The sequence below is a fragment of the Cibotium barometz genome, chromosome 2 (assembly GCF_041138505.1).
Source record: "Cibotium barometz isolate CiBa-2024 chromosome 2, ASM4113850v1, whole genome shotgun sequence".
In the NCBI taxonomy this organism is placed as follows: domain Eukaryota; kingdom Viridiplantae; phylum Streptophyta; class Polypodiopsida; order Cyatheales; family Cibotiaceae; genus Cibotium; species Cibotium barometz.
In genome coordinates, this window is record NC_141047.1 from 38,919,321 (window position 1) to 38,985,795 (window position 66,475).

Here is a 66,475-nt window from a genome sequence, read left to right on the forward strand (position 1 = left end):
TAATGTGGCACTAGAAGGTTAGCAGGTCATAAGCAGACGTGGCATCAGCATGTCAGCAAGTTGGAGCTCACATAGCAGGTCAGAAGCTATTGTGGAATAAGCAGGTCGGAAGCTGTCGTGGAGGAATAAGCAGGTCGGAAGCTGAAGGCGGAGTCGTCAGGTCAGAATCAACTGACTAACAGATGCGGAACCAAATAACAAACAGATGCTGAACCAGCTAACGGATGATATTTGAATGGATTGATGGGGACAGACGCTGAATTGACTAACTGAATCAAGCTGACAGAAGTTGAAAGCCAAATGTTGAATGTCGAAGGCAGAAGTCCAAAATCTAGATGCCGAAAGCAAAGGTGACTACTAATGGAAAAACCTGGCCAAGGAAGTAAACCTGGCCAAGGAAGTAAACGTGTCTAAGAGACTAAACCCGGCTGACTGTGCTGAATGCACACAATTGAAAGATTGAAAGTTGACTGACGTGGAAGCTACAATCAAATGTTGAACGCTGATGGCTGAATGCTGAATGCTAAACGTCAAGCAACTGAAAGCTGATTGCTAAGCTACTGAATGCCAAACATTAATGGTGGCTGAAAGCTGAATGTAGAAGCCAAGAGCTGAAAGCTGAAAAGCCTAGCCGAATGCTAAAAGTGGAAAGCTGAAAAGCCTGGCCGAATGCTAAAAGTGGAAAGCTGAGCACGCCGAATGCTGAAGGCTAAAATCGAATGGTTGATTATGGAGACCGAAGAACTGAATGCTGAATGTCATAAGCCAAGCATAAACTACTCAAAGTTGAAGCTGAAACAGCTAAATGCTGCAGTCGAATGCTTTAATGCGGAATGCCTGAAGCAAAATGACTGAGAATGAGGAAAGACAAATACTAAACGATTGATCGGGCAAAGCCGACTAAAACAACTGATGGACAAGAAAGTTTGATGCCGAAAGCTGGAAGCCCTTCAGGTTCAATTGCTGACAGGGCAAAACCGACGGAAGTAGCTAAATGGTTGATCAATCATCAAGTACAACTGAAGCTAAAGTTAAATGCTAGATGTGCAAGTGCTAACTGAGGAAAGCTGAAGGTTGATTTGCTGACCAGGCCAAGCTGACGGACGCAACTTAATGACTGACTAGGCCAAATCGACGAATACAGAAGCCCAATGCCGAAAGGAGTGCCAAATGGCTGACCAAGCAGAATCGATGGACTCAGAAGTCCTTTGTTGAAAGCTGAATGCCAGTATTCAGACAGGCAGCAACAACAACAGAAATAGCAAAACTTGGCCAGGGACTTCCAAGCTAACTAGGCTAGGGTGTGGGGTTGGCCAGAATGTTCGGCAGCTATTCACACGAGGGACTTCTAGGCTAACCAAGCTAACACTTCTTCATCGACCACATTGCGCTTTTACGTAGTTTTTGAAATTAAGTTTGTGAGTGTGAACTTTGCTATATTTTGATATTCTTATAACAAAAAATATATTAAACCTCTAAAGAGGTGCGAGTTCGATTTTGGACTCTAATGAGTGAAAAATGGAAATCATTAATTTGATTTAGAGTGGATGACCATAGTGAAACGATTTGCAAAGGCTGTAAAACCTTTGTTTTACCAAAATCAAACTACTTCGAGGCCATGCAAGAGGTGTTATCTCATGCATTGCTTCGATTTTCTCTTGTTGAACCTTCCTTCGAGCATGTTCTCCATTGCCTTTTTCTTTTTCTTTTTGTCTATGTTGTCCTTTTTGTCTCTCATCACCCCCTTTTCTCTTGTCACTTGCGCCCACTATCTAGTATCTCCTCGCCTCTCTCTTCTCCTCCTCTCATCTTGCCCCCTCCATTCTATCTCCTTGCCTCACCTCTTATTCACGACCATTTCTTGTTACATGCAACTCGCTTCCTGACCATTTCTTATTGCATACTTGACTCATGAGATCTGAGTAGCTTGGGTGTGGTTGGGTGGTTCTAGCTCATTCCTCAAGTAAAAAACATTTGTTTTATGGAGAATTCTTCTATACCCCCCCTCCCCCCCCTCTCTCTCTCTCTCTCTCACACACACACACACACACACACACACACACATGCACAAAAAGAGGGGAGGAGCTCTCTCTCTCTCTCTCTCTCTCTCTCTCTCTCCCTTGGCTCTATGTAATCAAAGATCTTAGGGTTAGGATTTCATGAGGTTAGAGTTTCAAAGGAGTAGGAAAGGGGGAAGGGGCACATGTGTGGGAAAAACAAACCTACTCTCTATCTTTGGGCTCTCTCTCTCTCTCTCTCTCTCTCTTCGCACACAAAAGAGCCTCCCTGTTTGTTTGTTTGTGAGCAAAAATCCTAATCTTGCCTCTCTTTATTTGAAAAAGTTCTTAGGGTTAGGGTTTTGTGCGGTTAAGGTTTTGAGAACCCGAGAAGGGCACTTGTATTAATTGAATGGGCCACGTTAAGCTATCAATTGCAAGTTCCTACTAGGCGAGAGGTGCAAAGTGAGGCTTCAAGGTTATACCTCAGGTTGAACACTTCAATAAATCAATTACCTTATGCACGTGCTTATGAGAACTTACTTCTCAGAGGGAAATGCTTGATGGCTCATGGAGGCTATGGCAAGCGCAGAGTGGCTGGCAGGCCATCCATGTCTGGGGCGCGCAACACCACAAGAAGTAGCAGCAGAGGTCTGGGCGTGCGGCATACCAAGGAGAGTGAGAAGAAGGCGAAGGTGGCCTCCATCAAAAATCAAATCCGCTCTGTGGAGCGATTGCTGAGGAAGGTGAGCAATTTCTGATTTATATCTAAACCTAACCCTAACCCTAACCCTAACCCTAAACGCCCTAAACCTAACATGAACTCCTCATTTACTCTATCTGCGTTTTTCCAACCTTTACCCTCATAACCTATGCATCTGTGTAATTGTAGCCTACTCTGGTAGTTCCTTTTTTTCCCCATTTCTCCAAATCCAAACCCTAACACTAACCTTAATTCGAACCTAGCGCCGACCTTGACCATAACCATTAAAAAGATTTGAATGACAGACTCTCCCTGTCGAGGTGAAAGATGCTCAACAGAAGCGTCTGCAAGAGCTCAAAAAGCAAGCAGAACTGCACCAACGTGCTGAGCTTGAACGGAAAATGGCTCTGCGGTATCGCAAAGTCAAGTTTTTTGGTAAGCCTTCTTGAGTTTCTGGACTGATCCACAGTCTGTTTCTGTTTTTTCGAGTATTGCATAGCTAACATGGTTCTGGTTTTTCAGAGAGGAGGAAAGTTGAGCGTGGTATCAGGCGTTTGGAGAAACTGCAGAGAGCAGCGTTGGATAACCTGGGTGAAGAAATGGCCGGACAGATTGCAGACATAACTCAACAACTTGCACACCTCAAAGAAGACCTAGAGTATGTGCGAGTAAGTAGTATAGGGTACATGTGCCTTTCTCTTGGATGCATCACTGGTTCCACCATCATGTTTTACAAATGCATGATCTTCTTGATATCTAGAAGAAGAATATTTGAAAAATGTTTATGAGTAAGTGATTGATTACTTGGTAATGTGACGCCTTACTTCATCTCCTCTTAAACTCTAGAATAGATTAACTTTGGAAAGCTGACACCTAGTTCATCTCCTCATGACCAGCTTATTATTTTGCTTGCTGACGTTTAATGCTCATGCTTGAGCAGCCCCTGTTCATACTTGGTGCACCCACGCTTGGGGCAAGTGTGCCTTACCCAGATGCTGTCTGACTTGCCTTATCAGGAGCTTGTCTGGCCTGCTTCCAAAGTTCCATGTGTAAAAAGACTTTGTCCTTTGGTGGCCCTTTCAAATGGAGGCTTTCTGGGACTGCACAACTCAGACATGCATTTCAAGAGAAATTTCCACCGTAGAAGCTGTTGGGGAGGCCAGTGAGGCAGAGTGGGGACCTGCCTTAGGAAGTCAGAGCCTCTGCAAGCCCATGCGGATGTGTGCACCAGGTGCTAGCGGTGCTAGCGGCTCTAGAAAGCATGCTGGGCACTAATGTTGGCCCGCGGCTGTAACCAAACTTTGTGTGTGACAAGTCATGAGTGGTGTGGCAACTCTTGGTTTCCTAGATGGTATTAGAGCCCCCGTTCATGGTCCTGGGCCATTTCCCTCCGTGCTCAATTGGAGGGGAGTGCTGGAGGTGCAAATCTTGCATGGGTAGTGGGGATTGCAAGATGGGGAAAGGTGCCAAGTAATCCCACATGCAAAGGCAATGTGAAAGATGAAAGGGTATATAGTCCAAAGGGACCCCTCCTATCTTCAACTCCTTCAAGCTTGGTTTCCTTGAATTTTCGATCACTCAACTCTTCTTAGTTTTGGTTGTTGGCTCGAAGATGGTAACACTTCGCAGCATGTGCTGATGATTGTTTAGTTTGTTTTGGAGTCTTAGAAGGAGCATGGCACATGCATTCTTGAAAAGATAAGACCTATGTTGACTTTAAGTTGTGATATTTGCAAAATGAGGAAACCAAATATCCATTCTTTCTTAAGACAATAAGATTGTCTGAAGCATGGATTTGTTGTTCATTTGTAGTCATCTTTCAAAATTATTCTTTAGTTCTTGCACTCAAAAGTATGGATGTGGTTTGAGGATTCTAGCCATCTTGCAATTATTCATCTTTCGATGGTTTTGGGGTTCTAGCTATCTCGCGATAGTTATACTGTTCTGACCACCTTGCATTGGTTCAGTTACACGAGGTGTAGTGGAAGCTTTTTAATGATAATTAGGTGTGCATAACTTGCTGATTTAAAAGAGAGGAATAGAGAGAGAGCTAGCTTTGCATAGTACATACATGGTACGGGGTTCCAGCTACTCAGTGTATTTGCTTATATTGCTTCAAGAGAAATGAGATACAAAACTGTGTAATTTCTGTCTACAGATGGACTGACCTGGGCCGGGCGTTTTCTCCTTAGAGAACCTCTATGGCTGCCCAGGGTTGCTGTAAACAGATTTCCCCTTGACTCTGCCAGTTGTACTTCAGGTATATCTACACAAGCTGGAGAAGTTCTTCTTTGACTGGACTGGCTGCCTTGTGTCTGCAGCAGATCAGCCCCTTGAGACCTCTCTTTGCCTTGTTTTAATGTGCTTTTGGCCACCTATGACTGCAGGAGACTTGAGCTCTTGCTTTGGCATGAATGAGATGACACATGGCTGACCCAAAGGCCCCTTTTATAGTGTGTATGCTGGCCAATGGGGAACTAGGGCTGGCAGACTTAGATCTAGGGTTGGCCATGCCCTAACTATGATAAGGTTGCCAAATTGGATGCTCTTTCCATAAGTTCCTTTTCCCCTTTTTGATGGGTGCTTGGACCAAAAGTGTGGGCTGCCCACAACCCACCAATCCAAACTGTCCACTGCCCTTTTTTATTTTGTTATGGTTAGTACCAATAACCTAAATGGATTCACATACCCCAAGACTTGTTCCTAAACCCCAAGACTCTTGTCTGACTGGCACCTGACCATGGGTCTAATAAGTGTCCGGGCAGCTTGTGCAACATCACATCTTGCAAGCGGGTTACATCTTTGTGTGCATGACTTGCACGAATGACTTGACACTGACTTGACCCTAGACCTAAATGGTGCCTAGTGACGTTCTATTGGGAATGAACGTCTTACCTGTCACATGCACAGCCGTGGAAATGGCTAATCTCAGCATAATCCCTTATTTAGGCAGAGCAGTATGAGCTTATGTACACATGTAATGTCATGTTTGGACATTTAGGCCAGCTTTCAGTCATAATCATCTCTCTCCCTCTTGGAGATTGGTCATAGGTGGTCATCAATGTCAGCATATATTCAGTAATTCCTGATTTAGGCAGAGCAGTATGAGCTTATATACACGTTTAATGTCGTGTTTGGACATTTATTTGTCCAAAGTGTTGCCCGACAGCACATTAACAGGCTGACTTGCACGTGAGGAGCCTATAAAAGGCTAGGCTAGCGTACAGTCGTATTCATCTCTCTCACTCTTGGAGATTGGTCATAGGTGGTCATCAGTAGAAGTAGAAAACATATTTTGGAAGGCCATTGGCCAAGCATACATGTAACCTTTTCATGTTCATATTACATATACTGAAAACCTCTCTTTCTCTCTCTTTCTCTCATGCATTTTGCATTAAGGTTCCTACAGGGTGCTTAAGGGCTGCGATTAAAGGCATGAAGGCTTCTGCTATGTCAGATTGGTATTAGAGTAGCAAGTGTAGCTACATAACAAGTACCAGAGGTCCCCGTAATGTATATGAGAATATCTAAAGCTCAAATAGCCCGGACTAGTAGTCTTGCAAGGACTAGTAGCCACACTCACGCTATCTTCATTGCGCAAGGACCATCCTCCACCCCAGGGACATCATACTTGCACCACGATGGCATTTCGTGGTTGTCAAGAGCATTGCCATGCAGGGTGTACCGGTCCAAGCAAGGTAAACACAAGCATTTAAGAAGCACTAGGAAGTTTAGGCATGCATGAGGTGAATCCTCGGCATTTAGCCCATGGACGTTAGGTCCTCAAAGGAGAACTTCAGTGGCTTCCTGGGAACAAGAGGTGTAGCCTTAGTTAGGTGCCTTGATCAATCTTAGTAAGAAGTCATCAATGCTTTTCAGTAAGAAGTTATCACTGCATTAAAGGTCAGGGGTATGCAAGCAAGGGGACTTCTTTGGAACAAGATGCACAGTTCTTTAGCCAAACTTGTGGAATGTGAGAAGTGGCAAGGTGGTCAGGCAATCATAGTCAAACTCAGTCAAAGTCAAAGTCAAAGTCAAAGTTAGTAGTCCAAGGAGGAAGGATGACAATTTCCAACCCATCATCCGGTTTAGCAAGAGGGGATGTCATGTGCACAGCCGTGGACATGGCTAATCTTAGCATATATTTAGTAATCCTTGATACATGCAGAGTAGAATGAGCTTATATACACATTTAATGTCATGTTTGGACATTTATTTGTCCAAAGCAGCCGGTTGACATCACATTAACAGGCCAAATCGCACATGAAGAGCCTATAAAAAGCTAGGCCAGCTTTCCGTTATAATCATCTCTCTCCCTCATGGAGATTGGTCATAGGTGGTCATCATTAGAAGTAGAAGTCATATTTTGGAAGGCCATTGGCCAAGCATTCATGTAACCTTTTCATGTACGTATTACATATATTGAAAACCAGTCTATATCACTCTCTTTCTTCTCTCCATAGAAAGACTGGTAGCGCCATAGAAAGAGGGTTTGCAGGTTCTGATTTAGAGTTTACAGGTGGTGAGGCATATCTGGCGACGACGAACAACCAATTGTAGAAGTCCTAGAGCTACGACAATGGAAACAATGCAATCAGCGAGTCATTGGCACCATTGGCCTCAATCTTCAAAGCTTGCTCATCCATCACATTGACTTCGCCGCCACAACAAAACAAAATTGGACAAACCTTGAAGGTATTTTTGGCAATAAAATCACAAATTCCAAGGTCTTCCTAAAGCTTAAGTTTTTTGATATCAAAATGCATGGAGATCAAGAGCTAAGTGAACATTTGTCAAATTTTTATTCACTGGTTCAACAACTTGGTAACTTGCAATGTGCTCCAAGCAATGAGGACAAAATGGTTGTTCTCACCAAAAGCATGCATAATGTTACCAGGTTTCAACAGTCTCTTGAAATTCTTCGGGTAGCATCGATGACTTTTGAAGACATGGTTGCACTTCTTATTGAGAAAGATCGTCGCAACAAGGACACAGCTTCAAGTAGCAGCAGCATCTATGAAGACAAAGCCTTTGCTGGAGAGCACAAGAAAACCACCGCAACTCCACCATTAAAGACCAACAAGCACATTAAGTGTCGATACTGCAGTCGCATGGGTCATAAAGCAACCCAATGCTACAAGAAGCTGGAGAAAGAGCAGCTTGATCATCATGCCAATGTCGTGGCCCTCGGCGATCCTGATGTAGAAGAAGATGTGAATAGCTCCCTCGACAAAGCCACGACTCATCTTGCATATGTCTCCCTTCCTAAGGAAGATTATACGGAAGACGACTGGGTTGTAAATTCTATCTGTGTTTGAGTCAATAAGGTGTTAGAAGTCATCTCCTGTCTTTCTGTAGACACCAGGGCCTGTGTGGTGGGTGTGCCCGCCCTTGTAGGTGTTGTTCTCATTTTTTCTCACTCCTCGTATTTTTCCCCCATTTTTCTCATTTTTTCTGTGGCTTGGGAGGTAGCCCTGAGGTGGCAGGATGTCCTTGATTATAGCCGACTGCATCAGTCCTCTTAGTGGTGCTGGCCGACTATATGTGGACAAGTCGTGGACCTTCTTGGTGCTGACCGACACCCCTGTGAGCTGGCCGACTTGTGATTACAGTCATGGGCACTTCTGGAGTCCTGTCGGCTGCCTACAGCAGTCGGACTGTTGTATGGGGGCCATATAAAATGGCCTCACAGCCCTTGCCACATCTTGTATCATATTCGAGATCTTCTTTGTTTCACCAGCCTGGACATTTCCCAGTCTGAAAGGGGTCTGGTGGACTCCAGGATGTTTAAATTTTTGGAAAGTACAAGCTTTGGGAATGGGGGATTATCCTAGAATACAAAGGACCACACTCCTAAAATTCAGGAGAGTTGCTATTTTTGGCCCGACTCCGATGGAAATTCTGTTCGTGTCATTACATCTGGAATTGAGTGGATACCAAGAGTTGGCAAAGTGCCTATGACAAAATGTCTACCAGTTGGGATATTTTTAGAGGTAAAGATTATGGAAGGACCCATCTCTTAGATTGGGACATGTGGCAAGAAGGTGGACCAAAGTGAGACAAGTGGCCTGACATTTGTTAGAAAGTGGATCAAAGTGAGACAAGTGGCCTCACACTTGTCACTTCAGCTATTGTGTGGCTCTCCACTTGTCATCGTAGCCTTCTCTTGCCATTTTAGCTCATGGGAGGCCCCAATCTATAAATTGGAGCCCTCTCTCTTCATTAATGGAGGCTCTCTTGCTGCACACTAGCCTCTACCACCGTTACAGGCTGCCCTAATGATGGCTACTCTCTTTCTCTCTCTCTTGAAGGCTGCCCATGAAGAATACCGGCTGTTGGGGATTGTTTTGGAGGCTTCCATCGCGAAGATTTAATCATTTATTATGATTTCTAGCCATTGTACTTGTTGCACCAGCATTTGTACTTGCTGTACCTATTGTACCAGCCATCGTACCGGCTGTACCAGCCACTGTACCTACTGTACCAACCACCGTACTGGCTGTACGAGCCACTGTACCTACTGTACTAGTCATTGTACCTATTGTACCAGCATTTGTACTTTGTTGTACCTATTGTACTAGCCACCGTATCGGGTGTACCAGCCACTGCACCTGCTGTACCAGCCATTGTACCTACTGTACCGGCTAAATGGAGAGTTGTACTTGCTGTACCAGCTCTATTGCATGAAGACCCGTGGTTTTTTTGGGGAAGAATCAGTACCCACATGGAGGTATATGGATTATATTGTTGGCTCGGCATTTCTACAGCCTATGTTCCGGCTTGGTAGCTTTGTGTTGGGCTGTGTTATGGCATTTGTATAGGGATAATCCGGCATCTCCCGTGGGGAGAGTAAGGCCCCTCAAAGCTTGTACATGATATTATTCTCCTTGGGTAATAAAAATACTCCAAGGGGGGGGGTCGGCCCATTCCAGCCTCTATGTGGTGTCACATGTGCAAGATCCATTTTCAGCATTTGTGGATGTTTTGTTCAGCTTTTATGTTTTATGCAAAGTGATGATGGATGTGTTAAGGCTATGGCCATGTTAAAGTGTTTTAATATGCATTGATGGTATCAACAAGTGTGTCAAAGGCCCTAGTCCCCCGGGCACCTGCCGCGAGTTACATTGGTATCAGAGCATAGGCTTTCTTGGAAGCGGAGGCTTCCTTCTATCAATAAGGAAGAGAAAAGATCTCAAGTGGGAACCACACTTACCATCATTGCTATTAAGCATGGCCCGCCACTTCAAAGCCTATGAAGCAAGAGCATGAGCAATAGACAGCTTGGTCTAAGGATTTATGAATTCACAAAATTTATCTTGGAAGTATGGAGTTGGCTTTATGTGCACACGTTTAGCACTCTTTCCGTATGGATATTGTGGATTATATTATCAAGCTTACAAACAAGCTATATAGAGATATATCTCAGGATATCTTAAGGATATGGTGACCAGATATTTCTTTTGGCTTCATGACCAACCTGGCAAAGAAAAGCTAAGTATACTTTGAGTTTGCAAAGTTGGTGCTTTGGCTATTTACTATGAAGTGTTTTTGATGTTCACTAACCCTTGTATAGCCATGCAAGGAGAAGTGGTGTTGTTTGCCTTGAGATGGTTTCAGGGAAACATTGTTTATGGCTCCCTTTAGTAGGATGGATTATATCTATGGAGATTTCTTTCTTGGACAAGATTATGGACGAATCTGTCCCAGTTTATAGAGAAGAAATATTTGGATCTCTCATGGATATGATGCTTTTATGGATAAAGTCCACCTCTACTCGAAGGTGTGTGGTTAGCACGGAGTATGTGGTAAAGGTATGGTATACAGGTCTATGGATTCCTGGACTTCTTTTCTAGGGATTTGGATTTATCCTCAGGTTTATGGATTATTCTTTTTGGCTCCCTTTATTTGGGATGCATTGGACTTATGAAACTCATGGTTCACATACCTTGTGTAGTGTTCTCTTGTCCTAGGTGCTCTCTTGAAGATTGTTTCTACCATGTGAGGGTGGAACAATAGAGAGCAGATGGAAGGGAACATGGGCACTTCAAAGGGTAGTGACAAGCACAACATACCCTTCTCTTGTCCTATGTGCTCTCTTGAAGATTTTTTCTACCATGTGTGGGTGGAACAATAGAGAGCAGATGGACTATGTGTAGCAGAAATGCTTATGGAACACCAGGTTATCTATGCCTGCGAGTGATTGTTTTATCTTGTTACTTGAGCCCACCTCTCATCCAAGGTGTGTGGTCAGAGTACCAACACGGAGTGCAAGTGGTAAAGTGGACATGACGGGACTTATGTCTATGCCAAGGGTCATGTGGACCGATGTCTTGTTGGCAGGAGACTTATTTTGTCTCGCCTATTTACTTGGGACATGGATTATGATATCTGGACTTATGGGACTGTTTTTTCTCGCCCATTTACTTGGGACATGGATTATGATATCTAGACTTATGGGACTGATTTGTCTCGCCCATTTACTCGGAACATGGATTATGATATCTGGACTTATGGGACTGATTTGTCTCGCCCATTTATCTTGGGACATGATTATGATATCTGGACTTATGGGACTGTTTTTGTCTCGCCCATTTATCTTAGGACATGATTTTGATATTGGTATTATGGAGACTTATTTAGTCTCGCCCATTTCTTTTGGGACATGGATTCTTCAGTTATATTGGATTTTTGAGACTATCTCGTCTCGCCCAATCGATGGGACATGATTATATCTTGAACATATGGCTTGAAGCTTAAAGTTGCGGACAACTTTTAAGAAGCTGGGGAGGATGTCACCAGCCTGGACATTTCCGAGTCTGAAAGGGGTCTGGTGGACTCCAGGATGTTTAAATTTTTGGAAAGTACAAGCTTTGGGAACGGGGGATTATCCTAGAATACAAAGGACCACACTCCTAAAATTTAGGAGAGTTGCTATTTTTGGCCCGACTCCGATGGAAATTTTGTTCGCGTCATTACATCGGGAATTGAGCAGATACCAAGAGTTGGCAAAGTGCCTATGACATTGGTATATTTTTAGAGGTAAAGATTATGGAAGGACCCATCTCTTAGATTGGGACATGTGGCAAGAAGGTGGACCAAAGTGAGACAAGTGGCCTGACATTTGTTAGAAAGTGGGACAAGTGGCCTCACACTTGTCACTTCAGCTATTGTGTGGCTCTCCACTTGTCATCGTAGCCTTCTCTTGCCATTTTAGCTCATGGGAGGCCCAAATCTATAAATTGGAGCCCTCTCTCTTCATTAATGGAGGCTCTCTTGCTGCACACTAGCCTCTACCACCGTTACAGGCTGCCCTAATGATGGCTACTCTCTTTCTCTCTCTCGAAGGCTGCCCATGAAGAATGCCGGTTGTTGGGGACTGTTTTGGAGGCTTCCATCGCGAAGAAATACTGAAGGCAAGGGTATTTAATCATTTATTATGATTTCTAGCCATTGTACTTGTTGCATCAGCATTTGTACTTGTTGTACTTGCTGTACCAGCCACTGTACCGGCTGTACCAGCCACCATACCTACTGTACCAGCCACCGTACGGGCTGTACCAGCCACTGCACCTACTGTACTAGTCATTGTACGTGCTGTACCAGCATTTGTACTTGCTGTACTTGTTGTACGAGCCACTGCACCTGCTGTACCAGCCATTGTACCTGCTGTACCGGCTGAATGGAGAGTTGTACTTGCTATACCAGCTCTATTGCATGAAGACCCGTGGTTTTTTGGGGAAGAATCAGCACCCACACGGAGGTATATGGATTATATTGTTGGCTCGGCATTTCTATAGCCTATGTTCCGGCTTGGTAGCCTTGTGTTGGGCTGTGTTATGGCATTTGTATAGGGATAATCCGGCATCTCCCGTGGGGAGAGTAAGGCCATTCAAAGCTTGTACATGATATTATTCTCCTTGGGCAATAAAAATACTCCAAGGGGGGGGGGGAGGGAGTCGGCCCATTCCGGCCTCTATGTGGCGTCACATGTGCAAGATCCATTTTCAGCATTTGTGGATGTTTTGTTCAGCTTTTATGTTTTATGCAAAGTGATGATGGATGTGTTAAGGCTATGGCCATGTTTAAGTGTTTTAATATGCATTGATGGTATTAGCAAGTCTGTCAAAGGACCCCGGGCACCCGCTGCGAGTTACACTGTGTGTATATAGAGTAGAGTTACACGCCTCTATCTCTCTCCCTCTCTTGTGCTGTTTTTTCTGCATTGCGTTTGCTCTCGTTTTTCAGATTTGGTCATCATCTCCGCTGTGCATTTTGACATGGTATCAGAGCCCTTCTTGGGATTTGTGTGAGCAAGAGGGGGATTGTTGTGTTGCTAATTGGTGGATTGTAGAGGGACTGTTTGGGAAGAGGAGAAGCAAGAGGATGGCGGGCTGATTTGCTGGACAGCCACTTGCAGGTGTAAGTTCTTCTTTGTTTCCCACCAACCACCCTTTTCAGAGTACATTCCTGCAATGGCAGATCTGTTAGAGATGGCCGAGAGGCATGTGAAGATCCCTACACTCCCCACGTTCCCGGTGGACCGTCAGTTGGACGGAAACAACTACGGCATATGGAAGGTTATGATGGAATCTGTTCTAGAGTCTTACGACCTTGCTGATTTCATCGTCGTTGGGGTTCCACGGCCGGAAGTAGAGGAAGGGGAGTTACCGTCGATCCGAAAGGACCGGGAGGCACAGGCACAGATGTGGGATCATGTCAACGCTAGGGTCTGTTCGTTTATCTTTCTCAACTGCTCACCGTAGGCCACCCTCGATGGATCCATACGGACTCCATGCTTAGATACAATATGCCCCAAGAAGTGTATCTCTTGCAAGAAGAACTCACTCTTCTTGCCATTAATAACCAGCCTATGGTTCCGGAGTTCTTGAAACACAATGGCCAAATGCCTTCTATGCTCCTCCTCAGTGTGTGAATGCACAATCATATCATCAAAGAATGTGCCCACATGAGGCCGGAAAATTCTGTCCTGTTGGGTGTTGGACTCACACACTCACACACACAAACCTGCACATTAGGGTTAGGTGCAAGGTAGAGAAGCTCACACACAGAAATGAGAGAGAGAGAGAGAGAGCCAAAAGTGTGGTATCCACAAAATGCAAGTCTACCCTTGCATGTGTGCCACATCCATATAATATAGAAGTACAAAATATTATATGTTAAGAGTGTCCTTTCACACTTGATGTCCAAGGGAAAAAACCACATGGGAAAACTCTCTGTATGAGAGTAAGCCCAAAGCTTTGCGAAAAGCTTCAAACTTTTCTCGAGGTAAAGCCTTTGTGAATAGATCTGCAACATTATCCTGTGTAGGGCAATAAGATAAACTGATCTCCCCTGCATGTAGCCTCTCTCTGACATAGTGATAATGAATCTCTATGTGCTTGGTACGTGGATGAAATACTGGATTTCGTGCCACGGCCATAGCACTCTGGCTATCAGTGAGAATGGTGGTGGGTGTCTGCTGACACTCACGAAGATCAGCCAATAGTCTCCTCAACCATACACAATCTACTGTAGCTGTAAAGACTGCCCTGTACTCAACCTCACAAGTAGATGTAGCAACAGTGGGTTGCTTTTTACTCAACCAAGATATGCATGAGCTGCCAAGAAAAAAACAATTCCTACTGGTGGATTGCCTGGTATCATAATCACCAGCCCAATCTGAATCACTGTATGCATAAAGCTGCAAGCTGCCCCCCCTGGGATAGAACAAACCAAGATCCAGGGTACCCTTAAGATAACGAAAGATGCGTTTGACTGCTTGCCAAGGCTTAGTGCCTGGGCTGTGCATGAATTTCCTCAACAAAGACACTCCAAAAGATATGTCTGGCCTCGTGTTACACAAGTAAATGAGGCATCCCACTGCCTGGCTAATAAAGGCCGGCCTCAAAAGGCTCTCCAATATCATGCATAGTAAGCCGTACACCTGGTTTTACCGGACTAGAAATGGGCTTACATTCATCCATGTGAAACCTTTTTAGCAAACTTTTTATGTACTTAGTTTGCTGCATAACAATGCCATCATCTGTATGAGCTTTCAAATCAGCTTTGAAATCTGAAATTTGTGCTTTGCTTGTACCTGTAATGAGCATGTCATCTACATACAAGATGACTATGAGAATATCGGCATTGGTTTTCTTCACATATAATGTGCTTTTAGCTGGACTATTCTCATAACCTTGGCTGGTTAGATGAGCATGTATCTTATCATACCAAGCTCTTGGAGCTTGCTTTAACCCATACAATGCTTTGTGCAATCTGCATACTTTATGTTCCTCACCAGGAACTACAAAACCGATGGGCTGATTTACATATACTTCCTCCTGTAAATCCCCATTTAAGAATGCAGTTTTGATGTCCAATTGATGCACTTTCCATCCTTTATGGGCAGCCAATGCAATCACAGATCTTATTGTGGTCATTCTCGAAGTAGGAGCAAAAGTCTCTTCATAATCTATTCCCTTTTTCTGGGAGTAGCCTTTAGCCACAAGTCTTGCTTTGTACCTGTCAATAGTACCATCAGACTTTCTTTTGACTTTGTACACCCACTTTGTTCCAATTACATGCTTGCCTTTAGGCAATTCCACAAGATCCCATGTATTATTCTTCATGATAGAAGAAATTTCAGCTTGCATAGCTTGCATAGCTTGCAACCAATGCTCATTCTCATGTGCTTCTTCATAAGAAGAAGGCTCTTCTGAATCAAAGAGACCACCCATTGCGAATGCAGACTCCCCACGATGTACATTCAAAGCATGGCTAGAACTAGCCCTTGTTCTACCTGTGAGAGGAGCTGCAAGTTTGCTTTCTTGCAAAGTTTTCAACAACCATCTTGGCACTGACTTGGCTGTGTCTATGGCTGTTTGCTCTTCCCTGACAAGATCTTCCACTTCTTCCATAGAAGGGGGCTGAATGGCTGGCTGGTCCACATGTTCTACATGTGGATTTTCTTGTGTAGGGGCTGGCTGATCTGAATCCCCCCTAATTGCAATGGGTAAAAGTCCATCAAACATGTCCTGTATGTCTGTATCATTGCTTTTATACAAGCTGACCATGGGCTGTTCTGAATTTTCAGCAAATACCACATCTCTACTCACAAAAATCCTTCGTGTAGTTGGATTATAAAGACGGTATCCTTTGCTTTCATTGCTGTAGCCCACAAAAATGCATTTAATTGCTTTGTCATCAAGCTTTGTTCGGAGTTGTTCTGGCACATGTGCATATGCCAAACACCCAAATGTACGCATATAATCCACAGTTGGCTTTCGGCTATACCAAGCCTCAAATGGTGTTATGGTTTTCAAAGCTTTTGTTGGACACCTGTTCAACACATGAGTTGCACACATTATAGCTTCCATCCAAAATTTGTGAGGCAACTTTTGTGCTTTCACCATGCATCTTGCCATCTCCATGAGAGATCTGTTTCTCCTTTCAACTACACCATTCTGCTGCGGTGTATAAGGCACAGTACATTGGTGTTTGATGCCCTTTTGAAGCATATAATCTTTGAATGCATTTGACATGTATTCTCCACCTCTATCTGAGCGGAGTGTTTGGACTTTACATCCACACATATTTTCAGCCATTGCTACAAAGTGTCGAAAGCATGTAAACACATCTGCTTTCGCTTTCAAAGGGTAAGCCCAAGCAAACCTGGAGTAGTCATCAATGAATGTGACAAAGTAAAGATGCCCCCCTATGGATGGTGTCCGCATTGGACCACATACATCACTATGTATTAGCTGTAATTTACTTTCAGCTCTAACAGCTTCATCTTTGGGGAATGGTTTCCGTTGCATCTTTCCCAAAATACACCCCTCACATACATGTCTTGGTTGAGACTCAAGAGGCGGCATATTATCAACCATATGATGCTTTTGCAAAAGCATCAAACTCTGAAAATTTACATGCCCAAAACGAGCATGCCATAGCTCTGCATCATGCATAGCAGGAGTGTGGGCAGCCACTGTATTTGCATCATAAGTGCGCTTGTCATAGCTGTCCAGCTTATACAAGCCTTTGTATCGTGTTCCAGAAGTGACTATTTCATAACCCTTTGATGGGTCTTTTACCAAACACTTCCAGTCTTCAAATTCAACCTTTAAACCTTGGTCGTTTATGGCTGAGACGGAGAGCAGATTTTTCTTTATCCCTGGAACATACAATACATTTTTCATACATATATTGGCACCATTGGCTGCAATAAGTATGACATTACCAATTCCTTTTACTGGATATGTGGTATGATCTGCACATGATACAGTGCGGCCATCTGAAGCATAAACCAAGTGCTGAAATACATCTTTGCATGAAGTGATGTGGCTCGAAGCACCACTATCAAAATACCATGATGCATTCTGTCTGTCAGATGCAATGCAAGACATATCAGTGTCCGAAGCACTTGGTGTGTCACTAGTGTATGTGACCAAAAAAGTGTACTCTTCCTGGATTACATTAGCTGATTGCTGTGCTTTGTCATCCGAAGAGTCTGCTACTGCATTGTCTGCTTCTTTCTTTTTCTCTTTTGCAATCCGCTTCCTACATTCACTGATGTAGTGTCCAGGCTTATGGCAGTAGTGACATTTGCCCTTCTTTTTGGGCTTGTTTGCATCCCCTTTGTCAGACTTTTCACCACTAGAAGAGGGCTGTCCATGACCAGCCTTGCTAGACTGTTGTCCCCCATGCTTAAAGCTCTTTGCTTTACCCTTATACTTGGCTGTAAATGCCTTCTCCACCACGGTTGCTCGATAAGTTTGCTCTTGTTTGCTCTTCCTGCAAGAGTAAACCCATGAGCTCTTCAAAAGTGACGGGATCACCACCTCCTCTCATTGAGAGGTTGAGAGAGGTGTGAAAGCCCAAGTAGGAAGCCGGTAAAGAATGAAGAGTGTTGGTGACCATCTGTCTGTCTGGGATAACCTCATCAATGTTTAGCAATTGTTCCTGCAAATCTTTTACTTTGGTGAGATGATCTACCATGGAGTCACCCTCATCCATAGAAAGAAGATCCAATTGCCTCTTCAAGTAGGCAACTCTTGCCTCGTTGCGTACCTGATACATTGCTTCCAATGTGTCCCATGCAAGCTTCGATGTCTTGCATGAACGAATGTGCGGAATAATAGTCCTTTTCACTGAAAGAGCTATCAATGACATGGCCTGTGCATCTCTAGAGTCCCATCTCTTCTGCTCTTGTGTGGGAGCAGGATCTACATCAGGAGCTCTTTGAGCACCTCCCCTTTGAGGCGTGGCTGGCTGTATGGTAAGTGGGCGTGTGTCATCACCACACACGATGTCCCAAAGCCCTTTGGCTACCAGCAAATTACGGATCATGAAACTATAGAGGGAGTAGTTAGATCCATCCAGCTTGTCCTCCTGGGTGAGCACACCAAATGATGAATGGGAGAAGAAGAATTAGTTAGGGTTAGAGTTCATGTGGGAGACATACACAGAGAGAAGCAAGGGGGAGAGAGAGAGAGAGAGAGAGTTGTGGGGATAAGTCAACTCAAGCATTGAGTGTGTGACTCCCCTATCACACATGTATATTGCACTAGTACACATAGTGCACTTAGTACATTAAAAGTACTAAGTGTACTATGTACTATAACTTATGGGCTTGTACACACTATAAGGGTGGGCATAATGCCTTTACCCCAACAACCTCCCACTTAAAGGCAAAGTGCCCTTAAATGAAGGAAAAGAAAAAATCAACATGTACATGATAATATACAAGGCCATATCAAGGCTGAAACTGGTCTCATCCAATGCCCATCAAGTGTCTGCAATGAGCAAACCGCTCCGGAGGCAAACTCTTTGTCAACAGATCAGCCGGGTTGTCATCCGTATGAATCTTAACAAGCTGAATTTGCTTGTTCTCTATCACCTCTCTGATGAAGTGATACTTCACATCCACATGCTTCGTCTTTGCATGAAAGACAGGGTTCTTTGCCAACTGGATGGCACTCTGACTGTCACTATGCAACCCCAAATCAACCACTAACCGAGATAGCCATAATGCCTCCTTGCAAGCCTCTGTGGCTGCAATATACTCGGCCTCTGTAGTAGATAAGGCAATGTACTTCTGCATCCTGGATATCCATGACACAGCACCTCTGTGAATGTAAACACATAACCGGTAGTAGACTTCCGGTTATCTGGATGACCGGCATAATCCGAAGCAGATGCACATATCCTGTGTGCCCTTTAGGTATCTCATGACACCTTTCACTGCTTCCCAATGCTTCTTGCCAGGGTTGGCCATGTATCTAGAAACCACTCCCACTGCAAATGCAATGTCCAGCCTAGTAGCAACCATGGCATACATGAGACTGCCACAAGCTGAAGCATACGGAATCTTGGCCATATCAGCCCTGCCACTATCTGACTGTGGACTGTCCATAGCACTGAGTTTCACATATGGAGGCAAAGGAGTACTAGTCTTCTTCCCCCCGTCCATATTGAACCTTTGCAAAACTTTGCCAATGTATTCCTTCTGAGACAAATACAACACATGTTGATTTCTGTCCCAAAGTATCCGCATACCCAAAATGTGATTTGCATCACCCAAATCCTTCATATCAAAGGTTTGATGCAGCCTCTTCTTCAAGGCATCCATCTCTTTACGAGATTTCCCGGCAATCAACATATCATCAACATACAAGATGAGGATCAATAGACTGCCATCCAAAGCTTTCTTGGTGTATAAGCAGTGATCTATGTGACTTCTCCTGAATTTCTGGGATTTCATGAATGTATCAAATTTATGATACCATTCCCTTGGTGCCTGTTTGAGCCCATAAAGACTCTTTTTTAGCTTGCATACAAGCTTCTCCTTTCCACTTACTGCATAACCCTCTGGCTGTTGCATATATATCTCCTCATGGAGATCACCGTGAAGAAAAGCAGTCTTCACATCCATCTGAATCAAGTCCAGATCATCATGAGCAACCAAAGCTAATATAGCTCTAAGTGTGGTCATTTTGACCACTGGAGAGAAGATCTCATCAAAGTCCACACCATATTCCTGCTTGAAGTCCTTAGCCACTAACCTGGCTTTGTATCTTGGCTTTGCATCTGGTGCAACTTTGAGCCTGTAAACCCACTTGCATGGCAAAACCTTCTTGCCTGCAGGCAAATGCACCAACTTCCATGTTCCATTTTTGTGCAGAGAATCCATCTCTGACTTCATGGCACGCTCCCAAAGAGCCTTGTCTGCCCTCTGTAAAGCCTCCTTGTAACATGAGGGCTCCCCACAGTCAGTGAGCATCAAGTAGTCAACCCCTGGAACAAACCTGTCAGGGGCTCTGGAGGGTCTTGTGGACCTCCGCACCCAATGACCATCATTTGCAGGTTGCTGTCCAGCCTGCATATCACCTATTGGTGGCTCCTGTTCCATGCCATAAGGCTGAAATATCATGCCCGGTATCTCCTCTGACTGTGGTATATCCATAGGGATATCTTCTGCCATGTCTGGCTGTCCATTTGGACCATTTTCAGCACCATTTAAGGGCTGGTTTTGCTGCTGTAATGGCTGATTTACAGCCCTTGGTTGTTGTCATATGATGTCCATCATCATCAAAGATGACTCTGCTAGGCTCCTGTTGCCTTGCAGGCTCCTTATACATGCATATTTCATAAAAAATGACATCATTGCTGCGTATAATCTTTCTATTCACGGGATCCCAAAGTCTATACCCCATTTCACCTCTGTCACCATATCCTAGGAATATGCATTTGTGAGACTTAGGATCAAGTTTGGTGCGCATTTCCCTGCGTATGTGCACATACGCAACGCAACCAAACACTTTCAAGTGCTTGTATGACGGAGGCTTCCCTGTCCATACTTCCTCTGGCACTTTCCCACCAAGCCTCGTGTTAGGTGACCTGTTTATAAGATGAACGGCTGTCATAACAGCTTCAGCCCAAAAACCATGAGGTAACGCAGCGTGTGACAACATAGAACGGACCTTCTCCTGAATGGTCCTGTTCATCCTCTCTGCTGTCCCGTTTTGTGGAGGATCATAAGGAGTAGAGAGCTCCCTCTTGATGCCTTTAGCATCACAAAAGTCCTGAAACTGTTTGGACATATACTCTCCACCATTGTCGGAACGCAAAGCCTTCAGTGTTTTGCCAGTTTGATTCTCAACAAGAACAACAAACTTCTCAAACACTGAGAATGTATCACTCTTCAAACGAAGAGGATAAACCCACACCTTGCGTGTGGCATCATCAATAAAAGACACAAAGTATTTCGCCCCTCCCAAAGAAAGCTGAGGCATCTCACATACATCTGTATGCACAAGCTCTAACTGAGCATCTTTCTGTCCAAGAGCTTTCTTGTGGGGGCACTGTAGTTGCCTACCATATATACAATGCTCACAAAACTGAAAACTTGAAAACTTTAGAGAAGGCAAGTAACCCAAACGAGACAATTGCTCCATTCCCTTGACACTCATGTGTCCCAACCGGCTATGCCACACAGAAATTTCCGGCAGCTCGGTTGCATTTACATTAGCATGGTGACAAACACCTGCATGCATGAAGTAAAGAGTGTCCACCTTAGAGCCTCTGGCAACAACCAGTGAGCCCTTACTAATCTTCCACTTTCCACGACCAAATGTGGTAACATAATCAGCATCATCAAGCTGTCCAGTAGAAAGCAGGTTCTTCTTGATCTCAGGCACATGCCTGACATCATGGAGCATAAGCTGTGAGCCATCTGAAAACACAAGCCTCACATCACCTCTGCCAAGAATCTTGCATGCATGGTTATCACCCAAATAAACCACTCCTTCATTGCCAGCAGTATACCTGACAAACAAGTCTCTGCAACCTGTGACATGAAAGGAGGCACCTGAATCAATGATCCATGAGTGTATACCATGACCACCTGTAAGAAGTGAATGGGCATCAAGTGAAGACGTAAATAGGACCTCATCCTCACTGTCACCTGCAGTGACACATTGATTTCTTCAATCTTGACTTCACTTTTGCCCTTTGGCTTTACATCTTTGGCTTCATCTTTGTCTTTGTCTTTGTCTTTTCCCTTTTCTTTTTGATCATTTTTCCATTTGTAGCATTGCTTTTTAATGTGTCCCTTCTTGCCACAATAATGGCATTCCAAGTCCTTTTTGGAGCGAGACTTGCTCCTTCCCCGTTCTTGGCTTTTTCCCCTTTGTTGGGATCTCCCACGTGCATTCATTGCATTGGACTTTCCAACAGAATTGTTTTTCCTGTTCATCTCTTCTTGAAGAAGAGCACCCTCAACATCTGCATATGACAGCATAGCATTCGAATTGCTAGTGGCTGTCTTGAATGTGTCCCAACTCTCTGGCAAAGTGCATAAGAGAAAGGTGGCTTTGAACTCATCGTCCATTGCCAACTTTTGATTTATAACTTGGCTGACAATACCATTAAACTCATTTAGATGGGCTGTCACAGACGCCCCTTCCTTCATCTGAAGACCTATGAGTTTCTTCAACCAATACACTTTGCTTGAGGCACTTTGCTGGGCATACAAGTCCTGCAATCTCTGCCACATTCCCCAAGCTGTCTTCTCTTCACGAATGCTGAAAAGTAAAGAGTCTGACATAGACAACATGATAGTAGATCTTGCTAGCTCATCCATATCTTCCCTCTCTTCAGCAATAAGAGAAGCGGGCATTACACCCCTTTCTTTGATAGGCTTGTGTTGCTTCTTCTGGAGCAACACATTATAGCACTGGGTTTGCCAAATATCATAGTTATGTGAGCCTTCAAGCTTCTTGATGTGAAGCAATGAAGAGCTCTCACCTGTGGTTGCCATAGCAATATGCAACCTGTCAATGCTTGACTCCCTGCAAAATGTGCAAACACTGCACCAAAAGCACACAAAGTGCTCACAGTTATTCTCCCAAGCTTTATCTCCCACTGCGGAAGCACGAATGCAACTTTTCTCCCACTGTATGTGATGAAATCACCAAAATCTGGTTGCTGCAGATTTAGGACAGCACCTTAAATGTGCTCTGTTGCCCTTCCAAAGTACTGTACAACAGTACCAAGTGCTCACCAATGATGTACCAAACCTGTACCGGCAAGTACAGCAGCTGAAATTGAACCTTTTCCTCACTCAAATCAGTGTACAGCCATGCCAAAACTTGCACAAAGCTGTGCCAAATCTGTACCAGCAGGTATAGTAGCAATAAATGCTCTCCTGGCTGTCCAAATGAGTGAAAATCAGACTTTTACAGTCCCGACCACTGCATACAACAGTCCTGAACAGAAATTGGGCAAAAGCCCCTTGACTGCAAGCTGATTTCTGAGGATTCAAGGCATAAAAGTCTTGCCTGCTGCTTTGCCAAGCTCAACAAGCATAAAATCTTGAAAAGCCCCTTGATTTAAGATCAATTTCTGATCATACATGGTACATTGACGCACATGAAGGCATCCAGAGTCTTCGCGATGCTTCCCCCTGGCCACATATACATCCAATACATGCAAGCCCTTTGATTTACAGGCACATTGAGTGCTTGACAGGCATCAACACATTGCCCAAAGCATCAACTGCGAGTGCCTGCATGCAAATCAACTTAATCGGCACAAAAGCCCCTTGATTTGCACTGCAATTTGCTGCAATTTTGCCCAAATGTGCGATTTCTCACATCATACAGCATGTATGAGTGCTTAATTGCACAATTACATCAAAAGCCCCAAATTTCGTCATCCAATTTCCTGCAAATTGATCAGGAATGTGACCAATGTCACCTAATTGTTGTCAATTTTGCTCAAAATCTGAGCAATTTTGACCTGTTCCTGTTCAATTGATGATTGTCCCTGCTCAATTGATAATTGGACATGTAAATTTCAAAATTGGAGCTCTGATTTCTGATTTCTGTTGCAGGAAAGGGGAGAGATGATGCTTCTTTGTCACCGTGCAGGTACGGATGCAGGTGTGGAGGCTGCTGCAGATTTTTGATTTCTGTTGCTGCTGCGCTGAGGTTGATGCTGCGCTGAGGTTGCTGCTGCTGCTGCGCTGACTGGTTGGGCAGCTTGGCTGCGCCTGCTGGGCAGCGTGGTTGCTGCTGCTGGGCAGCGTGGCTGCGCCTGCTGTCTGGTTGGGCAGCGTGGCTGCATCTGCTGGGCAGAGTGGCTGCACCTGAGCAGCAGCTGAGCAGCCCACGCCTTCTTGCCTGGCGCCCTGTTCTCTCTTCAGTGCTGTGCGCTGCTCAGCGCTCTCTGTCCTCACAAGAAGCTCCAATCTCAAGTGTTGCTGCGCTTCATTGCCAGCTCGACTGTGTGCTCCAGTTGAAGGCTCTGATACCAGTTGATGAATGGGAGAAGAAGAATTAGTTAGGGTTAGAGTTCATGTGGGAGACATACACAGAGAGAAGCAAGGGAGAGAGAGAGAGAGAGAGAGAGAGAGAGAGAGAGAGAGAGAGTTGTGGGGATAAGTCAACTCAAGCATTGAGTGTGTGACTCCCCTATCACACATGTATATTGCACTAGTACACAGTGTGCACTTAGTACATTAAAAGTACTAAGTGTACTATGTACTATAACTTATGGGCTTGTACACACTATAAGGGTGGGCATAATGCCTTTACCCCAACACCAAATACATCTGTAGCATTCTGTGCCATGTCAACAAAGTATAACTGCAAGCAAACCAAGCACCAATGTGCACTGCCAGGCAACCAAATGTCCTGTGCAAATGTATGCCTGCAAACCAAAGCAAGTGTAAACCTGCACCAAATTGTCCAATTACACACAATGTGTATACATACGCGACAAATTGCAGCTGTAATGCCCAATTACATGCTCCAATCAAAAAATCCCCAATTTTTATGCACTCCAATCGCTTCAATGTGCATCTAATTGGCCAATTTTCACAAAAGCCCCAAATTTCTGCAAGTGAAAGAGGTTCAATTTGCTGATTTTAACCTCAATTTTGAAAACCCCCAAATTTCTGCAAATGAAAGAGGTTCAATTGGCTGATTTTGACCTCAATTTCGAAAACCCCCAAATTGCAGGCAAAGCAAAATGCCCAATTTTTTTAAATTTGTCCTGAAATTGAGAAATCCCCCAATTTGCCTGAATCCACCACCTGCAATCTTTCAAATCTTCCTTGGTTTTTTTTTTTTGGGTTTGCTGAAACAAAGGTACCTGGGCAGCCGAGAAGAGACCTTGTTGAAGGGAGTCGTTGCAGGTGAAGGCGTTGGAGGGAGTCGATGCAATGTTGGGTGTTGTAGGGAGTCGTTGCAGAGGACGGATGCGTGCTCTGGGCGGTGGCGGACCAGCAGAGGCGGACGTTGTGCAGCTGTCGGGTCCCAGCGGCAGGTGCCGGGCGAGCAGCACAGGCGGAAGCAGCTGGAGTCGACTTGCGAGCAGGCGTGAGTCGGTAGGCGCTTCAGATGCAGGCTCCCGGCGCTGGTGTCGGGCAGGACCCGTTGGCGGCGAAGCAAGCGGAGGCGTGAGCCGTGGGCCAGCACGGAGGGCCTGGAACGGGCGACGGCGGCTAGACGGCAGTCGCGAGCAGACGGCCAGAACGGACGGAGTAGCGACGGGCGACGGCAGGTTCGAGACGGAGCGGAACGGTCGCCGCGTGGACGGAACGTTGGAGCAGCGCCGGAACGGAAAGGTGCTGACGTCGACAGGTCTGGGCAGCCGGCTGGGAACGCTGACGGAGAAACGGAACAGCGACGGGCACCGTGGACGGAGTAGCTGTCGGATGAACGGAGCCACGTAGCGTGGCTGTGGACAGTACAGCCGCCGGTTGGGAAGGGCGGTGCCGCCCGTGAGCTGGGCGGTGGTGGTGGGCTCCCCACTAGTGCCGCCCGATTCTGGTGGCTGGACGGAGGAGCGCCGATGGAACCAGACAATCCGGCGACGAAAAAACACAGTGTCGACGGAAAAACGCAGGCGACGAACGGAACGCCTGTTTTCGACGGATTTTCGCGGGGTTTTTTTTTAGCTGCAGTTTTCCAAGGCCAGCTCCCAGCTCCCAGCTCTGATACCAAATGTTGGGTGTTGGACTCACACACTCACACACACAAACCTGCACATTAGGGTTAGGTGCAAGGTAGAGAAGCTCACACACAGAAATGAGAGAGAGAGAGAGAGAGAGAGAGAGAGAGAGAGAGAGAGAGCCAAAAGTGTGGTATCCACAAAATGCAAGTCTACCCTTGCATGTGTGCCACATCCATATAATATAGAAGTACAAAATATTATATGTTAGAGTGTCCTTTCACACTTGATGTCCAAGGGGAAAAACCACATGGGAAAAAGTGCCCTTGGTTAAGCCCTGTTCACACATAGCACTACCATAAGTGAGCATATGCCTACGTCCATCATTCTGTTAAATGTGGCAGGTGCATTTGTCAAACCAAAGGGCATAACCAAGAACTCATATAACCCAAAAGTGGTGCGAAATGTTGTCTTATGCACATCCTCGGGTCTAATACGTATCTGATGATACTCGCTTTTCAAGTCAATCCGACTAAAGACTGTGGAGCCCTGTAAGCGGTCCAAAATGTCATCGATCCTCGGAATAGGGAATCTTCTTGTTCAGCGCCCTGTAATCAATACACATGCGCCAAGAACCATCTTTCTTTTGCACTAAGAGTACAGGTGAGCAAAAGGGTGATGAGCTAGGCTGGATCAACCCTTTATTCAATAGCTCCTGTACTTGACTCATAATTTCTTCTTGTTGGGCTGCATTGACACGGTACGGCGGTCTATTGGGTGGAGTACTACCCGAAATTAGATCACTGGCATGATCTTTTGGCCTTTCCGGAGGAAGTTCTCCTGGCAATAACTCGAAAAAACAATCTTGGAACTCACATAAGAAATCAGTCCTGTCCTTATCTAACGTAGACAAATTAGATTTAGACTTATCATCTTTTGCATCCTTTACATATATCAAGTACGCGGAAAGATGCTTTTTCATTACTGATGAAATTGCCGAAGCTGATACAATAGGAACAGATTCCCCTTTTAGCTTTACATCCAAAACGTGTTCTTTTCCTCTATGAGTCAAAGTAATCTTCCTATTGTATGTATCCACCACCGCATGTACTCTGTGGCACCATGGCATACCCAACAAAACATCACATCTATAAAGTGGCATGATGAAAAACTCCTCGCTGTCCACATAACCCTGCAAATGAAGCCTGAGCTTCCCAATAATAGGAGTGACGGGTTCTGCATACCCAGGACAAGCCATGTTAGCCTCATATAAAGGCCCCATCTCCTCTGCACGGATCCCCAATCGGCCAGCCAAATCCGGTGAAATAAAGTTGGCTCTAGCACCTGTGTCAAAGAAAATCAAGGCATTTTGATCTCTCACTTTGCCCCATGCCCTGCACAACTCAGTCTCTTCACCACCTGGCTGTTCCCCAACAAGATCAGGAACTAACCCTGCAGAAGGTTTTGGTTTCTTTGACTTGGGCTCCCCTTTTGTGTCAGAGTCCTTTTGGGACTTACGCTTGGGACAATTAAAAGACATATGTCCCTCCTCTGTACAGTAAAAACATTTCCGAGCATCCATTTGTTTCTCCTCAGGAGTTCTCTTGGGCATTGGTAACTTCTTAAACCGCTTCTCTGTAGACCCTTTTGCATCACGCAAAGCATGCCCTGACTTTTCAGATTTCTTGCTTGAGCTTTTACTGCCTTTAAATCCAGATGAGACTCCAGTGAGTAACGCATTTGCTATCATAGCATTCTCTATCATCTGTGACATATTTGTTACTCGAGTCTTTATGCAATAGTCACGCACTTCCTTGGGCAGCCCACAACAATACTTCTCCACCTGCTCAGACAAAGGCACTGCACGATAAGAAGTAACTCGGAGTAAAGCTTCCCAAAACTTCTTATTATAATCCTCAAGATTTTCACACTTTGAGTTGAGTTGTGTGTGAGTGACCTGATCCTTGTTTGTTCTTACCCATTGGATCCCATGATTGACCTGTGAAACTAGAGCCATTTGATTTATCGTTGACCAAGAAAATTGGCATGAGAAACCATGAGCCTAGATTTATCCTTGACATAGTATGAGATAATCCTTAAGGGGGGTTTTGTTTGGAATCAAGATCTTACATGTTAGTATGGTGCCTAGGGTGAGAGTGCAAACTAATGGAGAGAGAGAGAGAGAGAGAGAGAGAGAGAGAGAGAGAGATTGACCAACAAGGTTATCAGAGCAATAGCAAAGTGATTAAGGAAATACAAGAGTAGTGGAAAGCATAATTTCATTACAGAGATAGGTTCTTTTTATAGGAGACTCTTTACAAAGGTGAAGCATATGCTCCCACCACATATGCTATATGCCAAATATGATGCTTATTGTCCACGCTATGCATGATAGAGTTGATGAACGTACACTTCATGTTCGGACATACATTGGAGTTAATGGTTGTACCTTTTTTTTTTTGGAAAAACGATCCTTCTATTAGTTAATGAGAAGACGCCATAAGGCTACAAAGCTCACCTCACAAGGAGGGATAATAAATACAGTGAACACCGGAGCTCCACCCCCGTGGCTGGCCGCTCTCGCGGGGGGGGGGGGGGGGGGGGGGGGCTACCTAGTAGTACATGCGGGAGGTGAGAAGAGCCAAACTGGAGGCCTGTAGTGCCAAGTGACATCCTCTCCCCTCGCGGTGAGGAAAGGGCCAGGCTGCCAAGTGCGGAGGAACGCCTTGCGGCGATCTCTCATGCGATCCGAGTCGCCCTGAAGTTTCCCCCAGTGTCCTCTCAAGGTGTGAATGATGTCCACCCAGAGAGCCTGTATGACCTCCGCCGGTGGAGTCGCTTGGCGGTCTATGGCCTCCCTGCATCGGGCTCTCCATATGTGCCAAGCCGTCATGCTGCTGATCATCTCCCATCTGTGCCCGTCCCCCTCGTGGGAGACTGCCGAAGAGAAGTCTGGCGTCGGAACCACCGCCATCGCCCTGTCAGAGACCTGGATGGTCACACTGCCAGGGACGTCCTCGTATCCAAGGGCCGGGCCGCTGTCCGTGGCCCAAGCCACCGCACCCCACGTCACCATCATCTCACCTGGCGAGCCTGCAAAAACCATCCTGAGAGCGCGCTGCCAGACCTGCTGTGCTGGGCAATCCCATAAGCAGTGCCGTTGCGACTCCTGTGCATGGCCGCACCGAGGGCAGGACGCTGGGTGTCTGCCAAAAGCTAGTCTGCCAAAAGCTAGCCAAGCCTCCACAGCCAGTCCTCTATGCGCTGTAAGCCAGAGAAAAAGCGTCACCTTCCGGGGCCGGAAGCTGTCCCAAAGGCGCTGCCAGAAGTCCCTAAGGAAGGCAGGGGAGAGCCCCTGTCGCCGCCAATGCTCGGCCGCCGCCGGGGTGCCCGCTATCCTGTGCCTCTGGATCCGCCGCCCCAGCCTCGCTGTGTACTGAAAAGAGGGGGTGCCTGGGCTGGTGGGGGCCGAATAGGGATCTCGCCAAAGCCACTCGCCTGGATCCCACTGAAGGCGAATAAGAGGCCTGTTGTCCCAAGCCCATAATCTCCAAGAATAGTCCTCCCCTATCGAGGCCGGTGAGGGGTCTACATGCCACTGTCTCTGATGAAAGCCGACCACCCGCACCCTCTGAAAGATACAACCCTGGAACTCATCCAAATCTAGTCGGGTCCTCTGAAGCTGGCCTCCCTCTCCCACCTCGAAGGTGAGTGGGGCGACTCTCTCTGCTGTGCCGCAGACCGCTAGAAGGATCTCATGCCGAGTAAAGACGCCCATCCACTGTGGAGGTGGAGGGTCTTGTACTGGAGTCCGCCACTCCCGGGGGATGGCCGCCTCAATGTCTTGCCTCATCAACTCTCTGCCCCTCATCCCGCTGAGTCTCCTCTCCTGAACCTCTAGAGGCAGCTGCTGAAAACATATCCAGTCGTCTAAGGACTGGGCGGGGCCGGAGCTCAACGGGCCCCACGACACATGAGATCGCGATCCAACCATATGACCACTGGGAAGTCGGATCATGGGGTTCCAGATCAATGGCTGCCTCAGGCGCTCCTCATCGGTGCCCGGGGGAGTTTGGAAGAGTGACGGCCTCAAATGCTCCCAGGCCCTCAGAAGGCTAGCTGCAAAACACTCCTCGAAACCAAGGCCCACTCCACTGGATCGCTGCTCTGTAAAGATCCACCTGATGTTGGGGGTCCAGGGGCCGCTAAGAGAAGGAGTGCGGTTGAGAATCCTGGAAACAAGAAACTCCTTCCACGGCTCAGCGCCAGGTAGGAGGCCACGAACCACCAACTTGCCAAGCAAAGCTCGGCTCTGACAAATAGGATCAACTATGCCTAGGCCGCCTCTCTCCCTCGGCTGAGTGATCACAGCCCATGCCACCTTGGCCCTGGCGGGCCGCCCGTCGCCATCGGACCAAAGAAAGTTCCTGATGAGCCTCTGCACCTGGCCAATGCACGCCCGAGAGAAGGCCTAGCAAGAAGTGATGTACCACATGGTAGCAAGCAGAACCTGGTTGGCCACAACCACTCGGCCAGCCAGAGATAAACGAGCGGTACTCCAATACAGAAGCTTCTTCCGAATGCTCAGAAGAAGGGGGGCTATCTGCTGCTCCGGAGATATGTCAATGCCCACATAGCATCCCAAATAGCGCACTGTAGTGCCGGGGGCCAGCCACTGAAACCCATCAACTGGCCTCCAAGTCGGGGGGGGGCACAGAACTGACCCACAATCCACATGACTTGTGCCAGTTGATCAAAGCGCCCGAAGCTCTGCAAAACCTGTCCATGGCTGAGGCGAAGCGGCGGAGGTTCTCCTCCCCTCCTTGAAGATAGACAGCAGTGTCATCCGCAAACTCCGAGTCTAGGAGCTCCTCCGAGGTGCGGATGGGAAGCTGGAGGCCCCGCAAACCTGTATCCTGTGCCGTCAAGAAAGTGCTCATGGCCTCCGCCACAAAAAGAAAAAGAAAGGACGCCAAGGGGCACCCCTGCCGCACCGAGCGCGAGAGCTGGAACCTCTCTCCGCGCACGCCCTGTATCAGCACCTGGCTATGAGCCGATGTGTAGAGTGCAGAGACCCCACGGATCCACTGAGGGGGGAAGCCCATCCTCTCCATAGTGCCTTCCAAGAAGGCCGAGTCCACCCGATCATATGCCTTCTCGAAGTCGAGAAGGAGCACTGCCAGATCTTCCTGCCGAAATCTAGCCAAAGCCGTAGCCTCCCAGAAAGAGAAGATGTTATCCAGGATGCTCCTATCCTGGATGAAGCCTGTCTGCGTGGAGTGGATGATGTTCGGAAGGTGAGGCTGAAGCCGCATGCTGATCGTCTTAGCTAGGACCTTGTAGGCCGTGCCTAGCAAGGTGATCGGTCTCCACTGTCTAATCTCCAGTCTGTCTCCAACCTCTTTGGGGATCAAGTGAATCAACCCCTCTGGCATGCTGTCCGGCATGTCTCCCGACTCCATGATCTCCTGGAATGCCAATCTGAAACCCCTATGCAAGAGACCCCAGTACCTCTGGAAGAAAGCCACTGAGAGACCGTCCTCTCCTGGGCATTTGCCCCGAGGAAGTGCCTGAAGAGCCGCCTCCAGTTCTGCATCCGAGAAGGGGGAGAGAAGGGAGTGCTGCAAATGGGCCGCGGCACAACCGGTCTCGTGAAGCTCCAGACTGCCTCCCGAGCCTCTTTCACCCTGTCATCTGCTGGCTCAGCAGAGAGCAGATCCCTGTAAAAATCTATGGCGATCGCCCGAACCCTGGGGGGATCCACCACTACCTGGCCATCAGCCTGCCGAAGACGCCTGAGACCCTCTCGTCTGAAGCGAGGCCCTGTCACCTCAAAGAAATCCCGAGTCACTGTCTCCAGCCTGTGTACAAAAAGATGCCCGAGCATGGAATCGGAACTCCACCCTCCTCTCCTCGATGGATCTGATCTCTGTGCGAGCTGACTCCATCTGCTCTGAAATCCAAGGGCTCGTAGGATCCCTCTCCTGAAGTCTCTGAAGGGAAGCTAGACTCCTCCGCAGGCTCCTCTCCTGCTCTCTGAAAGCCTCCAGACGGTCCAGGGCAGCCTCTCTGAGCATCCTACTAATCTCCTGCAAACCCCTGTCAAGATCACTGGCTGCCGATCCTCTCCTGAACTGAAGCTCCTGCCAGACCTGCTCAACTCTGGTCGCAATCTCGGGCTCCTCTATGAGACAATCTGGAATCCGGACGCTCTGGCCTCGCTCTCCTCTCGTAGGGTCCTCGATCTGGAGAAGCACTAGAAAGTGGTCTGAAAAAGAAGAGCCTGCAAGTATACCCACAGTGCCTCCTCTATCTCAAGCCCACTCATCAATGTAAAACCTGTCGATGCGGGAAAGGTTAACTCCTGTGGCCCGTCTATCCGAGCGCGAGAAAGATAAACTCCCTTGCATCCTGCCAAACTCCGAGAGAGTCCACGGATCCTGGCCTCTCACCTGCAGCACTAGCTCCTCCCAGGCAGCGAGCTCCGGCCCATGAATGGTCTCCTGGCTGCCCCCCATCCTGTCCTCTGCATCCTCCAGCATGTTGCCATCCCCCCCTAGGCACCAATGGTTTGCCATGGGGAGGGACTGCCTAATGGTGCTCCAGAACTCAGCTCTCCCGGTCGCCCCATTAGGGGCGTAGAAGTTGAGGAAGCCAATGCGGTCTTCCCCAACTCGAAGGATGATCCACTGCTCTCGACCCTGAACCAGAGTGCCAGAATCCACAACCTCAGATAGAAGCTGCTCGCTGACTGAGATGCATACTCCACCCTGGTTCCCCTGGGAGCCATATGCCGGTGACCAAAAAAAGTGACTCCTGCCTGGCAAGATCTTCCCGCAGGTGCGGGTGCGCTCGGCAGAAAGGTGGTGCTCCTGGATGAAAAGGATATCTATGGGCCCTCCAACGAGAGCCCTCTGGATCTCCTGGCGAAGTCTGCCCCGACCAATGTAGCAGCGAGGTCCACCAAGACCCTGGATGTTCCATGAGAGGGGTGAAGCAGCCGCCACTGGCTCACCCCTCTCAGCCGGCCCGGATGAGTTGCCCTCCACTCTGTGAGTCTTGGGCGCCGGCTTGGAGGGAGAATAGTAACTGTCTGTCCGGGTGCGGAGTCTCTCCAAAAAGAGGGTGACCTGTCTCTGTGTCCCGCCCCACTCCACCTTCGCCCTGTCCAGGGCATAGGCGTGAGACCAATCCTCTGCATATATGTATCTAAAGGTAGGCTGCATCCTCGGGGCGGCGTGGAGGAGAATCAGCAGCACCGCCTCAACTGAGGTGTGGACTGGATCCGCCCGCCAATCTCCTATACCAAACAAGCTCATGCGGGTGAGTGTAATCGGGTCTACAATAGGTCCGTGAGCCCCAAGTCACTGAAGTGGTGAGAAAACTCCAGTATTTGATCACGCAAAACTTCCTCTACAGAGTTGCAATCCCATGCTGTGTCTGGGGCAACACTGAGAGGAAAGGAGAAGTCCACCGTGCTGCTCACCACTGAAGGAGAACGAGAGGGATGGCACACCACGCATACTCGCAAGGGCGCGACCAGTGTCTCGAACGGGTCAGCATCCAGCTGGAGACACCTGAAGAAACCGTAATCCACTGGGAGCCCCATCACTCGTGGGGGCCCCCAGGGGAGGCTGGAGAGAACTCTGTGGCGGGCGAAGCTAGGATCGCCATCACCACCGGCCCGGAGTGGCGGTGGAACAGTCGCTGAACTGAACTCTGGCCTACCCAGCTGCGCTGCCCCGGGGCAGTGGGTGGTCTGGAGGAGTATCCTGGAGAGGCCGAGGGAGGGATGGTGGCTCGCGGAGAGGAGGGGGGAGAGCGAGGAGAGGATGGAGAGGCATCTGCCAGAGGAGAGGTGTCAGGGGGGCCGCCGGGGGAGGCGGGAGGGGGGGGGCTGGGGGGGAGAGGGGGGTGGAAGGAGTGCTCTCCGAGTGAGGGGAAGAGGGGCCGGGGGTCGCGGAGTGCGGCCCGGGATCCTCAGGAATCTGCTCCATGGAGGGGGCGGGGGCCCCCGCGGGGGAGGCGGGAGCGGGGTCTCCACATGGGGGGCTCCACCGGCGGCCTCAACGGGCACTGAGACTGAATCCTCGTCCATCGGGGTGGGACCTGCTGGCCGCCTATCCCTGACTGGAGCATAAGTGCGGGTAGGTGCCTGGACGCCAGCCGGAGTCGCCTGTCCACCAGCCTGTGCTGCCTGCTGGCGTCTGCGACGGTCCCTGCAGGCCGGGCGTTTCCGCCGGCGAACCTCCTGCCATCCGCCAGCCTCCTGGGTCTGCGCGGCATCCTCCGCCGGGGCGTGCTCGTGAGATGATGGCGCCTGCTGAGACGAGCCAGGGATGTCCGGTCTCTGAGGTGGATGGCCACCCCTCAGGCCTCTTGAAGGGGGTCCAGAGGCGGCAGAGCATGAAGGATGAACCCCCTTGCGGGGACAGGCGCGTGCGAGGTGGCCCATCTCCCGACAGATGTAGCACTGGCCGGGGAGGCCCGAATACTCCACGCGCTGTATCAGATGTCCTCCAGAAAGACAAGGGAGGAGGATCGTCTTCGGGAGGGACTCCGGTGACGGAACCACAACACGAATGGCCGGGAGTCCTGCTGCCCGAGCTATCACTGAAGCCGCTGTCTGAGGCGTCTCCACCACCTGCCCGAACGCCTTGCCAATGGATGACAAGAGGGGCAAGTACTCCCTGCGGAGTCCAGGAAAGCAGATAGTGATGGGGAAACCTGTCGCGCCTGCTAGCGGGTCAGAAGCGGGGTCGAAACCGTGAGTCCATCGCGCCAGGAACGCCCGGGATGAGCGGAGGGCAATGGGGCTCCGAACCAGCACCGTCTGAGCTGCCTGAGGGGGACTCGAAATCCACCTAGTAGTAGCCACGTCCCAAAAAATTGACGCTGACGATCTTGGCAGGCACGCCAACGAGGCTGCCTTGCAGAAGGTCGCGAAGCTCTCTCCGCATCGGACGGCTACCCACTATCTTGCAGACCAAGGAGGAGGCCTCAAGAGCGGATACTGTGGAAACAAGCAACTGATGATCTGCATCTGTGAACTCCAGACGGAGACCGGAATCGGCAGGGGTAGTCGGAGCGGCTTCCATGGAGTCCTCTAGAGGGAAAAGGCCAAAGACCGGGGTCACCAACGGGAGGGACACAGCCCTACGAGGAAACGGCGAGGCGGAAGGAGAGAGGATAGCGGGGGCGGAGCGGGGGGGGGGGGGGGGAGGGGGGAGCTGAGGCGCGGGAGGAGAAGGGCTTGCACACCAGTTCAAATCAAGTTTAATGGTTGTACTTTTGAGTAGAAGTCTTTTTTAAAGTTTAGCTTAATGTTTGGTTCTAGGTCTTAGTGCTTTAGGTCTAGAGTTTACAATTCTCTGTTTTGCTATTTTGTTTTTTGTTTTTTGTTTTTTTTGTTTTGTTTTTTTTGTTTTGTTTTATTTTGTTTGTTTTTTTAAAAATTTTGTTTGTTTGTTTGTTTTCTTGGTTAGTGTCTTAATTAAAAGTCTTCGTTTGATATTATCTTTTGATTTCCTCTCCTTAGTTGCTAGGTTTGTTTGTTTATTTATTTTTGATCTTTCAAATGCTTTGTTTTTGGCTTTGTCCTTCTTCACTATTATTTCTTTCTCAAATCTCTCAATTCGTTAAGTTCAGATTTTTCTGACCTTATGAAGGTATATGATGCCAAGTGTTCCTAACAGGTGTCACTTTGCCACACATCACTGCTTTACATAGTATCCTTCTAAGAGGTTTCCACACAAAAGACTTATACACACTAGATGTTTTTCACACACATTGGAACCACTTTATTTAACACTTAATACAATGCTAGTTTACACAACCATCTAGCACTTGTTTATCCCACATTAATCACTCATGATATTTAACATTACTTGTGTGTGAATCCACTCTTACGAGTGTGGTATTGTTTGTGTGTGAACCACCTCTTAGAGGGATATCAATAATATGTAGATATTTGTGTGCTATGACATAAGCAATGATGTTAGGAGGAGAACCTTTGTAACCTATAAAGATACCTGTACTTCATTGAATAAAAAAAGCAACTATCATATCATTCAATCGTGTACTACACTCTCTCTCAAAGAGTTTGTTTCTCTCTTCTCTCTCTACCCTTTTGCACACACACTTCTATGTCATGAAGATCTTTCAACTTCCATAGCTGAGCATTGTACCTGTGAACCCTAGCTGTAACTCTACCATGAACTTCAACAATGCCCCTGGATAGGGGCTCACAAAATGTAGAGTGCTCATCTCAAAAGGTGTCATGAGCATAATACTTGGGGGGTTGTTTGAAATGGGTTTCCTAAAAGTTTCAAATGCGTTTCAAACGGGGTTCGTAAAATCAGCCCAAAGTTTCCTACAAGTTCCCATCTACAGGTTTTTGCATGTACAAAATTTTAAATATATACTGTATAAAATATGTAAAAATAACACCGAATGCATAGAATACATGGAAACATCAATTTGAAGCCTACATGTAAGTTGTAACAATTTACAAAGAGAGTAACGTCTTTATCAAAATAGTCGCAATTTTCAGCCGTTGGATTTGGGGCAAAAAAAACAAGTAAAAAAAATGCATGAAAGAAACACGTTTTCTACAAGGAAATGTTTCAAAAACGTTTCCAAGTTTCCTACCCTGAAGGAAACGCGTGAGTATGCAAAATGTCCACGTGGCATCCTAGTACACTAGATGTGTACTTGAGGTGTCAGGTTCTATGGATTTGGCCATCTTATGTTGGGTCTACAATTGTGGCTATCTTGCGATGGCTTTGTGGATTTAGCTTAAATGTCAAGGTCTTAATCCTTTTTGTGTGGAAGGTGATGCTCAAGTTACGATTGTATGTGCTTGTTTGGGACATATAGGTGGTATGTGCACTATTTATATTCCAGCCAACTGCTGGGGTTCACTAAGAATTTTGCTACTCATTAGCAGCCTAACTTATGTGCACCAATCTGTTCATCAAGTTTTGTGCATAAACATGGAATTCGTTTTTTTATTGCTTTTAAACTTATGGCAAAAACAAGGATGATTAGACTTATTTGGAAAGAACTTCTAATGGTGACTCCATGGGAATTACTGACATGGGAATCACTAGTGGATTCAGCTTATTCTCCAATGAGGTGAACTCGGAGGATAAACTTGGATGTCTCTATACTATTGATGTTGCCATCACTTCGGTTTTGGTGGCTCTTGGAGATTGGGTTTACTACTTGTGTTGGCTTTGTTGAATGTGCTAATTGCACCATAGTAACAACAAACGGCCATTTCTTGGCCAAAAGTTGCAAAATCTCTGTTTCTCGAGATGAGCCATTTCCATTTCCGCGTTTTCTAAATCTCACTTGAGAAATTTTCCTCTGAATTTTCTTGGCAAGTTTTGATTTTTCCCAATTTTCCTTGTTATCTCTATTGGATTATGATCAATCCCAAGTTTCTCCTCTACTTTTTTTATCATTTCTATTTACCTCTACCATATAATGTTAAAGACATGTCGTTTCCTTGTTTATGCTGTTTTCATTGCAAGGACATCATCCGTTTTTGTTGTTATTTCCGTTGCATGCAACTCTTGGGACATCAACATCCGGTATCTTGACTATCCCATGTGTGTTGTTGGAATCCTTGTGACCTTGGTCTAGCATTGGTTCAAACTCCTTTTAGGAAACTCCCTCCCGGTGAGTTTTTAACCCTCGGTGAACTCTCCACTACGGTGTTGAACTCTCCACTCGGTTGCCTTTGTCAACTTTTTGTGCGTTTGCCAAAATTGCATTGCAGACTTGGTTCGCTCTTCGACATTCTGCGAGCTTGTACTCCCAATCGCTAAAGAAGAAATTCGCCCACTTGATTCCTTCTTATCCATGTGACTCATATTAGAGATCTTATTCTTGATCCTATGCTCTCAAAGTCTAGCTCATGCTTGATGGGGAGAAAACCAGCAATTAGGGTTAGAGTTCATTCATGGGAGACATACACAGAGAAGCAAGGGAGAGAGAGAGAGAGAGAGAGTTGTGGGGACAAGTCAACTCATGAGGCATGAGTGTGTGACTCCCCTATCACACATGTATATTGCACTAGTACACATAGTGCACTTAGTACCTCTCTGATGAAGTGATACTTCACATCCACATGCTTCGTCTTTGCATGAAAGACAGGGTTCTTTGCCAACTGGATGGCACTCTGACTGTCACAACGCAACAATGGAATATCCCCTGTATAGCCCAAATCAACCACTAACCGAGATAGCCATAATGCCTCCTTGCAAGCCTCTGTGGCTGCAATATACTCGGCCTCTGTAGTAGATAAGGCTGTGCACTTCTGCATCCTGGATATCCATGACACAGCACCTCCTGTGAATGTAAATACATAACCGGTAGCAGACTTCCGGTTATCTGGATGACCGGCATAATCCGAATCCGTGTAACCATGCACTAATGCATCCTGTTTGCCAAAGCAAATGCACAAATCCTGTGTGCCCTTCAGGTATCTCATGACACCTTTCACTGCTTCCCAATGCTTCTTGCCAGGGTTGGCCATGTATCTAGAAACCACTCCCACTGCAAATGCAATGTCCGGCCTAGTAGCAACCATGGCATACATGAGACTGCCACAAGCTGAAGCATACGGAATCTTGGCCATATCAGCCCTGTCTCTATTCGACTGTGGGCTGTCCATAGCACTGAGTTTCACATATGGAGGCAAAGGAGTACTAGCCTTCTTCCCCCCGTCCATATTGAACCTCTGCAAGACTTTGCCAATGTATTCCTTCTGAGACAAATACAACACATGCTGATTTCTGTCCCGAAGTATCCGCATACCCAAGATGTGATTTGCATCACCCAAATCCTTCATATCAAAGGTTTGATGCAGCCTCTGCTTCAAGGCATCCATCTCTTTACGAGATTTCCTGGCAATCAACATATCATCAACATACAAAATGAGAATCAAGAGACTGCCATCCAAAGATTTCTTGGTGTACAAGCAGTGATCTATGTCACTTCTCCTGAATTTCTGAGATTTCATGAATGTATCAAATTTATGATACCATTCTCTTGGTGCCTGTTTGAGCCCATAAAGACTCTTTTTCAGCTTGCATACAAGCTTCTCCTTTCCAGTTACTGCATAACCCTCTGGCTGCTGCATATATATCTCCTCATGGAGATCACCGTGAAGAAAAGCAGTCTTCACATCCATCTGAATCAAGTCCAGATCATCATGTGCAACCAAAGCTAACACAGCTCTAAGTGTGGTCATTTTGACCACTGGAGAGAAGATCTCCTCAAAGTCCACACCATATTCCTGCTTGAAGCCCTTAGCCACTAACCTGGCTTTGTATCTTGGCTTTGCATCTGGTGCAACTTTGAGCCTGTAAACCCACTTGCATGGCAAAACTTTCTTGCCTGCAGGCAAAGGCACCAACTTCCAAGTTCCATTTTTATGCAGAGAATCCATCTCTGACTTCATGGCACGCTCCCATAGAGCCTTGTCTGCCCTCTGTAAAGCCTCTTTATAACATGAGGGCTCCCCACAGTCAGTAAGCATCAAATAGTCAACCCCTGGAACAAACCTGTCTGGGGCTCTGGAGGGTCTTGTGGACCTCCGTACCCAATGACCATCATTTGCAGGTTGCTGTCCAGCCTGCATATCACCCATTGGTGGCTCCTGTTCCATGCCATAAGGCTGAAATATCATGCCCGGTATCTCCTCCAACTGTGGTATATCCATAGGGATATCTTCTGCCATCTCTGGCTGTCCATTTGGACCATTTTCAGCACCATTTAAGGGCTGGTTTTCCTGCTGTAATGGCTGATTTACAGCCCTTTGTTGTTGTCCATGATGTCCATCATCATCAAAGATGACTCTGCCAGGCTCCTGTTCCCTTGCAGGCTCCTTATACATGCATGTTTCATCAAAAATGACATCATTGCTGCGTATGATCTTTCTATTCATGGGATCCCAAAGTCTATACCCCATTTCACCTCTGTCACCATATCCTAGGAATATGCATTTGTGAGACTTAGGATCAAGTTTGGTGCGCATTTCCCTGCGTATGTGCACGTACGCAACGCAACCAAACACTCTCAAGTGCTTGTATGACGGAGGCTTCCCTGTCCATACTTCTTCTGGCACTTTCCCACCAAGCCTCGTGTTAGGTGACCTGTTTATAAGGTGAACGGCTGTCATAACAGCTTCAGCCCAAAAACCATGAGGTAATGCAGCATGTGACAACATAGAACGGACCTTCTCCTGTATGGTCCTGTTCATCCTCTCTGCTGTCCCGTTTTGTGGAGGATCATAAGGAGTAGAGAGCTCCCTCTTGATGCCTTTAGCATCACAAAACTCCTGAAACTGTTTGGACGTATACTCTCCACCATTGTCGGAACGCAAAGCCTTCAGTGTTTTGCCAGTTTGATTCTCAACAAGAGCAACAAACTTCTGAAACACTGAGAATGTATCACTCTTCAAGCGAAGAGGATAGACCCACACCTTGCGTGTGGCATCATCAATAAAAGACACAAAATATTTTGCCCCTCCCAAAGAAAGCTGAGGCATCTCACATACATCTGTATGCACAAGCTCTAACTGAGCATCTTTCTGTCCAAGAGCTTTCTTATGGGGGCACTGTAGTTGCCTACCATATATACAATGCTCACAAAACTGAAAACTTGAAAACTTTAGAGAAGGCAAGTAACCCAAACGAGACAATTGCTCCATTCCCTTGACACTCATGTGTCCCAACCGGCTATGCCACATAGAAATTTCCGGCAGCTCGGTTGCATTTACATTAGCATGGTGACAAACACCTGCATGCATAAAGTAAAGAGTGTCCACTTTAGAGCCTCTGGCAACAACCAGTGAGCCCTTACTAATCTTCCACTTTCCACTACCAAATGTGGTAACATAATCAGCATCATCAAGCTGTCCAGTAGAAAGCAGATTCTTCTTGATCTCAGGCACATGCCTGACATCATGGAGCATAAGCTGTGAGCCATCTGAAAATACAAGCCTTACATCACCTCTGCCAAGAATCTTGCATGCATGGTTATCACTCAAATAAACCACTCCTTCATTGCCAGCAGTGTACCTGACAAACAAGTCTCTGCAACCTGTGACATGAAAGGAGGCACCTGAATCAATGATCCATGAGTGCATACCATGACCACCTGTAAGAAGTGAATGGGCATCAAGTGAAGACGTAAAGAGGACCTCATCCTCACTGCCACCTGCATGTGACACATTGATTTCTTCAATCTTGACTCCACTTTTGCCCTTTGGCTTTACATCTTTGGCTTCATCTTTCTCTTTGTCTTTGCCTTTTCCCTTTTCTTTTTGATCATTTTTCCATTTGTAGCATTGCTTTTTAATGTGTCCCTTCTTGCCACAATAATGACATTCCAAATCCTTTTTGGAGCGAGACTTGCTCCTTCCCCTTTCTTGGCTTTTCCCCCTTTGCTGGGATCTCCCACGTGCATTCATTGCATTAGACTTGCCAACAGAGTTGTTTTTCCTGTTCATCTCTTCTTGAAGAAGAGCACCCTCAACATCTGCATATGACAGCATAGCATTCGAATTGCTAGTGGCTGTCCTGAATGTGTCCCAACTCTCTGGCTAAGTGCATAACAAAAAAGTGGCTTTGAACTCATCGTCCATTGCCAACTTTTGATTGATGACCTGGCTGACAATACCATTAAACTCATTTAGATGGGCTGTCATAGAAGCCCCTTCCTTCATCTGAAGACCTATGAGTTTCTTCAACCAATACACTTTGCTTGAGGCACTTTGTTGGGCATACAAGTCCTGCAATCTCTGCCACATTCCCCAAGCTGTCTTCTCTTCACGAATGCTGAAAAGTAATGAGTCTGACACAGACAACATGATAGTAGATCTTGCCAGCTCATCCATATCTTCCCACTCTTCAGCTGTAAGAGAAGCGGGCATCACACCCCTTTCTTTGATAGGCTTGTGCTGCTTTTTCTGGAGCAACACATTGTAGCACTGGGTTTGCCAAATATCATAATTCTGCGAGCCTTCAAGCTTCTTGATGTGAAGCAATGAAGAGCTCTCACCTGTGGTTGCCATAGCAATATGCAACCTTTAATGCCTGACTCCCTGCAAATGTGCAAACACTGCACCCAAGATGTGCAAACACTGCACCCAAAGCACACAAAGTGCTCACAAATGTTCTCCCAAGCTTTATCTCCCACTGCGGAAGCAAGAATGCAACTTTTCTTCCACTTTTTGTGATGAAAACACCAAAATCTGGTTGCTGCAGATTTTGGACAGCACCTTGAATGTGCTCTTTTGCCCTTCCAAAGTACTGTACAGCAGTACTAAGCGCTCACCAATGATGTACCAAACCTGTACCGGCAATTTCAGCAGCTGAAATTGAATCTTTTGGTCACTCAAAACAGTGTACAGCCATGACAAAACATGCACAAAGCTGTGCCAAATCTGTACCAACAGGTACAGTAGCAATAAATGCTCTCCTGGCTGTCCAAATGAGTGAAAATCAGACTTTTACAGCCCTGTACATTGCATAAAACAGTCCCGAACAGAAATTGGGCAGAAGCTCCTTGACTGCAAGCTGATTTTTGAGGATTCAAGGCATAAATGTCTTGCCTGCTGCTTTGCCAAGCTCAACAAGCATACAAACTTGAAAAGCCCCTTGATTTGAGATCAATTGCTGATCATACATGGTACATTGGCGCACATGAAGGCATCCAGAGTGTTCACGATGCTTCCCCCTGGCCACATATACATCAAATACATGAAAGCCCCTTGATTTACAGGCACATTGAGTGCTTGTAAGGCATCAACACATTATCCACAGCATCAAATGCGATTGCCTGCATGCAAATCAACCAAATCGGCACAAAAGCCCCTTGATTTGCACTGCAATTTGCTGCAATTTTGCCCAAATGTGCGATTTTTCACATCATACAGCATGTATGAGTGCTTAATTGCACAATTACATCAAAAGCCCCAAATTTCGACATCCAATTTCCTGCAAATTGATCCTGATTTGACCAATTTCTTGCAAATTTAGCCTGATTGTGACCAATGTCACCCAATTTTGCCAATTTTGCTCAAAAAATTGAGCAATTGGGCACCTGTACCTGCTCAATTGTTGATTGTACTTGCTCAATTGCAAATCCCAAAAAAAAATTGAGGCAAATACCTTGAAATTTCTGATTTTCCTTCAATTTGCAGGCTGTTGCAGGAAGAGGGGGCGTCGATTTTTGCTGTTGATGAGGTGCTGCACACACTGACTGTGTGGATGTTGAAGGTACTGCTGATGCGAGGACGACGTGCTGCTGGTGACTGCTGTTGAGCTGGCTGCGCCTGGTTGGCTGGGCAGCCCTCTGCGCTGCCTGATTGGGCAGCCCTCTGTTGGGCAGCGTGGCTGCTGCTGGGCAGCCCTCTTCTTGATTGCTTACGCCCAGCTGCTGGGCAGCGTGGCCCTACCTGGCTGAACCCCACGATCAGCTCCCACGCTCAACGTCACGCTAAACTGCTGTAGGCGCCTGGCTCTGTTGCCTACGTCCAGCAATAGCGGCCACCTATCCGCCTGCGTGTACCAGCCGGCGACTCACGTAGCCAACAAATAGACGCCCATAGCTAATACTGAAGTAAGCGTAAGTTGACGGGCGCCGGGGCCTAGTAGCCTTCGCTTCGCTTCGCGTGGTTTCGCTAGGTGATGACTACCTCTTCTGAACCTGCTTCGGCTCCTGCTGCTGCACTAGTGCCGGAATGCTCCTTATCGCTACCAGCTGTGCAGCGCTTTGCTGCGTTGCCTGTCAGCTGATACCTGCAACACCCAAGCTAGCCTTCGCTCACGCTGAAGTGCCTTCTACACGCCTGAAGTTGCTGCCTGTTGCACTGCCTTGCTGCGCCTGACTCCTTGCTACCATCAAGGAGAAGAGGAAGGGAGGGATCACTAAGGGCTCTGATACCAGTTGATGGGGAGAAAACCAGCAATTAGGGTTAGAGTTCATTCATGGGAGACATACACAGAGAAGCAAGGGAGAGAGAGAGAGAGAGAGTTGTGGGGATAAGTCAACTCATGAGGCATGAGTGTGTGACTCCCCTATCACACATGTATATTGCACTAGTACACATAGTGCACTTAGTACATTAAAAGTACTAAGTGTACTATGTACTATAACTTATGGGCTTGTACACACTATAAGGGTGGGCATAACGCCTTTACCCCAACAACTTGGACATAGCCTTGAATTCTTCTTTCATGTTGGCCATGAAAAAAAAACATAGATCTTGCTCCGTACTACCTAGATCTAGGCTTAAGCAATTTTCATGCTTGATTCCTACATACAACCCTAACACATGGATCTATTGCAAAACTACTGCATATTTGGTACGGGCTGCCCTAGGCAATTTAGCACTTTGATACCAGTATATCATGCTTATTGCATGGACATCGATCTTGTTATGCTTTGTCTCAGGGTGAATCTTGATGCCAATGTTAAATGGGTGTCGAAGCGTGCTAGATTAATGCTACTTACATGTGGAGTAACAAGCTGATAAATGCTAATCACTTAAATGCTGCAATCTCAAAAGGTTACCAATCCTTTAAAGCTATACAGAGCTGTAACTTGTTGTGCTATGGCTGTAAACTTTTGATTGAGGCACTTCCATTGTTGTTGTTGACTTTGACTTTGCAAATTTGGCCCGGATTTGTCATCTGACCTTGAGCCGCCTATTTACATGCATCTATAGGGTTGATTGGCTGCTCAGGTCTGGTTGGTTGGTAATTGTGGCCGTGTGCCAACTGTTTTTATACTTGGACGCGTTGTCTTTGGATAGTGTCGAACTTGTCCAAAAGCCTATCGACCATTTGCACGTGGCACTCACGTCAATTATGCATGTGACATTGCAACTCCTAGATGCTATGCTCTTGTCCACACAAAGTGTCATCAGATTCAACTACGGTGAGTTAATCACTATTGTCTCCAATTGTTCATAAATCTTTCATTACTCTTATTATGCAAAATTTGCAATTGAGCATAATGAGGCAAGAATCAAGAAATTGGACAAAGGATACATTTGGGCCAAAGTTTGCATGCAATTAGGCAAATTCGAAAGAAGTTGGGCTCAATTGAGCTCAATTAGGTAAAGATCAAGACAATTTGAGCTATAATCAGCCACAATTTAGTAATTAGGCTGAAAACAGATCAATTGGGTGAAAGTCAAAACAATTACGCAAATTTTAAACATAAGAGGATGCATGAATAGCCCATCGTCATTTATACTTTCTCAAGGAAATTCTTACCTTGCTCTAGTATTACTGTAGTAGACTTGTACTACTCTCACATGCAGAAGCTCTAGGAGTCTTCTTTCAGCCCTAAACACCTTCTTGGAACATGCTGATGCACAAATGCAAGCAAGAGATGGAGGGAAGAGAGAGAGATAGCTGAGTTTCAGTATATTCATATTGTATAAAAAGGTAGTACAAATCTGGCATGCCATTGGCCACCCTTGAAAAGGTAGAAACACCTTGCAAAACAATGAGAAACTTTACACTAAATGAAAGCTATCCTCTCTCAACACATCATTGGGCCGCCTCCCCCTTATGAACAACTTCATTCCAAGGAGTATTTTTATAGTACAAGTAAGAGGATGCTTAGCACCAGATTTCCAATATGTGCATAAAAACAATGACAAACACTTTCCCCTGGTCTCAAACCATAAGTCAGGTAAGAGGAATAAAATGTTTTTTTTTCCAAACCTATGACAACAAGATAAGGGAACCAGTAACACGATACCACCTAGAGGAACTCACAGGATCACTTCCCAGGACCCAGTCTCTCTTGTTGTTATATATGTATACATCCATAAGCTTTTGCCCTCTATCATTCCCCTTATCAGCAAATCCCCAGATTCTTAAAAATTTCCCCAGATACCTTGCTTTGCAAAGTCTAGTAGCACCTTCTCGTACACATCACTGTCTACCTTGTCTTTGTACTGACTTGTGCTCGCACACGATCATTGTGAGATGCCCCTCTTTCTCTCCAGCCTTGATTTACAACTGAGGTGAGGTTTTACCTTGTGATGCTCTGGACCCACCACTTCTTAAAACTAGCGGCTGTTAGCAGGTGTAGCTGGAGCAGCACATCGGTCTTCAGCAAAGTTAGCAAGTGCTGTACGTTGACGGGCAGCAGATTCAGCAACCATAGTAGAGCCGGGTGTCAACAGCAACAAAGCCTGTACATTAGGTATGGTACATCAGCTAGAACAAATTCAGCAGGTACAGTACATCAACCAGAGCAGATCGGCAGGTTCAGCTTGAACAGCAGGAGGGAAAAGACACCTGGCGATTGTTTTAGTACTTGATAGCAGGTGCAACTAGAATAGACCGTCGGCCAACTGCAACTCAGTAGGTATAACTCGGGCAGGTGCTACATTTATGACAACTGTTGCCTTGTGACTGGAAGCAAAGTGTCAAAATGATGGAGTGAAGGGCATCGCCTTGGAGTTGCCGCCGCTTGGAGAACTTTCGCAAGGACCTGTGTGTGTTGATGATGGCGACGGTGACCTGGTGGACCACCTTTTATGAATACCAAGAGGTTGATTTTTTAGAAAGCCACATATAAAGGGAATTCTTTCTCTTGGGGTTACATCTGGCAGCTCCTATTTTATTACTCTTCTCCACGAGTCTTGTTGCTGTGCCCCTGATACATGTGATCCCCAACCTCAATAATGTCTACCCACATTAAAATGAGTGTGAACTCAAAAGCTTATTAATGGGCTTGTATAAAAATGTCCTCCTTTTGGGCCTCTTTTCACATGTTTTAACCCTTGAAAAATGCGATAAATTTGTCAGCAAACACGGGCACTCTAGTAAGCGATGCTAGGTGTCCTTGGCATTGCTTATCTCTTCACAGAGACGGGACACAAAAACACGCCATTCTTTAGGAAAAATCCTCTAATACATTCACATGCATCCATGATTTATGCGCATGCATGTGTAATGGAAATCCCCATTCTTAGTATTTGTACTATTTTGGGTGCTCTGAAATTCATGGAGTCCTTTCCCATAGGAACATGCCCAGTTTGGTGACATTAGCTCCATAATCAAGTCCAAAATCTGGTTTTTCCCCCCTACTAGCCTTAGGCCCAAGATCCTCCCGTAGTTACTGATTTTCCACCACCCGTAGGCGCTTAATTATCTGCTTGTAGACGATGCCGTCGAGAAAGCACCAAGGGGGGTTTTGAACCCAAGGCAAACACCTTCACCACTTGAGCTATCACCTCATTGGCTCCAAAATCTGGTTATTATCTGTTGCTCTTCAAGAATTAGCTGTGGGACTAGCATGTACATGTCATGCACATGACAACTACTTAAGGCAATCTCTCCTTAATCAATGTGATTAGTTTTTTCAAAGACATGACATCAAGAATAAATTCATAAGGAACAAATCGCAATAGAATCTTAAATAGATACCTTGGAGGCAAGAGCATTGCCACAGGACTCTGCACTAGGGCCCCGGTGGGGAATGCTCCCCAAGATCAAGCGTAGGTTTTCATTAATTTTGCCAAAATGAGTACAAGTTTGGATGTGTAATGCCTTAGCCATAGTCTTTCGAGAGGGGCCTTTTAATAGGTTTCCCCCTTGGAGTAAGCAATTCTTGAGTTACATTTGCCTTTTGGATGTATTAGTTTTCAAGTTCTATTTAGGTTACAAATAACTTTACCCTTTTTTTGCATTGGAAAATTTCCACTTAAAGGAGTTTTTGACTTCCTCAGGCATTTCAATCTAACATAGTCCTTAATCTTTGACTTTAATTAGTTGACTTCTGATCTTGATAAAAAGGATGACCTGACTCTTCAATGTTGGGACAGTTTACAAGACCCACATACATACCCTGCTTGAACATCAATGATATTTGTGACTTTGACACGTATGTTGTGAGACATTTCAGATGTATTTTGGCTCCTCTCATACACATAGTGTGGACTTTTTTAATCCGTTGCTTAGAAACAGCAGGGGATGACATTGTGCTATATAACGTCAAGCAGTGGTACTGTTGTGATGATGTAGACCCTGATAATAGGTCTTGGAAAAGCTCCTATTTTGCAAGGCTTGCAGTGAGATTTACTTGTGCTTTTCTTGCAGTTTTTCCCAAAAACTGAAAAGTATGTTTCCCTTTTTATGGGCAATGATGATGAGGAGGTGATTGCTAAAAAGAAGAAATTGCGGGAGCAAATCAAAGCTAACCTTGCTGCTGCAGCTGCCTCCGGGGTGGAGCTAGAGGGTAATGGAGTGATGTAAGATCATCTCATGGAGTTGCTCTTTACTATCAATCTTTATTAACTTCACTTAATTTTTCAATGATCTCAGAGACAGGGAGTGAGGATGATGGAGCTATGGAAGTGAGTGATGATGACTTTTTTCTGGCTGGGAGCTCAAGCGATGATGCAGATGCAGATGACGAGTGGACTGATAAGAGCTCAAGGTAAGATTAAGTTCTCTAAATGCACCAGTAATTTACATGGTTTATCAAGCATCAATAATATGCAAGGTTTGTTGACTTTGCTGTAGGCCTGGAGACGACAGGGATGACACATCCAGGGAACTGGTACCATCTAGCTCAAAAGATACTTTGGGCCACAAGAAAAGGCAACAACATCAGAGGCTGTCAAATTTAGGTTTAGGCTCACAAGTCCACGGTCAGAGGTCTCAATCTACAGGCAGTGATCACAAGAATAAGGTAAGGGATAGTGCTCAGGGTGGTTTTTGGGAGTGCATCCTGTATCTAACCACTAGTGTTCCCTTATCTGAGTCTTATTGGACTTCTTTATATCTTCATATTAGTGATCATCTAGTCTTTTAGCCCATAGCCCTAGAAATGCTCACATGTGTTTGGAGTGATTCATTCGACAGATGCCTTGACAACACTGTCTATACTGGGTCTAAATCCAGTGATGATGGGGTTGGGTCCTTGACCAGTCTCACCCCTTTTACTGGTGTGTGTTAAAACCTCCCTGGATGGTTACCTTGCTCATATACAAGGGCTTTAGACTGTCTAGCGCAACTTCTAATCGCCAGGTTATGGAGGTGCACTTGCTCTGACCTTTCCACGGTGACCCACTAGGGAGACATTTTATTCTGCATCAGAATGTGCCATTCAGTTTTTCTACCCCTTCTGCATCTACTCAGTGTTGTCGGCCATACACATGTGAAGTGTGCCTAGAAAGAAAATACGTGGTGCTAAATGTAGGAGTAAAGCAAGAATGCTCAACGCTATGAGATAATTTTTCCAATAAAACGGTCGAAGGCTGTCTAAGCACAACATATATATTGAATTGATCCTTTTTGGCTGCAGAAACAAAAGACTACAGGGGTTTTAATGCCCCCTCCAAGCCGTCCGTCCTCAAGCAATAGCGGGGGCCTCCAAGTGAGGAACCGGCCATCATCTAGCAACAGCTCCAAGATGGCAAGTTCGAGGCCCTCATCAAGTAACAGTGCAGGATTTGGTAGAATAGGCAATCACCCTTCCTCTAGCAACAGTTCGGACATCATCAAGGCAACTACAACCCCGACTGTTGGTAGCTCAAATTCAGATGCCCAGCAAAAGCGGCGCCGCAAGCGTCGACCGAAGAAGAAAAAGTAAATTAGTGCTTGGTTTTCTTGTTCATAATAGAATAGCTACCCAGTGACATAATCTTAATGCTTTGAGCATAAATGCTTATCGAAGTTTGGGTCCAAACAATATTGGAAGACTTAATTGACGTTTTGTGACATGTGTGATATTTTTTTGAGTCGCAACACATTCAGTATTCGTCCATCATTTTTGGGAGTGATATGGAATTGGCAGGTTGTATACGCACAAAAAAGTAAGCAAGGAATGCCAATGGGCCAGTGGATTGGCTGTAGCTGTCATTTCTGATGACTTTTTTGTTGTGAATAATGCCTTCATGTCATGTTGTGGAAAGATTAGGCAACAGAAGCGAGAACCAAGCCATAAAATTTTCAAAGCCCAATCAAAAGGAGATTCAAAATGCAATGGGAGTAGAGTTAAACAAGATTCTCATGTAACTATAGTTGGCTCACTTTAAGAATGGAATGACTTGGGAGAAAGGGATGGACTGCAGGTCTGAAACACGGTAGGCTTGAACCATATTCTAACCTATCCTGAGCATAGGACTTGACTGACTCAGTCCGTGACAGCCTTAGCTTGGGCTTATTAGTAATGGTGTGGTGGAGCGCGAGAATGCACTCATCTCTGGTTTACAAAACATCTTCTTTGGGCACCAGACCCAATCTATGATGGCTGAGGTAGAGTTTAAGTAGACATAAAACTAACAAGCATTTCCTCCCCAGTCTAGAGGGCAAAGAACGAAATGGACATGGTTTTCACAGAGCTTTAGTTTATTGAAGTTCAGGATGCCATTGCTTGCGTAGATTTAGAGAATTGAAGAAGCTAACAAAGTGTAATTTTTTAAATGTTGAGAAAAGTAAAGTATGATCAATCTCCAGGGTCCTCACATTGCTAGGGTTTATGTAACTAGTTATGCTTTGCCATTGGCGAAGCAAGTGCCAAGGAAGCAATGCGGACATTGTTGATTAGAATCAAGAAGCTAGGTAAGGGAGGGGTTTATGAAGTAGGAAAATATAAATTTTAATTAAATTATGTATATGATGGATGGTTTTGATTACAGCGCATGCTCTTTGTAAAGCTGAGATTAAATTGCATTGAAGGGCTTAGATTTTGTCTTCTCTTAATTAATATTTATTGTTTTTATAAAATGCATAGCTAATTTTTTTAATATACAAACGTAAAATATATTTTCCTTGCATTCCTTTACAACACTGGTTTTTTGGCCATCGAAAGCTTGAGTTGGGTCAGCCGCCCTCCAGATTCTGTGCCGTGAGAGAATAGGTGGTTTTGTTTTGTTTTTTTCTTTGAAGGCTAGTGTAAAAGGACTTCAATATGTCAAAAAAATGATTGTATACTTTTACTTTGCAATTTAGGTGCTCACACATGGTTGGCCACATCGACATGGACTCCATTGTGGACTCAATCTTCATTGACAAGAGCATCACCAAATTTGTTGTACAAAAGAAGAAGAAGAAGAAGAGCTTCATCAAATTTGGTTCTCTTGAAAAAAGAAAGAGTGTGTGACATCACCTCACTCATATCAAGGATCTACTAGAAAATATGAAAGAAAGAGAAAGCATGACAAGTCACCTAGGACCTACTAGATTAATTGACAAGGTTTGGGAACCACTCACCTTGAATAGTCTCCTTGAAAGCTAAAAACATTGCCATACTTTTCTACATTGAAGAAAATGCCAAATTTTGATGGATTGCATGGCATTTTGATAGCTGAAGAAACCAAATGCAAATTCAAAAAAGCTTTGACAAATAGAAAATTAAAACACTGAATCAAAAAGTCCTCACGTCAAAATGAAAACACTAGAATCAGAAGTCCTCACATCAAAATTTGGCCACATGAATCAAAAGTCCTCACATCAAAATTAGAACACTAGCATCAAAAGTACTCACATCAAAATTGGTTTAGTACAAAATCCAATCTTGATAATGTGTCCAAGAAGAAATCTAACTGTCATTATTGTGCTAAGTCCGTCATTATAAATTGGAGTGCTGTAAAAAAGAAAAGCCTGACATTATAAGGAAAAAAGTAAAGCCACATGAGTTAAACCAAGGAATTGTGTTTATGTACATATACATAATAAAGTGGAATTGTTTTTTTTTGCTTAGTGTAAAAGACTGAAAGCCTTGTCAATGATGCATGGTATATTAATTTTGGTACATTAGAGCATTTGATATATAAAAAGAAAAGTCCACATCAAAATTAGAACACTAGCATCAAAAGTACTCACATCAAAATTAATTTAGTACAAAATTCAATCTTGATAATGTGTCCAAGAAGAAATCTAGCTGTCATTATTGTGCTAAGCCCGACATTATAAATTGGAGTGCCGTAAAAAAGAAAAGCCTGACATTATAAGGAAAAAAGTAAAGCCACATGAGTTAAACCAAGGAATTGTGTTTATGCACATATACACAATAAAGTGGAATTGTTTTTTTTGCTTAGTGTTAAAAAACTGAAAGCCTTGTCAATGATGCATGGTATATTAATTTTGATACATTAGAGCATTTGACATAAAAAGAAAAGTCCTCACATCAAAATTAGAACACTAGCATCAAAAGTACTCACATCAAAATTAGTTTAGTACAAAATCCAGTCTTGATAATGTACCTAAGAAATCTAGCTATCATTATTGTGCTAAGCCCAACATTATAAATTGGAGTGCCGTAAAAAAGAAAAACCGGACATATTATAAGGAAAAAAGTAAAGCCACATGAGTTAAACCAAGGAATTGTGTTTATGTACATATACACAATAAAGTGGAATTGTTTTTTTTACTTAGTGTCAAAAGACTGAAAGCCTTGTCAATGATGCATGGTATATTAATTTTGGTACATTAGAGCATTTGACATATAAAAAGAAAAGTCCACATCAAAATTAGAACACTAGCATCAAAAGTACTCACATCAAAATTGATTTAGTACAAAATCCAATCTTGATAATGTGCCCAAGAAGAAATCTAGCTGTCATTATTGTGCTAAGCCCGACATTATAAATTGGAGTGCCGTAAAAAAGAAAAGCCTGACATTATAAGAAAAAAAGTAAAGCCACATGAGTTCAATCAAGAAATTGTGTTTATGTACATATACACAATAAAGTGGAATTATTTTTTTTGCTTAGTGTCAAAAAACTGAAAGCCTTGTCAATGATGCATGGTATATTAATTTTGGTACATTAGAGCATTTGACATAAAAAGAAAAGTCCTCACATCAAAATTAGAACACTCGCATCAAAAGTACTCACATCAAAATTAGTTTAGTACAAAATCCAATCTTGATAATGTACCCAAGAAATCTAGCTGTCATTATTGTGCTAAGTCCGACATTATAAATTAGAGTGCCATAAAAAAGAAAAATCGGACATTATAAGAAAAAAAGTAAAGCCACATAAGTTAAATCAAAGAATTGTGTTTATGTACATATACACAATAAAGTGGAATTATTTTTTTTGCTTAGTGTCAAAAAACTGAAAGCCTTGTCAATGATGCATGGTATATTAATTTTGGAACATTAGAAACCTACAAATCCTGCTCTGGCCAACTGAAACCAGATTCTTTATTATGTTCAGAACATGAAGTACATTTGCAAGATACTTCACTTTGCCATCCTGCATAAACAATGGCACATTTCCAACATGGATAATTGGATGAGCAGTGTCATCCTATGTTTCCACAAAACCTGATCTTTCAAAGTTTTTCATCTCTTTGAACCACTCTCCACCCATGACTTGTCATGTGATTCGAAGCACCTGAATCAACGTACCATACATCATCTTTATGTGCCGCTTCAACATTTTCAAACATGACATTAACGACATGCAAGCATTTGACATATAAAAGAGTGGTTCTTTAAACTTGGGATTAAGAGCGCCCATGTATTTTAAAAAACTTAGAATTTTGAAGAAAAAACCTATCAAAGTCCTAAGGTTAGATGAAGCAGAAGAATATACCTCAAATGAACTCAAAGAATATTATTGGGAGTATGACATCAAAGTGACAATATAGCACTAGTCCCCTAAAGAATTGAAGTATTGAGAGGATGAACTCGATCTTAGTTGAGAAAACACAATATGCTCATGGCCAAAAGTTTTTTCAATGACAATAGTGCAACTAGAGAACTTCATAATATAACTCCCGAAGAGGCTTTCACAAGTGAAAAGTCTAATACTTCACATGCAAATATTTGGATGCACTACATATACTCATATAACATATGTTAAAAGGAAGAAGCTAGATAACAAATCTAGTAACTCTATAGTTATTGGATATGGTATAAAACCTTATAATTATGAGTTGTATAAACTTGACACTAAATGAGTTTTTTCCTCGAGGGATGTTATATTCAAAGAACAAAAGATCAAAATAAAATAGACAATCACGATGATCAAACATTCATTCATGAAATTGGAACAATTTAAGATATCAAAGAGGAAGACATTACATTCACAAGCTCAATTGAGATTTTTGAAGATCAGATAAATTTTCAAGGAATCAGACAAGGTCCTTATAAAATCAATACGATCAAGTTTTTCACCTAATATATTGACTTACAATTATGATTTGATGACCATTCTCATGAATACACATAAGCCAAAACAATATAATGAAGAATAGGAATAAAGAAGTTATGAATGAGGATGTTAACCACTCTACTGGCAAATGAAGAATGGGTACCCAATGGTACATCGGCTAGCTAGGGAAAGCACAACGCCCATGCAAGCATCAATTGCTGTGGTTGGTAGTGAATTTGGGATCTTGCACATGTTAATAAAGAGATCAAGGATGCACACACTCCATTAAATTTACATCAACTGATTTGCATGGTGGGTGATCTTGTGAGAAGAAAGTATTACATATAGATTTACAAGAAAGGGAATGGTATTGGATGACCTGGATTCTCACTATTAAATTTAAAAGAAATGGAATATTGTTGGATGTTGATTCCCTCATTGGATGCTTACTATGAGTTCATCTAACTTGATATCCAGCATTCAAACTTGCTGCCATTCTTGCTATGAACTAGTATAGGTTCTAAATAATTTTAGGCCCTTCTGCATATGATTTTTGGAAAGATAAAAAACAATTTGTTTACATACGATCTCATTATGAGCATTACTGTGAGTGTGAATTTAAAAGCTCAAGCATAAGTGGACATACAATATTAACCACAATCTACATTCATATAAGTCAAACAAGTTTAGAGAAATAATTTCTCGTGGAACATGTAACTGACATACTCTAAAGCTATAAATATTAATTCAATAGTACCTAAAACAACAATTAAACAAACAAGTAAGATTCTAAATAAGTAAAGATTAACTTATCAACATTGACTAGTCTTTGCAAAATAATTAAAATGACCAACGTTGACTAGTCTTTCAAAAATAAAGAATTAAAATGGCCAACATGAATAGCTAGTTCTAGAAGAAAAAAACATTGCTAAAAGAAATCTAGACACAATTTTAACAAAACTCAATGTCCTATCAATTCAAATAGGAAAAATGTTTATGCTATTTTGTGCTTCTCTCTTTGAGAAACGGTGGTATGTACTGTTTCAGATATGTGCCCACCAACGTCTTGTTGGCCTAAATTATTATTTTGCTACTCATGTAAACATTTTCTTTCAGTTTGTTTCTTTCTTCGGAAACTAGGGTTTTTCTGCAGAGACCATGGTTTTTTCGCTTTTCTCTGCAAAAGCTAGGGGTTCTCCACAAGCTTGCAAGTATGGCACTGGCTCTACCTCCTGATGGATAGCCTCCACGTTCCTTAGCTGATCAATTCTGATTCATCTAGCTCCAAAATAACATCATTTCAATGTTAAGGACTTTTTCACAGGGCACTTGAAGGCAAGGGATAGCTAGCTTTACATAAACCTGCCAATTTGCTTCAACCTAAAACAAGGCAGCATTCAATTACTAATGGTCTTCACAGACAACACCGGGGCTCTGCCCATCGGACAGGTGAGGCTTGGATGGGAAAGATCTCCTGCCCATGAGGGACAAGCGGATGGCACATCAGAAATATGTTGGTACAGCACCTAAGAACTAGCTTGTTTTCATTTCTTGGAGCGCAGGTCAAAAAAGATTTCTCTTTTAAGAACCCACTTCCACAAGTATGAACCAAAAAGATTTATCTTTTAAGAACCCACTTCCACAAGAGTAAGCATCCTATTACTCCTCTTTTCTAATAATTAAATGGGTAAGTTCCATCTTTAGTCAGACCAGGTGAGAGGGTACATTACAGGTGTGTCCATTGGGGATGATATCACATCAAGCAAGTTACTTTTTAACATGTGCTACAAAGACACTACATCAGCAGACTGGGAACAGGCTTTGGTCTATCAGCATATTGAATTACAACTCATTGGTAAATCATGTGTAAATGCCGCAAAGCTCGCAAGAGCATCTAAAAGAGCTGTTATCTTCATAACCAAGTAGAAGAGGAAATGGCAAGAAATCCATGAGCTTCCTTGAATTTTTAAAAATCCTCGTGTGGAAAGTAGCATAAAGCTGTTGTTAGCAGCCTGCCTACCATCCAACAAATGCTACAAAATCTTGAATTGTTGCTCAATGGCATTGCAAATGCGGCTGATGCAACATGCAGCACTCAGTGGATACTCTGACACTGGAACAAATATCGATTAGCAACGATTAATTACATTAGTAGAAACAAGCAAATAGCCCACACTTACCTGCTATCAAATCTTCAATATAATCTGCTTCAATCTTTCCATGAGCCATGGCCCCAACCTAGGTAATGCAGCCAACCTATTATTCTGAATGGCCACACCTCACTAAAAGCTGTAAAAATATTGGCATAACTTGCTTACCACAAACACCAATTTGCTTTTCAATCCCATAGCTGCAACATAATCATGGAGTTTGATCACTTTGGGGGCACTATATGACAACCCTGTCCAGTTCATAAAAGAAACAAAAGAAGTTCTCTTAATGAACCTGCCTTCGATTATGAATAATGTTAGTTCAAATAATATTAATAAAATATAAATGATGGAGGTTGTTGCCATTGAGATATAAAGCTTGGGGTGCAACCTTGGGCATTCAATTGCACATAAAGTTAAGGCATAGTGACATGTCAATACATGTAAAGAAACGCGTATGTAGCTACCCACCTCTCGCAAATGTACATAATAAATTTGGATTGCCAATACCAAGTGTTGACGCAACTATGGTTTGCACAAACCTCGCATACTTTGGTGGCTGCTGGGATCACATCAAAACAACTCACACTGTAGGGAAGCCATTCCTCTGAACCCTTCTTGATGAATGCCCCTTAGTACTTAGTGGTGTTACCAACCGCGTGCACCCCTCCCCCCTCCCCCCCCCCCAAAAAAAACACCCCACTCCCAACAAGAAGCGGGCTGCACACACACACACACACTTCAGGCATGCATAGATATACTAATCCCATGACCCCATGACCATACCTATCCTTTAGGGCTCACAATGTGACCAGCACTTTGCTGAATACTAACCCTAGTGTCCCCAGTGGTCAGACATGTGACTCCAAACTCTCTTTGTAAACAATTCCACATAAAACAAACTGACCATAAGCAACACTCTAATCAATCAATGTTCAAAACAGTCAAGGACCTTTTGTACAAGCATTCCCAAGAATCACACATACCAATGCAACGTGCTCCAACTGGCAGGTGCCTAGTAACCGGCTGTTTCACAACTCTCAGAAGCTTTTCTGGCCCATTGGTCGCACGAATACTCAGCTTTTGCAGCAATTGCACTGCCATAATACATTGTTAATGGTAAGAAAAGCCTCTCTCTCTCTCTCTCTCTCTCTCTCAATGGAACCGGTGCCACAGTAAGCAATCCACATGGTAGCTGCCCTCCAGCTAAACTCTTATCATCTAAGATGTGAGAAGGGGCAATACATGGTAAATCTGAGTCTGAAAGGAGATGTAAGGTATGCTCCATTGGGGCACGGGAGACAGAGCAGCATACTACTAATCAAGCATGTTTCCTTGAGGGATCGCTTGCAGGACCCACACGGTCCAATGCTAGGATCTTTCCATTTTCTTGTATAGACATGTATTTGCATGATAAGGCTCATGGCCTCGAATATAATATTCTCGCTCTGTGTGCGCGTGCACATGCTGGCATAGCAGTTTACACACAAGGCACTTAATAAAGATATCCAGGGTTCAAGTCCCAGCCCCTGCACTCCTGTGCCATCATATGGATAACATGTGGTCCACTGTCTTGGCTCCCTCTCTCTCTCTCTCTCTCTCTCTCTTTCTCAATCTCTCTCTCTCTCACACACACACACACACACACACACAAAAACACCGACACCCATGCATGCATGCACAAGTCCCTCGAATTGTGTGCTTACTTTTGGGGAAAAAAACACCTACCCATAAGACCACAAAAGCGCTTGAATGTCCTTGGTATGCGAATATGAGGATTGACCTGGATGAGAACCTTTGTGTCAGTCATGACATAGAGTCCCTTCAATTTTCCTGCTTTATTCATAGGACTGTCAAGAATTGCAAGAAGCGCCTGTGCAATGGAATGAAAGCTTCAGTGAGATGATGAACCACAAAGAGTGTGCAAAGTTATGTGGGAGTAAGAACATTTAGTAGAAGATGAGAGGTTTCTATTTGATGGTGATCTAATATGATTTTATTTTCATAACCATTTCTTACATTAAAAAATTGATGTGGCTGCATTAATGCGTCAGACCAAACTACACATACACAGATGACACTACACATGCATACACATAACAATCAGTATTGATGCATCAGACGATACTACACATACACAGCTGGTACATCACAATACACGGCTGATGATCACTGCATTGATGCATCATATGTACTACACATGCATACACAACTGATATCCATCTGCATTGATGATACTAAACATGCACACACAGTTGATGCATCATATCGCAATCACAGCTGATGACCATTGCATTGTGATACTACACATACACAGCCGATACTAACACATGAAGCTGATGGCCATTGTAATGATGCATCAATACTGGTTGTTATGAGATGGTACCACACATACACAGTATATGGATGCACATACGTACCTGATGGACTATGTCAGGCCTGAAAAGGGCAGGGTCACGCTTATGCTTTCTAAGGAAGTTGGCATGGTCATCACAATTAAGCAGTTGGTAATTCTGAGAAAAACCGAGAGAATTGATTGAAAAAGTCAGTACCTGGAAACCGCACTGAAAAAAAGGAGATTTTTTTTTTACCTTGCCCACTTTGGCGACCTCCAGAGAGGCTTTCTCCAGCACGAACCAAATACCCCCGTCTTCGTCCGCATCAGGGTGTGCTTGAGCGCCCTCGTTTTCCATTTTCGACCAGAAAGAAAAACCCTACAATAATCTGGGTAGCTCTTCAACGCAGGCGCTCTCTCGTGTGTGTCTGTGTGTGTGTGTGTGTGTGTGTGTGTGTGTGTGTTGTGTCTTCAACGCAGGCGCTCTCTCGTGTGTGTGTGTTGTGTGATATATACGTATTAGGGTGTGTGAATATGCGCCAAAACGTTTCTTTGAATTAATTAATTAGTTTCGTTGAAAATATTGTATGTATTTATAAGCTTTAACCTTATTTTCGCTTTTTTAAAAAGATTTTAGGAATGCTTTCTTCAAAAAATCTTCGTATATGTGAGTCTAAGATCTTATGTGGATACTTTTTTGAAACAATGACAATTTTTACTTTGTGAGGGAGATTTTTCATGTTTTATTTTGGGCTATTTTGAGCATTTTAGAGTATGAGGCCATGTATATAAGACTTTTTTCATAATGAGAAAGGGCACAACCCCATTACATAAAAAGAGCTTGAGTTCTTGAGCTCTTGTGGTGGTAATAGCTTGCATGCTTCTCCTCTCTTGTTGATTGCATGATTTCCCTCTTCTCTTGTTGATTGCATGATTTCCCTCCTCTTTTGTTGATTGCATGCTTGTGATCATGGTGTGTGCATGGAGTTATATGTCTACTTACCTCTCTCTCTCTCTCTCTCTCTCTCTCTTTGCATGCACATAGGGCACTCCATGGCGAGCTCGAACCTCCCCACCACCCCCAAGCTTTCTCACTTGCACTCGCATAAACTGCCACTCCTTAGAGGTTTGATCAAGTTACATGAAATCATAAAATTTTATTAATCATACTCTAGTTTGAGCTTAAGAAATCCATGAGAAACTTAAATTTTGCTAAAAATGATCGTTTGCCAGTGCCTCCCGTAGAGCTCCCAATAAGGGTGTAGTCACCAACACAAATAGGGAAGAGTAGTTGAAGCTACTAATACAATGATACTCCGCATGGTAGTCATACAGCATGTGGGTGTAAAGGTTTCACCATAGTCAATGTCTTTCTCTTATGCATAACCCTTTACAACAAGCCTAACTTTGTATCACTTTAACACTACCATCCGCTCTACGTTTGAGCTTATAAATCCATTTCGTATCAATGGCCTTCTTGCCCAAGAGGCAAGTCTACCGAATCCCATGTATCATTTTTGTATCAAATCATACTTAGATTGCATAGCACTCATCCAACTTTCAGATTCCTTTGCTTCATCAAAGAAGTTAGGTTCCTCTTCATTACATAAACTGGCAATAAGAGCATGACCTGCGCCAACATGAGATGTGTGATGCACGTGTTATGCTAGGAAAAGGGGTGGCCAATTTTCTACCACGTAGTGTTTGCACCAGCCATTTTGGCATACTTTTTGACTCCTTAATTTTCCTTCTTTCCTTATCAATTACATCATCCACATTTTACATTGATAGGTTGATCTGTGGGCTGAAAAATAGGATGATTTTTAACGTGTGGGTTGATTTTCAACATTCCTTTGAGTATCCTAATGCTCTACATCAATGTATCCTGCATTGAACAACATAAAGAGAGTGTTGAATATGTCATGTGAACATACATTTTTTTATTTTTTTCACGAAAGTAAGGACTGCATAACATCTTCCACAAATACAACATCTTTACTCACAAGAATTTGGTAGCGGGATGATAGAGACGATAATCTTTACTTTCCAAGCTGTACTCCACAAAAATACATTTAACAGTCTTATTCATCAAGCTCGTTGTTGTGAATTAGCTTAGGCATAATTACATAAGTAAGATAACCAAAAATGCGTAAGTGATCCATGAAGGGATTTCTGCCATTCCACGCTTCAAAAGGTGTAATTGTATATAAAGCCTTTGTAGGACATGTGTTTAAAACATATGTTACACACATGACTGTTTCTAGCCAAAAACTATGAGATAACTCCTAACTTTTGATCATACAACGTGCCATCTCCATGAGAGACCTATTTTTACATTCAGCTACACTGTTTGTTGATGTGTATAGGGAACAATACATTGGTGTTTTATCCCATGATCAACCATCTATGCATGAAACTCCTTAGATATATACTCTCCCCGTCGATTAGTACACATGGTACCATATGTAGAAACATCTTCTACCATAGAAAAAAAGTACTTAAAGCACATAAAAACCTTTTATTTCTATTTCAATGGATATACCTAGGTATGTTTGGAATAATCATCAATGAATATGGCAAAATACCATAGGACCACATACATCACTGTGTACAAGCTGTATTTTTTGGGCAGATTTAACTGAACCATCTTTGGGAAATAATACTCAATGCATTTTTCCAAGAATAATTCCTCACAAACATGTTTGATAGGGGCTTAAAGATGTGGTAGCTCAGACACCATCATGCTTATGCAAATGTAGCAAATTGCCAAAGTTCAAGTGACCAAAGTGTGCATGCCACAACTTAGCATCACCCATTGCCTTTGTGGCAGAAATGTACATATAGCATGCTTTTGTCTTTCATATGTATCTAGCTTGTAAAGGCCACGAGAAAAAGTACCATTACTGTAATCATGAACGATACATTTATTATCCACAAACTGAACCACTAAGCCAGCCTTAGTAATGGTAGAGATAGATAACAAGTCCTTCTTGATCCTTGAAACATATAATACATATGAAAGCGAGATTGTTCCACCATTTATAACACTAAGAATATTTTTACCAATTGCTTTTACATGATATGATGAGTAGTTTGCACATGTAACAGTGTTTTCCTGTGGAGAAGATTCAAGTGAAGAGAATAAACTGCGAGTAGAAGTAATGTGCTTACTAGAACCACTATCAAAATACTAGACATGTACATCTATAACAACGATGCATATATCCTTATGCGAAGGGTCAAAAGTGCATCAATGCACAATGAAAGCCCAATCATCATGTGCATGTTTGCACATTCTTTGTTTTCTGCATTAGATGCTAGCACATCAGCTTACAACCATACTTGAGTCTTTCTTTTTCTCCTTCTCCAACTGCTTCTTGCACTCATTGATGTAGGTTTCCTGCAATAGTTACATTTGCCCTTTTTCTTTGGTTATCGCTTTCCTTATCTCAGGCTTGCCCGATGACTTTGATTTTGGCTTGTAACTACCATTGAGGAAAGGCTTTGCCTTTGCTTCTTTGTTGATTGGCAATAAAAGCTTGATCTCCTGTACGCATGACAGATCTGTTTTGCCTAGATTGCTCTTCTTTTGCAAAGAGTATCTAGACCAACTCCTCAAACTTCAAGGCATTTGCATTGCCTTTTATTATGAGTTTGATGGTAGAAGCAAAACTTTGATATAATTCGGGCAACACATTCACAATAGTAGGCACCAATGAACTGTCAAGATATACTTCATCAACATTAGCCAAATGCTCCTTAAAACCTTTGAATTTTGTAAGGAAGCTATCCATGGCATCTCTCTCATTCATATACTGACTTTAATTTCTTACATAGATAAGCAACATGTAATTCATTACGTACTTGGTACAATGATGCAAGTGCATCCCAAAGCATGTTCAATAGTCCTGCATGATCAAATGTGAGGAATGATACTGCTATTGACTAACAAAGCAAGCAATGCGTGTGCTTGCACATCTCTTCCATCCCATTTTGTTTGTTCTTGCGTAGGAGGCTGTCCTGTGTAATAATGTACCATGTGAAACTATGTCCGTGTCTATGCCATCTGCATCATATTCATCAGAGGAACTAGGATGTTTCTTAGTACCACCCATAACATTCCATAGCCCTATGGCTACCAATACATGCCACATCATATAGGACCATAATGGGTAGCTCAAATTTTTTGACATGTAGAGCCAAGCATTAGTCCCAAAACGACCACGACAACATTGAGAGATGTTCACTAAAGTGGGCAGAAATATGCCCACAACCACCCTTGTAAATGGCGATCATTTGATCATGGCCATGGTCACAGTTGTGGTGCTGTTTGGAGGCTCTTCTTTGCACCATCCTCACCATCAATTGCCCTGGACATAGGTACCTCCAGCACTCTGGCCTGCCCCTGCTTGGTGGTGGTGGTGAGCACATTAAAGCTGAAGTCTCTGTTGGCTATCACGTCATGCCCACACAGAGAGAAGAGTTTGGTAGTGGTTGTCTTGTCAAAACATGCAGAGGTGCACTCGATGTGGCAGTCCTCCTTGAGTGCGGGTGTGGCCATCGTTGAGTACCGAGAGCCTAGCGATACTTGTCAACCGAGGAAGAAACCAAACAAAAAGAAATAAAACAAAAGGAAAAAAGAAAAGAGTGTCTAACTCTAAACCCATCCCTTGCCTACCCTATCCCCCCTATAACTTTACCCCCCTCCTCCTTCTTTCCCCTTCTTTTCAAAGTTCAAACCCTCCTCCTCCTCCCCCCCATCCCCCTCCCCCCCCAAAAAAAGAAAAAAACTTATTAAAATATCTAAACTCTCATCTTTTTTGCGTTCTCTCTCTCTCTCTCTCTCAAAAATCAAACCTACCTCCCCTTTTTTAAGATTAACAATCCCCTCCTTTTTATGAATACCTCTCTTTGTCTCTCTTTTTGTCTCTCTATCTCTCTTTGTCTCTCTCCCCCCAAATATTTAAAAAGTATCCTTTTTTGTTAAATTTTCCTCTTCCTATGCCTCACCCCCATGAGCTCAGGAATTTTAGGAATCATCCTCTGACATCGCTTGATTGCACATTGGCTCAATTATTTCGTAATTCATTTCTTTGTTGTTTATGATTCCCTCTAGTTGGTGTGTATAAAATTGATCTTGGGATGTTTATGATGATGGGTGGAGTTTAGTCTTAGAAGCTAAGTGGATCATCGAGATGAGATAAGAGCTTGGTGCATAGGGTATGCCACATAACCAAGTATATGTCAGTGTGAGGGCCCATTAGGACTATGCATACTTGCTAAGTTTCATCATGCTCATTGCATGACACCATCAAAATGCTCATTTGAAGCATGTGATTTTTTGTCCTCTCATCTTGAACAATGAAACATTTTAGGTTTCGGGGTGCTTGTAGATGGCTAGGAAGGGTCAAAGGTTTTTTTGGCCTTTAGTGTAGCCTTGTGTGGACAAAAGGAGCCATGGATAGTGCCCAAGTGTGGGGTTTCCTGGATTAGGGTTAGGGCTAGGTGGGAGATAGTCCTAACCTTATCTTTTTGTATAAAAAGGCATTATGGAATGGAATGAACATCACTTGTTTTACCCTCCTCTCTTGGCTCTTGGCATCTTCATTATTGTTTCAGCATTATATTCTTGCTTTAACGTTGTTTAGCATCATTTTTCTCATGGTTAGAGTTTTTTAAGGGATTCGTGTTTACTTTAGTCTAGTTAAGCAACATATTAGCAATGCATGAATGTTTACGCTTTTGATTCCCATTTGAGCATCTACCTGCAAAATCAACATATCCGGGTTGAGGTGGGAACTTGTACCTTGCCTTTGCATTTTCTTTTCGTTTTTTCAGCTCTTTCCTTCTTGAGCATAAATTGCATGATCGGAAGTTTACACAAATACAAGAGTTTAATTAATTGCATAGGCATGGTTGATTGCATTCTCACATTGTCTCACAAACCCCACAATCACATTGGTAAATCACACCCTGCACTCTCACGGTACTATATTTTCACAAAAATTGATTGTTGCATACGAATATTTTGTTTCTGTGACCTACCACTTCATAAACTACACTCACGAATTTACTCTTAAATAGGGTATAAGCAGAAAATGTTTCATGGGATAGAACCCTGCACTGAAACAATGTTTCACGGGACTTAACCCTACACTTTCACGGAAAAATGTTTCACGGGACTTAACCCTGCACTTTCACGAAAATACCATTTCACAGTTTTAGGCACTTTCATAGTTTTAGCATGTCTCACGAAAAGCCTACACTTTCACGAAAATACCATTTCATGGTTTTAGACATTTTCGTGGTTTTAGAATAACTCATAGAAATACCATTTCACAGTTTTAGGCACTTTCACGGTTTTAGCCCCTCACGAAAAAACATCTCACGGCTTTACACCCAGCACTTTCACGGTGTTTACCCACCTCACGGGTTTTGTACCTTGTCACCTCATGGTACATTAATGTGCACTATCACGATGTGCACCTTCTCAATTAGAAATTCATACCTCCTTATTTGTTCACACCACTAACACACTTCTCATCAAATATAACCTTGCAGACACTTCAAAGATGAAGAATAATAAGAAGAAGAATAGAAAACAACAAGACATGTCATATGCCCTCACGAGTCATTAGACTGACCTTCTTCTCATTGTTACAGATGTCGATCTCAGCTACCTTTGACACCGAAGCTGAAGAGACTCCGGTAGTGACACAAGCTAGTGCAACTGGATCACTAGTTAGCAGAAGGAAAAGACCCACACGAGGCCCGAAATTGAGCTATTTGGGTCAATATGCATAGGCATTCCATGGCTCCATCATAAGCAAGAAAGTCCACCCTTCTTATGGAAAGATAGCTCTACAATACCACAGCCCTGAGTGCTTGTTGCAGATTTTGGAAGATGCAGAAGTTAAGGACAAACTAGAGAAAGTTGGCCTAGGGCGGATGGCAAAATGTCTCCCCCGAACCATTGATACAGAGTTGTGTGCGGAGTACCTCGTCATAAGACAAGGCCACTAAGAGGAGAAAGGTAACTAAAGCAGATGGAACCATAGAGCAGGTTTTAATCACAGAAGATTTGATACAGGAGGCCCTACAGTTACCACCACCACTTAAGATACACTCTCATAATTACAAAAAGATGCCCTTGGATGCCATGATGAAGAAAATTTCTTACAACTCCAACGGGGCTGAGTATGACATTAGGGATGAGGTGACAGAAAAGGCCTACAAAGCAATGTCACTCATAATGCAAGTAAAGCCATTAGACAGGTACAACAAGGTTCCCCTTAACAGCATAGCCAAAGTACATGAAGAAAGAGAAGATGATTGGGCATATTACATCCATAGAGAAATGGAGAATTATCTAAAGGCACACGAGTCAAAGGTATGCAACCTGTACTTGATGAGAAAGTTGTTGAATCACATAGCTTAGCGGACTCTTCTAGATCCGAAAACGGAAGAACGGATGCAACTGGCAATACAGATAGCACCACCACCACTTACCTCTAAAGAAATGTAGGAAGGACAAGCCATATTAATGGACACAGGAAATCATGAAGGAGCTCAAGAAAGGGAGAATGAAGAAAATTGAAAGGAAGATGAGAGGAATTATGCCTGATGTTGCAAAGGAAACACAAAGAATAGAGGCCGAACTAGCCCAAGAAATAGCATCTTACTAGGAAAAACTGGGGCAGCAGTAAGTCTGAGCTTATCAGCACCTCCAGAGGGGACGATAGCACACAGACATATCATCAAACCCCCCCTCCAAGTTCGGCACAATTGATTTTCAAAAACCTTTCCTCTCTTAGAAATTCAACAATGTCAAATCATTAGGAAGTGAATGGGGTCTTCTTGGGCCCTTTAATTTGCCCAAGCCTAATCAAGGTGATTAAGGAATAGCCAAATGGGGGGTTGCCATGTGGACTGAAATGTTGGGTTTGTAAGAGAGGTGTAAGAGTGGTCAAAGGGTGCACTTTTTTCCCCAAAAAGGGGGGTAGGCAATTTTACAATTTTCGGACCTCCATAACTTCTACATACAAGCTCCGATTTGAGCGGAGATTATAGATCCATGATCTACGCATCAAGAGCTTTCCATAGATATGTTACATGATATGGTTTTGTCCGCTAGATTTTAAATTCCATTTTCTCTCCAAAATTCAAATTCGAATAAAGTAGCCG

At 44.2% G+C, this 66,475-nt stretch overlaps 2 protein-coding genes across 7 annotated transcripts; one reads left to right on the top strand and one right to left on the bottom strand.

The window, feature by feature from the left end:
• Positions 1-2,430: 2,430 nt before the first annotated feature.
• On the top strand, positions 2,431-49,629 carry LOC147641042 (uncharacterized). The gene is made up of 7 exons (XM_086817732.1): positions 2,431-2,743; positions 3,006-3,135; positions 3,223-3,368; positions 47,796-47,934; positions 48,021-48,135; positions 48,222-48,390; positions 49,006-49,629. Exons 1-7 carry the CDS (start codon positions 2,561-2,563, stop codon positions 49,291-49,293), a joined length of 1,170 nt encoding a protein of 389 aa, XP_086673858.1. The 5' UTR covers positions 2,431-2,560; the 3' UTR covers positions 49,294-49,629.
• A 3,273-nt stretch (positions 49,630-52,902) lies between these two features.
• On the bottom strand, positions 52,903-58,908 carry LOC147641043 (nucleolar essential protein-like protein). 6 transcript variants are annotated; one of them, XM_086817666.1, is made up of 7 exons: positions 58,548-58,866; positions 58,377-58,469; positions 57,685-57,829; positions 56,943-57,053; positions 56,125-56,207; positions 55,987-56,044; positions 52,903-53,044 (listed from the first exon to the last, which is right to left on the bottom strand). In XM_086817666.1, the coding sequence occupies exons 1-7, from the start codon at positions 58,647-58,649 to the stop codon at positions 52,983-52,985; spliced, it is 654 nt and encodes a 217-aa protein (XP_086673792.1). In that variant the 5' UTR covers positions 58,650-58,866; the 3' UTR covers positions 52,903-52,982. The 6 variants fall into 6 exon arrangements, with proteins under 6 accessions (XP_086673792.1, XP_086673800.1, XP_086673785.1 ...); XM_086817674.1 differs by lacking the exon at positions 52,903-53,044 and adding an exon at positions 54,756-55,084 and having other exon boundaries at positions 58,548-58,860; XM_086817659.1 differs by lacking the exon at positions 52,903-53,044 and adding an exon at positions 54,756-55,919 and having other exon boundaries at positions 58,548-58,852.
• Positions 58,909-66,475: the final 7,567 nt, after the last annotated feature.

Excerpts from the sequence above, each read along its gene's own strand:
- LOC147641042 (XM_086817732.1), top strand. The coding sequence starts at position 2,561 with ATGGCTCATGGAGGCTATGGCAAGCGCAGAGTGGCTGGCAGGCCATCC. Across the intron at positions 2,744-3,005 it reads TGGAGCGATTGCTGAGGAAG|ACTCTCCCTGTCGAGGTGAA; the intron begins GTGAGCAATTTC and ends TTTGAATGACAG. Across the intron at positions 47,935-48,020 it reads CTCCGGGGTGGAGCTAGAGG|AGACAGGGAGTGAGGATGAT; the intron begins GTAATGGAGTGA and ends CAATGATCTCAG.
- LOC147641043 (XM_086817653.1), bottom strand. The coding sequence starts at position 58,649 with ATGGAAAACGAGGGCGCTCAAGCACACCCTGATGCGGACGAAGACGGG. Across the intron at positions 58,470-58,547 it reads AGGTCGCCAAAGTGGGCAAG|AATTACCAACTGCTTAATTG; the intron begins GTAAAAAAAAAA and ends GGTTTTTCTCAG. Across the intron at positions 56,208-56,942 it reads AGTTGGAGCACGTTGCATTG|GGTTGTCATATAGTGCCCCC; the intron begins GTATGTGTGATT and ends TGAACTGGACAG.